At 37.4% G+C, this 72,089-nt stretch overlaps 3 protein-coding genes, 1 non-coding gene and 1 pseudogene across 6 annotated transcripts; 3 read left to right on the top strand and 2 right to left on the bottom strand.

The window, feature by feature from the left end:
* The first annotated feature begins 212 nt into the window (after positions 1–212).
* On the top strand, positions 213–2,379 carry LOC121984339. 2 transcript variants are annotated; one of them, XM_042537229.1, is made up of 4 exons: positions 213–537; positions 1,095–1,196; positions 1,299–1,469; positions 2,016–2,379. In XM_042537229.1, exons 1-4 carry the CDS (start codon positions 460–462, stop codon positions 2,097–2,099), a joined length of 435 nt encoding a protein of 144 aa, XP_042393163.1. In that variant the 5' UTR covers positions 213–459; the 3' UTR covers positions 2,100–2,379. The 2 variants fall into 2 exon arrangements, with proteins under 2 accessions (XP_042393163.1, XP_042393162.1); XM_042537228.1 differs by having other exon boundaries at positions 220–537; positions 1,071–1,196.
* A 22,529-nt stretch (positions 2,380–24,908) lies between these two features.
* LOC121987340 (mitochondrial import inner membrane translocase subunit TIM23-2-like) lies at positions 24,909–26,714 on the bottom strand. 2 transcript variants are annotated; one of them, XM_042541184.1, is made up of 3 exons: positions 26,118–26,714; positions 25,469–25,515; positions 24,909–24,992 (listed from the first exon to the last, which is right to left on the bottom strand). In XM_042541184.1, exons 1-2 carry the CDS (start codon positions 26,694–26,696, stop codon positions 25,498–25,500), a joined length of 597 nt encoding a protein of 198 aa, XP_042397118.1. In that variant the 5' UTR covers positions 26,697–26,714; the 3' UTR covers positions 24,909–24,992; positions 25,469–25,497. The 2 variants fall into 2 exon arrangements, with proteins under 2 accessions (XP_042397118.1, XP_042397119.1); XM_042541185.1 differs by lacking the exon at positions 24,909–24,992 and adding an exon at positions 25,305–25,376.
* Positions 26,715–28,534: 1,820 nt separating this feature from the next.
* LOC121986597 lies at positions 28,535–31,581 on the top strand (annotated as a pseudogene).
* Positions 31,582–42,475: 10,894 nt separating this feature from the next.
* LOC121987339 (probable NOT transcription complex subunit VIP2) lies at positions 42,476–44,713 on the bottom strand. Its single transcript, XM_042541182.1, has 4 exons — positions 44,517–44,713; positions 43,326–43,431; positions 43,058–43,236; positions 42,476–42,963 (listed from the first exon to the last, which is right to left on the bottom strand). The coding sequence occupies exons 1-4, from the start codon at positions 44,532–44,534 to the stop codon at positions 42,550–42,552; spliced, it is 717 nt and encodes a 238-aa protein (XP_042397116.1). The 5' UTR covers positions 44,535–44,713; the 3' UTR covers positions 42,476–42,549.
* Positions 43,326–43,403, top strand: LOC121988240. Its single transcript, XR_006113974.1, has one exon. It is a non-coding gene; the product is annotated as a small nucleolar RNA snoR35 (small nucleolar RNA).
* Positions 44,714–72,089: the final 27,376 nt, after the last annotated feature.

Below are 72,089 nucleotides of genomic sequence, written 5' to 3'. Positions count from 1 at the left end.
CTCAGTCCAAGGCAGGATAAGATGGCCTTTGTTTTTCTTTTTTGCCTTCACGCTATCCCTTTGGACGCTTTCTTTAAGCGCTTCTAAATAGCTAAGCTGGTGATCCAGCAGCACAATTAATTAGCAGTTACCTGATAGTACACATGAAAAAAAAAACTAGTACTTGGCAAGTGCAAAAAGTTTTTCAATAGAGTGAGCATGCGATATATAAAAACATGTAGCAGTGCATTGAGCATGCTAAGAGCAAGAAGATTATGATCACTAACATCGACTGCTTGTATATATGCTCTATGCAGCAAAGGCTAGAGTACTTAACAGATGAGTAAAATAATGTTTTGATTTGAAAAAAACTGAGGCAACTGTGGATCAAGATCATATGGCATTCAGAGGTCTCCTCCCTCTTTTTAAGCAGCCAACAGCCCAGCCTCCCCAATAGCAGAGAGAGAGAGAGAGAGAGTCATGGTCTCTCGGGAGCACAAGAGAGTCGCCTTGCATGAGAAGCTGCAGCTCCTCCGAGCGGTCACACGCTCTCATGCAGTAAATTTGCTTCACTCTTATTGCTTTCAACTAATCAGCTCTTCATGTATACTTGTCTCACAGTAAGAGTGACCATAGTTCTACGTTTCGTGTCTCATCGAATCACTTAAACCTTCGAGTTCTAACTTTGTTTGTCAAACAAAAAGGACAGAATGTCATGATCACTTATCATATTCTCTCTACAAAATTCCCTTTGTTCGGATGAACTTTGTATTGTTCTGGCTGTTTTGAAGAATAACACATGAAGCTTTTATGCTGTTTTTTTTCTTCTTTTCAAAGATTTTCTGACCCTGTACCACCAAAGTATACCTTATATATTCTTATACTCAATTAAATAATCTCCATGTAAAAGAAAAGGAACTCTTGGAGAAGGCAGGGCTAATGAGAGAGATTATTTAACTTTCACTACTTTGACATATAAAAAAAATTGCAAATGGATCAGAATGGACTATATTTTTCAAGAACTTGATGCATTGAACATTGAGTGTAGTCTAAATGTACCCAGTGCTAAACTATTTTCATTCCGTTGGCAGCTGAACAAGACCTCTATACTGCAGGACGCATCAAAATACATTGAAGAGCTAAAGAAGAAAGTAGATATGCTGAATCAAGAAATTGAATGCACGCAAAGCAGTATCAGAGACAAAGCATTACCTGATGTAAATATGACGATTCTCCCTAGCTTTACCATGTTGATACCTAGTCCATTAATTCTTGCTGAGGTGATCCTGACATCTGTAGATTCTTAAAATTTCCTGCAGGTGACTGTTGAAACCCTGCAAAGAGGATTCTTGATAAATGTCTCTTCAATGATGAGTTATCCAGGATTGCTTGTCTCCATTTTGGAAGCCTTTGATCAGCTGGGACTCAGCGTGGTGCAAGCTAGGGCGGCCTGTACTGACAGTTTTCATCTAGAAGTGGTGGGAGGAGATGTAAGTTCCTACCCCAAGTACTCACTACCTGCATATCTACACATGAATTTAGCTGGCTTGGCAAGACAAAAACTAAGTGGTTCTTGCAAGTAACCCATATAGAAGTACAGAATTTAATGATAAATTGGTTTGCATAAATATATAGACACACTATATTCAATTCACCTCCGACTTAAGACAGAAAACGTCAAGCCACAGAGAAATTTCCTTTAGTGTTTAATAAACACTTAATCTTTTGATATCTTCATGTCATGCATATCCTTAGCCAAGAAGTACTATTCCTACAAATATCCATGCTAATTGAGGCTTCTTGTATGTGTACAATTGAGAAACTAGACATCAATCAGTTCATTACCGTGGAATAGAAATTATAGATCTTTGTGCACATGCAAATGCAATTTAACCATGCACATGATGCAATGCAATACAAAGCACATTCTGCAGTGATGACAGAGATCCATGGCTTAGTTGGACCTATTATTTTGAAGTGATCACACATTTCTTGTTTCTTGGTTCTTCAATATTAAGACTGGAAAGTTTTGCCAGATAGTAGAGACTATGGATGCTCACGTGGTCAAACAAGCAGTTCTGAATGCCATCAAGGTTTGCTCTGGAACCATTGAAGATTGATTTATATAGCAGGTGCCTTTAGTACTAGCCCCGAGTTTTTTTATTTACTACATCAGTATTTGGCTTGCTGAACAGCCAGCTCCAAGGTAGCATGTCCTTTGTAATATCATATATGATCTTACAAGTATTATTATATTGAAGATTGCAAAACATACATGCTAGAGAGTATTGTGGATTGTGATAGTTCGAAGAGTAAGACGAGACACGGTAAATATAAACTTTGTAACAGTATGACAGACACTGCAAAACTGGCCAATTTACATGTTGCTTCCATGTTCAACACCGGATGATATGAGTTGACAGAAAATCAGGACTACATGTTCCAAAAGGAAAAGGTAAAAAAAATGTGTAGTTTTGATCTTTCCTAAAATTTTCAGTCAAAAAGTTTAAAAGGGGAGCAGAAATTCTGATGGCAACTGATAGCTCCTATCAGAGTCTTGTTTCTAGTGTTGTATGATCAATTCTACATACTGTGACAAGCCACAATGATGCTGATACTTAATAGGTGATCGTAATTAGTTTTATCAATGGGTGACAACCTTTCAATCATCTTTGTATATATCTGATAGTGTAATGATGAAAACATGGTTTACAAGATAACGGATAGAGGTTAACTATCCAAGAATTACTGATAACGGACAGAGGTTAACTTCAAAAGTCAAAATTGGAACATTAGAAAGAATCGAGTGCCAGACTAACCAATAGAATACACACCTAATAACCAGAGGGTAGAAATAAAACAGATGGAACTGTATTTTAATTATATGGTAGCTGCTGCATCATATCCTATCAAAAGTTTGCCCAACTAGAGAACTTGTCAATCTTGATTTTGCCAACACATCAGAATCTGACTTGTGTTGCCAATTTTCATGTCTCACTGATAATCTAATACCTATTTATGCACGCATTACTGCACCTAGCATTTCTATTGGATGCCTTCTTACTCCCCTCTTGCATGAATTGGTTTTCATCTTCGTGGCGAGGGCAAGGGCGAGAGATTGTTGAGATTTGTATGTTGTTTCTTCCTCCATGAGCATTTAGCAATTCAAGATTCCATTTGAACCCTCAATGACAACCAAGTATCTCTCCTCCTCCAGCAACTTCTTCTCAGCATATCCACACTCGCTGGAAGCAGTTACAGCCACACCTGCCCTTCTCCTTGTCCCCTGCTTGCAACTGCCATGAATGCCTCCTTGCAACTACTGCTAATGCCTTCCTGTGAGCAGATCTACTTTGGCAAGTGACACCATCTTTCTGTTGACTCCCGATCCTTCCACTAAAAATCCAACCTCCAGATCAATCTTCTATCAATATTTCTACCATTATGACTCTTCTACACATGCCCTCTTAGCCATGACCTAATGGTGCATGATAGCAGGATAAACAGCATAACAAGTAACCCCATAGGAAAACATTGACGTCCTTATGAGCTTGTGCTGCATCATTAAATGATCTTTTTGCTACATGAATTTTCTCCTATATAATGCCAGCGTGATTGCTCGCCCACATCTAGCAACAGTGGTTGCCACCTTTAACGTTTTCTTCATTGTATTCTGCATATGATTATGCCTTCACATATTACTTTGTGTTCGATTAATCATGTCCCAACTCACGGGTACAACAATGATATTTGATGCAGTTGATAAAAGGTTTAATTTAAGTTTATATTGTGTTTATTGATATATTTATCATTGACAGTAATTGTAAGAGTAGTAACGACTCAACAGGTGTTAAGGTTGGAAAAGTTCAAGTTAAGATTCACTTGATACTTGACAGGTGAAAAGACCAATAGGTCCTAGCAGAAAGAAAAGACCAAAAGAACCTTAGCAGATAAAGAAGTCCTACAAGTGTTGCTAGATGGAGAAATTCACAAGATGTTGGCAAAAGATAAAGTTCAAGAAAATTAAGGCTAACTAAATACTTGGCAATAGGCATTGACAGAAGGAAAGGTCCAAGATGGAGAAGACCAATAGGAGTTGATAGAATGCTCGAATGTGGTAGGTGTCATTTGAGGAATACCAGTGACAAGACCTCTAGGAAAATAAGGAAGACTCAACGGGGAGGCCCCTTGGCAGATAATGAAGACCCAAAGGTGAGACTCTTGGCAAGCAAAAGAAAACCCAGAGGTCAGGCCTCTCGGCATGTGAGATGTGAGAGATTATAAGAGATTGTAATCTTGGATTTCTGGGTAGGTTTTGGCTAGAAATACATTTAGCTAAGGAACAAGGTTCTCCTAGATCAAAATCGACTAGTGAGATTGAGATTTAGTCGATTGAAATGGATTTTTAATTGACCAGATAGTTGAGTCGACTAGATAATAAACTTAACTTTCTACTTGAGAACAAAAAGGTCTTGTTTTGAGTTCAATTCAGTGAAAGGAAATTTAGTCAATTAAAGAGCTTTGAGTTAAGCGATTGAAACAAATAATTTCTATTGAGATTGAAAATAAGATCATTCAAGTAGATGATATTCACTTTAGTCTCAAATGCATTTGAGTTAACTAATCTACCGAGGGTTTTGTAATGAATATATATTTGAACTTTAGTTGTTGATTGGAATGAATTTTAGTCGACTAGAAGCATTTAAACAATATCCTTTAGAGCCTTGTCTATATAAGCCTTGGGAGCCTCTTTAATCAATAACTCTTACATGAAAAGCAAGATGACTTCCAAGCGCTTCAAATGGAAAATAAAAGTTCATCTTTATAACCCTTTGGTAACTTCTCTTGTACTCTTTCATATTTATATATTATAAAGCAAAGTCTTATATAAGAGGTTTCTCCACCTATGAAGAAAGAGAGATTTGATGAGCGATTTTTGAAAAGTGACTCGCCTAATGAGTTAATAGGCCGTAAAAGTAGGATAATTGTGTCCAAACAATGCTAAATGCCTTGATTTAGCATTTTTTTTTCCTGTTGTGTTTATTTACCCTATTTCCATTGCATATCTTCGATCTTGATTGATACTAGTGCTAAAGTGCCTATGCCTTGAATTTGTAAGAGCAATTGAAAGTGTTTATAGATCAAGGTCTGCGCCTACTCACACCATCAATACTAACACTTTGCGAATCACAACCTAAAAAAGGAAATGGTTATTTGAGGAAATGATTTCCCACAACAACGAAGCTTTTGGCTTAACTATTGCAAATCATATGATGTTCACCTTGTTCACTCTTAAATTCTAGCATTGTATACTCCCCAAGTGCTTTCCATAGAGTCCCAAGTGCACATTCGATGTCTTGCCAAGTTGGTCTAAGAGTATCAGTAAGTTGGAGAGTAGTGAATTTCCCTTTAAAGATCAAAAAGCATTGATAGAGCCAAAGCAAATGGGAGCGCTATTAATACCATCTCTACTACAACCTAACCATGTGGCTCTCCTCACTGTGATGACTTTTGAAGAACACAAAAACAACCACTACTAGCCTCATCTCACAACTTAATTACATGGCAATGACTATTCGGGTTCAAACATGAGAACCTCAACTACTAACCTCCAAGGTTTTAAAAAGTTGCATGGCCTAAATACTCACCCTAGGTGACAATAGGAGGACTTCACATCAATTATCATGTAGGTGGTCACAGCTAAGTATGCTTTTAAAAATTAGAATAGGTGGACCGCCTAGTTGACCTAAATGGTCCAAACAACAAAACTTGGGTGGTAGGTTTGGTTAAATTAGAGGAAGAGTTGATCCATTGATATGAAAAAAAGTGGACGGATAGAAAAGATTGATTAACTTATAAACCTAAACCATCTCTTCTCCTCCCCACACCAAAACCGAACTCTCTAGCAAAACTCCTTGTAGCCTAAGACCGTCGGCCACACTCAACACCTTCTCGGAATGCCTTTACATTCAACATCAAAACCCCTTCGTCTCTTCTTAACACCTTTAAACTCAACATCATTTGATGCACGTGATGTTTGCTAGCCACTATAACTCCTCTACATGCATCAAATTCAGTAGTGTTATCTATAGTAACCAACTAACCTTTGGTTAGTTTTCTCCTCCTATTTGTTCTTATTTTTTTCTTCAACGGTATCCTTTTCTTGTTTTACTTTTCATTTTAAATATCAGCCTATATGATTGCATATTGTTGTTCTATCTTGTTCATTCTTAATGAATTGGAGTACGGAAACAACCTCGACACGAGATAGTAGTTTTGAATGTTATAGATCACTTGGGTTAATCCATTTAGCTTGGAATTATGGATTTCTTGCTAACAAGAATGAACTTAATACTCTTGTAAAAAAATTAGGGTGAGGTGACCAAGGTTGGAATCTATAGATCTAAGCAGCACCTTGCTCATGTTCAAAGTAATGTTTGTCATAAAGTAATATCTGAAGCTAAAAAGTGAGATCCTTGAGTGCATGGAGTTAATGGAAAAAAGAATGACTAGACAAAGTTGCTTGAGGCAAAACAACAAAGGTTAACCTTTCTAGGGAAAGGGATGTCGAAATCCAAGAAGAGGGAAATAACTAAATGACTAATGGATTAATTCACAGCTAGTGATCTAGAGAAGTGATGACATCAGTATCACAAGGTTCATTGAGGTGTAGCACAGACGGTAAGTGCATGATATTTCTGGTGTAATGACTAAGGTCGATTCTCAGGAACTAACAATATGGGGTTTACCCCATTATGTGTCTAACTCCTGTGTATTTATATTTATCTCCTTCCATATTTATGGGGCCAACACTAGGATGATCGTTAACGTAGCATATTTATATTTTTTTTTCTTAAAGTCTTTCCACACTATAGTAGTGGGAATAAGTCAATATCGTCAAGTTATAATGGTCCAACTCCTTATGAGCTTGGTGAACTTTTACTCCAGAAATAAATGACAAAAATAAAAGAAGATTTGCAAGCGTATAGGGTTTGCTTGGAAGAGAACCAGTTACACTATTATGATTGATTCATAGACAAATAAAAAGGGCAAGAGCATTATAAACTTGTGCTTAAATTGAAAATTAGGAACAAGTTTCTTGACGTCCATTAATGCATTTGAGGATTCTGACACTAGTAAATACATCTTTAAAGATTGTGTTGCAAATAATGACAATAATGTCACGACATATACAGCTATTGGAAGATTGATGGAAGAGTAACGCCCACACATATTCTAGTCCTTTTGTGTATCCCATACTATTGATGTGATGCTTGAAGAGATTGATGATAAAAAAAAAAAGAAAAATATAGTTGAAAAGACAAGAGCTCTCATTGTTTCCATATACAGCCACCATAAGAATTCAAGAATAATATGTAACTGTAACTTCACTCAAAAAAGCATTAAAAAAATAATAATAATAGAAGGATCTAGTATGAGCTAGAATTAGTGTTTGCAAATTTTTTTTTCTTTTGTTGCAAAGTTTCATGAATGCAAGGGAAAAGTGAATGATGGTGTTTTCTTAGGCTAATTAGGCACAATGTTGATGGTATAGCAGTGTTAAAAGCAAGAAAGTAAATACTATTGTGATGAGCACAAAGTTGAGGATAGGCGTATATTTTATTGTCAGTGTTTTTTTCATTAATGAAGTTATGAAGGATTATTGATGTCAATAAATAGCCATAATGAGATTTGTGTATGGGGAATAAAGAATGCTAACAGGGGAATAATGCCCTTTTTTTATAGAATCTTCTTACGAGCTATATGTGAATCCTATCAAGAAATATGTAAAGAGAAAATTAGATAGTTCTCTACTTACTTATTACCTTAATCCTTTTTACTATTATAGGGACTTTATTAAGATAAAATATATTAGCGTTATCATGGATTTATATGCGCAAAGACTTTCTATCCTAACCCTACCACCCAAGATAATGTGATTAGGTTTGTAAGCGAGTCAACCTAAACAAAATTTTTGACATGTTTAAGCTTGTTTTATAAGATAACCGAGTCAAGTCAAGCCAAACCAAGTCTAAAATTAATCAACTTGCTGAAAGCCGTTTGAATTTTGCTTGATTTCATTTTTTAGACTTGAGATTAGTTTGAACTTGACTTGAATTTGGTTCATTTAGATATTATTTAGCTATTAATTTGAGCTAGTTTGATTATTTGAAACTTTAATATTTTTGTGCTTGGAGTTGTAAGTTTGATATTACAAACTTGTTTGTTCATTTTAAGAGTTTTTTCTATTTACAAGTTTGATAAGAGTTTTATTGATTAGCATAGTTCACAAGCTTTATACATGAATATTGTTCATGAATATTGTCGATAAACAATTGACAATTTTTGTTTACATACATTAACAAGTTGTGCACATTTGGTCAAGCTTGTTCATTTAATTGACCATTTGCATATTGAGTGCACATAAGCAAACTCTAACCTATCCAAATTTACTAATAAAAGTGTGGTTTATTTACGGCACTAAAAGCATTAAGCATGGAATTGAAGGTGCATACAGATGCATCTGGACTCTTTGGAAACCCACTAGTTATGTGGCAAAGATCAAAGAATGATGAAGATTTTACCTCAACAACAGTTACTACTTAGTAAGTGGATATTGTTCATGAATATTGTCGATAAACAATTCACAATTTCTATTTACATACATTAACAAGTTGTGCACATTTGTTCAAACTTGTTCATTTAATTGACCTTTTGCATATTGAGTGCACATAAGCAAACTCTTACTAATCCAAATTTGCAAATGAAAGTGTGGTTCATTTACGGCCCTAAATGTAATAAGCATGGAATTGACGATGTGATGGATCTGGACTCTTTGGAAACCCACTAGTTATGTGGCAAAAATCAAAGAATGATGAAGATTTTACCTCAACAATAATTACTCTTAGTAAGTGGATATTGTTCATGGATATTATCGATAAACAATTCACAATTTTTGTTTACATACATTAACAAGTTGTGCACATTTGTTCAAGCTTGTTCATTTAATTGACCATTTGCATATTGAGTGCACATAAGAAAACTCCTACCAATCCAAATTTGCTAATAAAAGTGTGGTTCATTTACGGCCCTAAATGTAATAAGCATGGAATTGGCGATGTGATGCATTTGGACTCTTTGGAAACCCACTAGTTATGTGGCAAAGATCAAAGAATGATGAAGATTTTACCTCAATAATAATTATTACTTAGTAAGTGGATATTGTTCATAAATATTGTTGATAAACAATTCACAATTTTTGTTTACATACATTAACAAGTTGTACACATTTGTTCAAGCTTGTTCATTTAATTGACCTTTTGCATATTGAGTGCACATAAGCAAACTCTTACCAATCCAAATTTGCTAATGAAAATGTGGTTCATTTACGACCCTAAATGTAATAAGCATGGAATTGACAATGTGATGCATCTGGACTCTTTGGAAACCCACTAGTTATGTGGCAAAGATCAAAGAATGATGAAGATTTTACGTCAACAACAATTACTACTTACTAAGTGATTATTTTAAATAAATTCTAGAATTTAACTAATCTTTTAGTTAATTTAAATTGATTAAACATTGGTGGCCAATGTTTGGATCAGATGCTCCCCATTTGCAAGCAATAGCAATCAAGATTCTTAACCAAACATATAGCTTCCCTAAGTGTAAGAGGAATTATAGTGCATTTCAAAAGGTAAGTGAGAATGGCAATTATTGTTTAATTGTGAATTTTCTTTATTGTACATGAATTCCTAATTAATAAATGGATTTCTTAGTTGATGCAAATAAAAGGAATATACTACTTATGAAGAAGATGGATGATCTAGTATCTTTCCTACTTAATACAACTTTAAAAAAGGAGATCTTTCTTATACCTTAAAGATGCCAACAAAGTGCTAGAGAATAGATGAATGAAGATGTATAAGAGGAAGTAATTCCTAGATCAAGCTTGACATGGGATATAGTTTAAGAATCCTTAGGAGTTAACTCAAGTAATGAGAAATATCTAGCTATTTGGTCCCTCTACTGTTAGAGTGTATACTAAAAGTCTAAATTTTTGTAAACATTTATTTTGAAATAAAGAATCACATTGGTCAAATGTCTACATTTATATGCTAAGTGTAGTTGTTCAATTAATTTATATTGTAGATAACATGGTGTGTGGTCACACACAGAAGATCATGTTATCAGTTCCTTATAAGTTATAAAAAGTAGCTCACGACTAAGATGGAAAGGAACAAACCATTGGAATAATCGTAGTGTAATTTGGTATTAGTTTATCTTGACTATAAAATTACACTAGTACACTCTGAGTGTATTGAGCAGGACCATTTGAGGTAGTATTTTTTTATACTGATTATATAAAAGAACAATACCTCTGTTATTATGGAAGTGTGTACTCTTAATCATGATATAATAACAAGCACATATACTTAATATTTATTTCTTTAATTTATCAAAGGATGTGATTTAGCTAGTTAAATCAATAGGCTCGAAAAGTTGGGAAATGATATTATTTATATGGTGTGTTGTTGATTATAGAATGAAACTGTGTCCTAATAATCTAGGTTGATGATGTCCCTTTGAAGAGCTCATAAGGATTGTCATGTAAACCCTGCAGGTGGACTTAGTCCGACATGATGATAAGGTTGAGTGGTACTACTCTTGGAGATAGATATTAATTAAGTGAGTTGTCAGTAACTCATTTAATTAGTGGGCATTTGATATCTTAAACACAGGGAGACTAACACACTCATGATAAGAAGAAGCCCATATAGTAATATGGAATTGGTGCGGTAGTTCAATAATAACTCTTTAGTAGTATGACTTATTATTGATGAACTCGAGTTGGGTGTTCGGGGCGAACACGGGAAGCTCAAGTTCATCGAGAGACCACAACCAATTCCTCCTCTCGGCCCCTGTCGTAGCCTTTTATCTATAAAGTCTTATACTCACCTAAACCCAACTTTTTATCCACCTTAAGGTGGTCGGCCAAGCCTAGCTTGGAGCCCAAGCAGGGTCGGCCAAACCAAGGAGAGTTGGGTTCAAGTGGTGGCCGACCCAAACTTGGAGCCCAAGTAGGTGGCCGACCACAATAAAAATAAAAGGGATTTTAATTTTAAAATCTTTCCTTATGTGGAAGTCATGATTTAAAAGAAAGTTTTAAAATTAAATTTTTTCCTTTTATAGTTTTTACAAAGGATTAAGAGAAAGGTTTGATATCTGTCCTTATTTGTAGTTAAAAGAAAGATTTTAATTTTGGAGAAAACTTTCCTTTTTGTAATCATCCACATGTTTTAATAGAGATTTTAATTTATAAAAGTTTCCTTTTATAACCAACCATGAAGGGAATTTTAAAAGACAAATTTTAATTTTAAAAATTTCCGAAAACAAATTAGGAAGTTTTAAATTTGTGTTCAAAACTTTCCTTATTTAGAGGACATGTAGGGGTCACCCATTAAAAGAATAAAAGAAAATTTTAATTAAAATTTCCTTTTATTGGCAAGGAAAATAAGGGAGTTTTAATTATGTTTAAAACTTTCCTTATTTGTCAAGACCAAGGAATATAAAAGAGAGGGTAGAGGTGCCTCACCTGACAACATAATCTATTATTTCCTCTTCTCTCTTCCTTGGTGTGGTCGGCCCTCTTCCATTACTCTTCCTCTTCTCTTCTTCTTTGGTGGCCGGCGGCATCTAGTCTCTAGGAGATTTTTGGTGGCCGGATTTTGCTTGGAGAAGAAGGAGAGATAGGAGGCATTGTTTCTTAGCATCCCTTGGAGTTTAGTTGGTGGCCTAAGTTCTTCATCTCTAGGAGATTGTTGGTGGCCGAAACTTGCAAGAAGAAGAAGGAGACTTGGGTGGATTCTCATCTTAGTAGATCGTCGCCCACACGACGTCCGAGATAAGAAGAGGAATACGATAGAAGATCGTGAGGTCTATAAGCTACAAAGAAAGGTATAGCTAGTTGTCTTGTTCCGCATCATACTAGTTTTCTTTGTATGGATTTTGAAATACTAAACACAAGAAGCTAACGATTTTAGGTTATGAATTTATGATTCGATTTTGTGTTTCTTTTGTTTTTCGATCTTGTGATTCGATTGTTCTTAGGTTAAACCTAGGGTTACTATAAGGAGATTAAATATTGAATTTTGTTGAAAGACTTTATCTAGGAAGTGGTGGATGATTCCATACCCAAGAAAACCTAGTGTCTCGCCATGTTTAACCTGGAAGCTGATCTCTGAAATAAATATTTAATCGAATTTGTAACATGTGTGGATTTGGATTAATAATGTTAAGTATCATTTGTGATCCAAGTCTAAACCTCTAAGAATAGATAAGTTGAATTTGGAATCAATAATGTTAAGTTCTGTTTGTGATTCCAAATTTAATTTCTAAAGAACACAATAGGTTGTTAGGAATGATTCGGGACTTGTACAAAATTTTCGTACAGGGGAACCAGTACGATATTCCGAGTAACAACCAACATCTACAAGTGAAGACTTTGAAGAAGAAGAAATTGATTCTAAGGAAGAAAGTGAATAAGAAATGTTTTAATAGTTTTTCGCCTCTCAAAGAGGACTAGACTTGATTGTTAGTTATCACTATTCACTTATAAACTTACTTTATTGCAAACTTAAGTATATGATACTAGTTATCTTTTTTATATTTTCATATTATAGTGTAATGACATTAATTATGAGTATGTGTTTTCTTTTCACGTGTTTAGTGATTTTTGTTGTTGTTATGTGTTTAGTGTCTTTGTTGTTATTATGTATTTAGTGATTTCTAGTACATGTTTGCAATATGATGTATGACTAAGAACTTGTAATTGTAACTTGAATGTATAACTGTGAGATACGGTAAATTAAATAATAAGAGTTATTAGAGAAATAATCTTATTGAATTTTTCAGAAATTTTTCGGGATTTAAACGAAGTTCGTATGACCGTTTAGGGGATGAGTTACTTAGATATAAAGCTTGTTTTGGAATCACCGTTAAGCAGGAGTTGATTATGGATTACCTTAAGATTAAATCAATCAAACCCTACCTTTATAAAGGGCTGCAATAGTAGTCCTAGGTCTAAAAACGTTGTTTCCCCTCTCTTGGCATCATCTCCCGATTTCGACGTCTGACCCCTGCCTCGACGCGCTCCTCCGCACCCGATCGCTCCGGCGCCGCTCCACCCGACGCTCGCAGAAGCCTCCGAACTTCTCTACCCCTGGCCTGAAGGCCACCAGTTCCTCCCCTCTTGCGTTCGCCGACCAAGGTTTGCTTCGACACCGCATCAGCCACTCAATCGCACCGGCGCTGCCCATCCTGGCATCGGTCGAGCCTCCTAACTCCTCTACCTTTCGCCTGGAGTGCCATCAGCCGAGCCTTAGTTTCGCTAGGTTTGGTTATGGTCGACCTACCAGACGGTTATTTCTTTCTCCTATACCCTGATATCAAACTACAACTATTGATTCCTTCCTTGTCGATCTCAACAATAGCTTGTAGTGTCTTTTATCGAAGAGGAAATATGCTGGTACAAAGATTAGGTAAGTTATTTCGGTTTTGAGTTCTAGATTCGTAGAGCTTTGGGCTTATGGGATGTGGTGTTAACTGAGATGGATATTCCTGGTGGTAGCTTCTTTATAGTGTCGGCAAAGTAACATCCGACTAGCATTTTCCGGCAGCCACTCCTCTTGGCAGTGGGTCAACAGGGGAGATCTGGTGATAGGGTAAGATGATGGAAATATGATTCCTGTTTTATCTTAAATTTGAGTTGATGCTAGTAAGATTAGGGATAACTGATCCAGAGGGAGTCGATTGAGGTTAAAACGTTGGATCTAATCTAGGCTTTGGGTTAGATCCGATTTATTTAGTTAACCGAGATTAATGGATGAATTAGGGTTCTTCGTTTAATAGGAATTTTGATTAGTCATTGGATATACACGAGAGTGGATTAATTATATGCATACTGTTACAGGACCTTTACGACGAGTCGCTTGACGAGGGGATAACATTGGACACGCGCTATATTTTAGGCTAATACTTCCGCTTTGTTTCTCTTTAGTACTTTGGCTTTAGTGCATGAATGATATTCGGATAGTTGCTTTATTTACCTTGACTCCACTCATGTTTTTCCTGTGCTTGATACTTATCCACTCGATTTTTGTATTAATCAAATCAGTATCTATACAGTCTCTCGTTGTTATCCATATATATAGCAGATACTAGATACCATGTTTACCTGTTGTGATTATTGTTTACTCATGTATCTTATTAAGCATGCTGGCTTCATGTAGCATACCTGATTTCTGTTTATATATGTTATGACTGCTGCATCTTGCACATCATGTCATTACATGCATGCAGGCGACCACGTCACCCTTGTGGGTGAGTGAGTCATAGGGTTGTGCCGCACACTCGACCACTCATGGGTAGTGGTAGCTAGAGGAGATGTTGTTTATCCTGTCATGCCACACTCGGCCACTCATGGGTAATGGCAGCTGGAGTTGCGAGCAGCAGGGACCCCCTTTGCTTTGTAGCTAGATAGCTACTTAGCACCTGTCCACTCGGTCACTCGAGAGTAGTGGCGGCCTTTGAGTGGTACAATTGTCATCGATCCGGCCTCTCGACCATACAGGAGTCGTGGTGCAGCGAGGTGGACGAGGTGATCATCCGTGCATACACTGTTGTTATTATACTTATACTGTTGTTGCTTACTTATGCTGCTGTTGCTTACTTATGCTGTGGTTTTAGTTTATCCATATCATAGATATGCTTGCATATGTTGAGTTTTATACTCGTGGTGTGTGTTTATACACTGGCTTACGTATTGATAATATGTATATACCTCACATGTTACCCTTATAATTAAGAGCAATACTGTAGCAGATCTTTACTACTCCTGACCTTCTATTACTAGCATAGGATATGGTTTCAGGTATGAACATTTATTACGATATCACTGTAGTATCTGCTATTTTTTCCTACGAGACTGTATATCTTTGTATCTCTAGCTCTTTATTATGTTCATGCACTATCTGTCTATTACCCGCTGAGTCTCAATACTCGCCACCCATAAACTAGTTTTCTTCCACCAGGTAACAAATAGATGATACAAGGACACTTAGAGGATCCTGACTGCCGGTCCCACGTCACATTCGAGGACAGACTTTCTTGTTTTGTTGAGGCTTTGCTTTTGTTTGATTTTATGAACTTGGTTCTGTAATAATTTTGATGTGGATTTGGAGCTTAGTCGTGTGGTTGCGTGTATTTTGGTTTGTTGGTATTGTGTCAAGCCGGGCCGGCTCGCAAGTGATTGTTTTGTGGCTTTGCGATGGTTGTTTTGTGACTTCCGTTGTTCTTTTGTTTCAGCCGAGTGTGTTGCTTATAAACTGTGTGGTTGTGTTTATATATAGCCATGTGGGTTGTTGTTGTTAGGATCCTTTGTACTCGGCTAGAGAGGGGGGTGTGAATAGCCGCCCCAAATCGATCGCGTTTCTTCCTACAATTCGTTAGTGCAACGGAAATACAACGTAGAAAGAAAACAGAAGAAGAAAATCAAACCTCAACACGCAGCGATGTAACGAGGTTCGGAGATGATACTCCTACTCCTCAGCGTGTCCGTAAGGTGGACGAGCCCTATCAATCCGTCGGTGGATGAGTCCCCGGAGAACCGGCTAATATCAACTCCTTGTGGGTGGAGAAACCTCGCCACAAAAATTTGCAACAGCAAACAAAGAGTACAAGTACAAAGAATAAGCAAGAAATACAGTAAGAATACACAAGCACTCTACCAATCTTGCTTTCTCGTCGACTGGAGTCCGGATGAAGCAGCAGCTTCAAAAACCCTAACAGCAGCAGCTGTTCCAGTCGGGGAAGCTCACGCGAAGCTTGCGAGGAAGGAACTCAACAGAGCTCAACACCAGAACAGCAGCTCTGTAGCTGAAGAGAAGAGGAAGAAGAAGTAGTGCAGCAGCAGCCCTCGACCCCTTTATACCTGCGAAGAAGACAGCGAAGAAACTAGCCGTTGCGTCGCAACGGCTAGAACCCTGATCGGTCTGCAGACCGATCAGCCTAGGCGCGTGAAGCTTCTGTTTGTCACCTGATCGGTCCCCAGACCGATCAGGCCCTGCGCTGATCGGTCCCCAGACCGATCAGTCAGTGCACAGAGACATTCTGTGCGTACTCTGATCGGTCTGTGGACCGATCAGGCCACAGCTGGATCGGTCCACAGACCGATCCCAACTCGCTTCCTTCCGCGACATCGTCTCCTGATCGGTCGCCACGACCGATCAGGGAAGCTCCTGATCGGTCCACAGACCGATCAGATACCGATCAGTAGCACACTGATCGGTTACTGATCGGTCACCAGACCGATCAGATAACTAGTGACTTGGTTTTTGCCCAAACCAAGTCCCAAGCCTTCCAAACCAACATTCGGTCAACCTCGACATGTTGGTACTTCATTCCTAGCATCTGGTCACTCCCTTGACCTGCTAGAATTTCCCGCCAAGTGTCCGGTCAATTCCTTTGACCTACTTGGACTTTCCAACACCAGAAGTCCGATCATCCCTGATCCATCTGGATTTTCCCTTGCCTGGCTTCACTCACCAGGACTTTCACCTGGCTTCACTCACCAGGATTTCCACACTGCCTAACATCCCAGTTAGGACTTTCTCACTGCCTGGCTTCACTCACCAGGACTTTCCACACTGCCTAACATCCCAGTTAGGACTTTCCACTGCCTGGCTTCACTTACCAGGACTTTCCAACTGCCTAACATCCCAGTTAGGACTTTCCCAGTGCCAAGTCTCCATACTTGGACTTTTCCAGTGCCAAGTCTTCATACTTGGACTTTTCGCGTGCCAAGCTCCCTGCTTGGACTTTTCCGTGCCAAGTCTCCATACTTGGACTTTTCCAGTGCCAAGCTCCCTGCTTGGACTTTTCCGTGCCAAGTCTCCATACTTGGACTTTTCCAGTGCCAAGTCTCCATACTTGGACTTTTCCCGAATCAGGTCAACCTTGACCTACGGTTGCACCAATAATCTCCCAAACATCTATTCTTGTCCCACATCAAGAATAGAACTCTCTCACGAGTGTCAAACATCAACATGTAACACAACTAGGTCAACCTTGACCTAAGGTTGCACCGACAATCTTCCCAGGTCAAACATCAAAATACAACTCGAGTCACGTCAACTCGAGTCGAGTCAACCAGGTCAACCTTGACCTAAGGTTGCACCAACAATCTCCCCCTTTTTGATGTTTGACAAAACCATAATCAAGTTAGGTTACCAATGTTCTTCCTTGAACATTCTTTCCAAACTCCAATATTCTCCCTTGAACGTTTCTCCCCCAAACTTAGGTTAACCCGATAACCTAACTTGGGTTCCCCAATAATTCTCCCCCTTTTTGACACACATCAAAAAGAATTCCAATGTTCTTCCTTGAACATTCCTTGACATTCTTCCCCTAGCTTAGGTTAACCCGATAACCTAGCTTGGGTTCCCCAATAATTCTCCAATGACTACTCTCCCTTTTTTGACACACATCAAAAAGAAAAAGGAGGGTATCAAGGTCAAGAGTTTCTTCCTAATGAAAGTCCCATACCTTTCATTTGAAACTCTTAATTTCCCCCTTGATACTAAACTCAACAATCAACTTAGTGATAATCCCATATCACTAATCCTTAAAAGTCTTTTGGAGTAAAAATTCCCCCTAAAAGTCAACTCCCCCTTGACAATTAGGTAAAACTTCCCCTAAAGGTCAACTCCCCCTTGACCATTGCACCAACAATGTCTTGGCGAGTTTCAAACCTTTAGAAATCCACAAAACCCAACTTCCAGCTGAAATTTCAGACCAACAGCTGAAAATCAGAAACTGGCACGCACTGATCGGTCCCCATGGATCGGTCCCCAGACCGATCCACGCTTCACTGATCGCACTGGATCGTCACTGATCGGTCACCAGACCGATCAGAACTTCCCTGGATCGGTCCGGTGACCGATCCACACTCTGAAATCAGAGATTTCTGATTTCCCTTCCCGGAAATTCAGAAACTCCTAATAAATTCCAGAAAATTCCAAAAATCGTAAAATTTTGAGGATACATTCCTCATACCATATACTATCACGGAAAAATAATTTTCTATGAAAATAGTTTCCATTTTTCAATCTTGATACAAAGTTCAAAAACTTTGAAATATTTTAAGTTTAACTCAACTTTGTATCACAATGTTCAATGATGAATGCTATCACTAAGATGGCTTCATCAAGGTTTTACAAATCAATTTCAAAATGATTTTAAACCTTTTAATTTAGGACCATAATCTTAGGGCTAAATGTACATGACTTGTACACAAGCTTTCCCTATGATCCTCCATTTCTTGAATTAGGCTCATCTAGGTACAAGAACTATGCACCTTGATCCTAACTCATGATCCTAATATCTCACACACATCTAAAGTGTATCAAACACATCCATGTCAATTTTGATGTAAGATATGGGTTTAGGTATCTTAGACTAAGGTCTCATGCATTTTCTAAACACAAATTTGATCTCAATATCAAAATGTGTTTTTCATCCTTAAATCAATTCAATTGATTATTAATGCAAGAGATGATGACATGACATAAAATGATATCATAAATGGAAAACATGTGTCAATGTCATGATGTCATGGCATAAAGTATGAAACTTAACTAGAGCATGACATATAATAACCTAAGCATTATCATGACATTTCAAATGATCATAAATTAAATATGATGTCATGACATGGCATATGGCAAACAACCATGGTAAGTTAACACAAATAAAATACCTAGATTACCTATCTAAGTATCCTTAATCACTTAGCTAACTTAAATTCTAATCCTAGATTGCCAAAAGTGCTCCAAGAAAATGTCAAAACCCAAATTGGCATTTCTTGATCTCTTGTTTGATTTATACCATTTAAAATTCTACAAGAGTAGCATTTCTAAATTAAGGCCCGGATTGCCTTGATTACCTAAGAGAATATCAAAATCCCAATTTGATATTTCTCTAGGTTTTTCCAAATTGTGTCAATTTAAAGTAAGATTAATATATTCTCACTTTGGCACACTTTACTCTTCCAAGGAGTGAATGATAAAGATTATTCCATTTCATTTTCAAAGGTTCCCAAAAACCTTGAAAATGCTCCTTGAGTGTCAATTTCTTCAAAGTTGGGTTAACTACCCTTCTTATTGGAGTTGACACTCTCTAACCCATCTATGGGGTAGAGAAGATGCTCCTAGGAACCCAATACCTACTTGAGCTCATTGGGTTCACTAAATATTCACTAGGGATGACTTCCCTAGCAACCCTCCTAATGACCCTCTTAGGCTTTGAAGCCTTGGTCATTTGGGTCTCATCAAGGTCAACTATAGGGGTGACTCCCCTTGTAACCTTGGTAATGGTCTTCCTAGCCCTAGGTTTTATTCCATAATCGAATGGAACATTGTGGTAAGTGGACTTGACCACTTGGGACTTAGGTTTGTGACCCAAACCTTTCTTGTCCTTGGGCTTTGGTTTTTGACCCTTAAACCCTAGAGATGACTTCTCCAAGTTCTTAAGAGCCTTTTCCAAAGTATCAAGTCTTGACCTCAAGACTTGATTTTCCTTCTCTAATACCTCAATTTTTGATTTGTCATTTTTCTTTGAGGTATTCCTAGGCATGTGTCTAGTTGTTTTGGGGTTTCTACCTAGGTTCTCCTTAGCCTTAGATGAGTTAATTCTAGGGTTAGCATTTCTAGAATTGTTCTTATCTAGGCTAACATGCTTGGCTCCTAAGCACATGTATTGATTCCTAAGGTTATCATGCTTGTTATTATCGACAAGTGCAATAAAATTCCTAGCATGCATTTTATTAGAGTTGCAAAAATGAACCTTAGAGGTTACCTTAGGGTTTGCCTTAGCTCCCCCTATCGATGTGCTCGGTCTCTTGCCCTTGTGAGGTTGCCTCCCCCTCGGACAATGACTCCGATAATGTCCCCTTCGCTTGCATTGGAAGCACACCACGTGCTCCTTGCCCTTGCGTGTCGGGACTCCGGCTACCTTGACCTTTGGCGCCGGTGGAGTCTTCCTAACTCTCTTTGGACATTTGCTCTTGTAATGTCCATACTCCCTACACTCAAAGCATAATATATGTAATTTATTTGAAACTAAAATGCTTGAGTTACCTAGGGATGAGGGTGGATGCGAGCTCTCTTCTTCATCCCTTCCGGAGGTAGAAGCTTCTTCTTCTTGCTCCGAACTTGAAGAAGAACTCTCCTCCTCTTCTTCCTTAGATGTTGAGTAACCCTCAACTCCTAATTCTCTATCTCCATGAAGTGAGCTACTTGATGACTCACTTGTCTCCTCTTCATGACTTGAAGTGGAGTTCTTCTCATGAAGTTTGGCCAAGTTGTTCCACAACTCCTTGGCACTATTGTATCCTTCTACCCTACACAAAACATCATTAGGTAAAGAAAATTCAATGATTTTCGTTACCTCGTCATTGATTTCGGATTGTCGGATTTTCTCTTTCGTTCACTCCTTCTTCTTGATAGGTTTTCCTTCCTCATCCATCGGAGGGGAAAACCCTTCTTGTACACAAAACCAATTTAACATATTAGTCCTAAGAAAATACATCATCCTTACCTTCCAATATGTGAAGTTGTCGTGAGACTCGTAGAAGGGTTGAATCGTGACACCTTCTCCATAGAGATCCATCTCTAGCTTTACTCCCACGGGTGTTGATCCGATGAAGAGCGGCCTCGCTCTGATACCACTTGTTAGGATCCTTTGTACTCGGCTAGAGAGGGGGGTGTGAATAGCCGCCCCAAATCGATTGCGTTTCTTCCTACAATTCGTTAGTGCAACGGAAATACAACGTAGAAAGAAAACAGAAGAAGAAATCAAACCTCAACACGCAGCGATGTAACGAGGTTCGGAGATGATACTCCTACTCCTCAGCGTGTCCGTAAGGTGGACGAGCCCTATCAATCCGTCGGTGGATGAGTCCCCGGAGAACCGGCTAATATCAACTCCTTGTGGGTGGAGAAACCTCGCCACAAAAATTTGCAACAGCAAACAAAGAGTACAAGTACAAAGAATAAGCAAGAAATACAGTAAGAATACACAAGCACTCTACCAATCTTGCTTTCTCGTCGACTGGAGTCCAGATGAAGCAGCAGCTTCAAAAACCCTAACAGCAGCAGCTGTTCCAGTCGGGGAAGCTCACGCGAAGCTTGCGAGGAAGGAACTCATTAGAGCTCAACACCAGAACAGCAGCTCTGTAGCTGAAGAGAAGAGGAAGAAGAAGGAGTGCAGCAGCAGCCCTCGACCCCTTTATACCTGCGAAGAAGACAGCGAAGAAACTAGCCGTTGCGTCGCAACGGCTAGAACCCTGATCGATGCGCACCGATCGGCCTAAGCGTGAAGCTTTGTTGTCACCGATCGGTCCCGGACCGATCGGTGTCGCGATCGGCGCTGATCGGTCCCGGACGATCAGGCCTGCTGATCGGTCCCGACCGATCGATCGGTACGAAGACATTCATGCGTGCTCGATCGATGCGTGGACCGATCAGGTACCGGATCGGTCCACGCACCGATCCCAACTCGCTTCCTTCCGCGACATCGTCTCCTGATCGGTGCGACGCGATCGAAGCTCTGATCGGTCCACGATCGACGATACCGATCGATAGCACATCGATCGATTCTTGTCGGTCACCGGCCGATCGATAACTAGTGACTTGGTTTTGCCCAAACCAAGTCCCAAGCCTTCCAAACCAACATTCGGTCAACCTCGACATGTTGGTACTTCATTCCTAGCATCTGGTCACTCCCTTGACTGCTAGAATTTCCCGCCAAGTGTCCGGTCAATTCCTTTGACCTACTTGGACTTTCCAACACCAGAAGTCATCACTCCATCTGGATTTTCCTTGCCCGGCTTCACTCACGGGACTTTCACCGGCTTCACTCACCAGGATTTCCCTCGCCTAACATCCCGTTAGGACTTTCTCAGTCTCACTCACCGGGACTTTCCACACCGCCTAACATCCCAGTTAGGCATTTCCACTGCCTAGCTTCACTTACCAGGACTTTCCAACTGCCTAACATCCCAGTTAGGACTTTCCCAGTGCCAAGTCTCCATACTTGGACTTTTCCAGTGCCAAGTCTTCATACTTGGACTTTTCGCGTGCCAAGCTCCCTGCTTGGACTTTTCCGTGCCAAGTCTCCATACTTGGACTTTTCCAGTGCCAAGCTCCCTGCTTGGACTTTTCCGTGCCAAGTCTCCATACTTGGACTTTTCCAGTGCCAAGTCTCCATACTTGGACTTTTCCCGAATCAGGTCAACCAGGTCAACCTTGACCTACGGTTGCACCAATAATCTCCCAAACATCTATTCTTGTCCCACATCAAGAATAGAACTCTCTCACGAGTGTCAAACATCAACATGCAACACAACTAGGTCAACCTTGACCTAAGGTTGCACCGACAATCTTCCCAGGTCAAACATCAAAATACAACTCGAGTCACGTCAACTCGAGTCGAGTCAACCAGGTCAACCTTGACCTAAGGTTGCACCAACAGTTGTTGCTTATGAATAGTCATGTGGCGATGTATATATGCTTCAGATTGTCACAGGGGAGATGTTGTCTGTTTATCGAGCAGGGATTCCTTTGGGGCATGACAATAACTTTATTTCAATAATATTTTCATAGACAGTTAGCTAACTGCCTATCTTTGTAATTGTAACTTGAATGTATAACCTTATTTCAATAATATTTTCATAAGCAATTAGTTAAGTGTCTACCACTTAGAGTCACTTTTTAATACCGAAGTGAACATCCCTAATATCAGCCATCATTCAGTAGCTAACCCTCCTCCAGGGCGTAGCTGAGTTGATACCCAAGTGGTAGACTTGCATCAATAGGCAAGGATTCGAGTCGCAGCTGCGGAACATAACCCTCCCACTTAGGGGGTCACTCAATTCCTGATTACCTCCCTTCATCTCACCTTGGGGTCGGCAGTGAGAGGTGTTTGGCATGAGCATTATCATATTTTGCATCAATCATTCAGGAGCTAACTAACTACATGTTATATCAACTCTCGAGAGTTTAATTGATCAAATATTAGTTGTGTGTTCTGTTTCGCCTACGACCAAGAATAATATTTTTGAGTTCATTATTGTGATATCTAATTATGTTTACATCAATGTTTTAGTTTATGTAACAAACACTCTCAAGTATTGGATTTATTGGGTTATCAGTCTAGTAGATTTGGTCTCGCACACTAACGATACTTTGAAAGAAAATGTGTACCCTTGCCCCGTAATATTGGAATTTACCAAGTAGAATAATTCCTCATCATAACTGTAACCACAGTTAAATAAAGGGAGATATAAAATTGGATCGTTGTTATTGATTATGAACCAGAACAATAATTACTCTCAAATGTTAGATCTGACAAGTATCACAAGTTCACGATTCTTGATTAAGACTTGTATAGGATAGATAGGCACGTAGATCAGAAAATAAGTATATGGAGGAACCACAATATAAATCTGTAGTTGTTTGAGCTAGAGAAAAGAAATCAATTGCTGAGAAAAAAAAATGAGGAAATCTTCCTGTGGATTATCATACTACAATTAATGTATAGGAAATCAGCAACGAATGACAAGAAAGTGCAAACTGCAAATAAACTAATAATGCACAATGGACTTAATATGCACATTGAAGAATCAAATTCTTAGTAAAATGAAAAACTGCTAACATATATTCTACAAGTCAAATACTTGATAGACAAGCAGTAAATAAAGAGCAAGTAAAAACTCTTTATAAGTTTCAAGTTTGATATAAAATAAATAAAAAATAAAAACTTGTCATTATTCTAGAAACTTGAACTTAAAACAAATTATGGACCAGCCAAACATATTATCCAGTGAACTGTTATCTAAAGGCACATATTTTTGATTGTTTTGGGTCAAAAAAGACTAAAAAGCTGTTTTTAAAAAGAAAAGAATTCCATTGCCTTTTTTTATCATTTAATTTCTTATTTTTAAAGATTGTATATCTTTTGAGTAAAAAATAAATTTAAATATTCAATGGTATCAAAAAGTTTGTGAGAAAAGGAGAGTCTTGGCGTAACGGTAAAATTATTACTTTGTGATCAAAAGATCACGGATTTGAATACTGAAAATAACCTCTTGTAAAAAATAGGATAAGGTTGCGTACAATGGATTCTTCCCCGGGATCCCGAATAACGGGAGTTTCGTGCACCGGGCTATCCTTTTTTTTATCAAAAAGTTTGTGATAAAAATTTTTTTTTCTAACTTTTAAATTTTTTTCTAAAACATGAAACCTAAAAATAAAAAATTTCCATTAATAGAAAAAGCAAAATCTTCAAGCCGAGTAGTATTCAAGCTAGTCAAGAAACTAAGCAAGCACCCCTTGGAATTAACAGCATTGCAATTCTTAGTTTACTCTGAGAAAGTAAACTAAATTATAAACACGAGAAATTCAGCATTCGACTTGCGTTATTCTTTTATCAACGAAGAGAGTTTAGTAAGGGAAAGTAAGTTAAAAGGCCTGGTCATGTTTCAAAAAGTGAGAGAAACTTTGAATGCTTTTCTTGCTAAGATGTGTGGTACCCTTTTTTATTAACATAAGGTTGTTAATTGATCAACTCCTGTTTGTTCAATTGATTCCACCAATCTTGTCAAATAATCAGCGAATCATTTTAATTATAAACAGATGTGTATTCTTTAAGAACCAGACTCTGTATGGAAGATATGCAAGATGCGCTCTGGGCCATGCTATGTTTCTCAAATGTTTTGCATGATAAATGATACATAGTAATTACCTAAACACCATGCTCGTAGTCAAACTACATAAAATGGAGAATGATCCAATTCTATTGCTTTAGCATATTACAGGATAGGCATTACAAAGACTTCTCAAGTAATCACCAACAAGATCATAGCCAACCTAGTCCAATCAGTAACCTTCAATGCCCTACCAGAAACGTGGAACACTGTTGTGAGCTTGAAGATTATTAACTTGAGATATGATGTTCATAGCACATGAAGGCTCTACAGATATCAGTTTTTGTCATTGATAGCACTACAAGAACCAGAATTCTTTATCCAGATCACCTAGTAATCGATTTTAAACCCAATCAAATTATTAAATGTTACATTGTTTGTATTAAAGTCACACCAGCACAAATCAGTAAATGGAAAATAATTTTAGAGTGTAGATAATGACAGAAAATGTCCTTGAGAATAATTTTCATGATTTTCTGTTCTGAAATATTTAACACAAGCCAAATAGTATGTGATGGTAGCAAGAAAGGCAGGTCATCTTCACTCGACTCCATAGTTTTACCATAGATAAGGCCTTTAAATCACCAAAGTACAAATACAAATCAAGCTATGTGCACGTACATACTGTAAAACACACTAATACTGAGGGTTAGTCCGGTATTTTACCTTGGTTGTTGACAAAAAGCATTGAGTCTCTACTTCAGCATGTGGTCCTGTAAAAGAGTAGCCGTTTCACAGTGAGAAACTGGAACTCAACCTGCCAGAAAACAAACAAACAAACAAACAAGCAAACAAAACAAAACAACTGGCTAGTGCCAAAATCTTCAAATTAGTAAACGACTATCTAACATACACAAAGAACAGAAAGATAGCACAGGCAGAGAACACTTTACCAATCCTAATGCAAACAAGAAGACAAAATGTCATATTGTCACTAACCAGACAGGAATATCTTTATCTGCCAAATCTAGACTGATACAAGGTTTTCTATGCCTCATAAGTCAGAAAAAGATCCATTCTTGAGCATATGAACATAGCACCACAAAAATACTAGAATAAAAACAGGAACAAAAACTAATACCACCAATCAAAAAAGTAAATTACAAAATGATGTGAAAATGTCAAGGAACGCACTGGACAAGAACAGATAAATAATGTTATACATAGTTCCATACTAAGGTAACCAAATGTTAAGGAAGAGAGAACCTACAAATTTCTAAATACCCAACAGTTTATAACAGAGCAACAAAGACTCCCTGAAAAAGACATGACTTTTTTCTTTTTTTTTTTAAATTGGGATATATCGCTTGGCCACCTGCTTCCCAGCTACAGCAAGCCCTGCTGCAAGGCCTCCTATCGCCCCCGCAACTGCAGCAGACCTTGGGCCAGAGGCAGCCTTGAACAAGGCCCCAGTGCCCAGCCCGGCCACCACTGTGCTCAAGATGCCGTCATCCCGGATAGCGGCGCTAATCCCGCTCTCCAGGCCCGAGAAGATGAGACCCAGCAGTCCCGCGGAATTTCCCAGCCGGCGCCCAGCCTGACCGGATGAGTTGAGGACCCGGTTGATTCGGAGCTTGAGAGACTCGCCGGGCTCGGAGGCATGGACACCGTCGAGGACGCCCCTGGCGCCACCGATAGCGGCTCCGGAGAGGTATCCAACGCCGGTGCAGAAGCTAAGATTGTAACTCCAAGAACGGCGGTGGAGGGAGGCATCCTCCTCGAAGAGGAACTCGGGCGAGGTGGGGAGGTCGTAGATGCGCGGGTACATAGGGAAGGCGTACGGGTTGTGTAGGGACTCATAGGGGTTGTAGAGGTGGTGGAGCCGCCGCTTCCCGTCGTCTCCGATACCGGCGTCGGCAGCGTCAAGTGACTCGTGGTAGTTGGAACCCGCCATTAGGGTTTTGGGCAGAGGCCAAGGGATACTTTTATATTACGACGGAAAGCTAAGTAGGGTTTAAGGGGATTAATCGGCTGGGTACGGCTCGGCCCAGCCCGGCCATGTTGGCAGCTCCAAGGTTTACCTAGCATAGTCGCACACTCAAGACTGATTCAGAGAAATAAAAAATATATTTTTATTTTATTTTATTTTTAATTTAAAAAATATAATATCCTATATTTTAAATTAACTTTTTCAAATTTAAATTTATTTTTCAAAGTAAATTAGAGTATCCACAATGGATCTATATTATAACATTCATCATCCTATAAAAAAATATAGGGTCTATTGCCACATACTCGTTATAACAACACATCTCTTTTACACACATTCCTTTTAATGTTAATACTCATTATTTATGAGGCTCATAATACACTCAATCATCTTATATCATATTAAATAAATAAATATTAAAACATTAAAATTATTATTATTATTTTTAATAATAGCAGTTAACTAGCCGTTATAATTTTTTAATTTAATTCAAATTAAATAAAATAAATAAATTATAAATAAATAAAATAATATAAAATACAAGCCTAAATCATTAGAAAAAAGTATGTAAAAAAATAAATTATTACCATTTAAAAAATAATATTATTATTAAAAATACACTCATTATTTATTATTTATCAATTTTATTTGATTTTAATTTTAAAATTTATATTTTTCAATGGAAAAATTAAAAAAATGCACTTACTGGGGTGGGCCAGGGTTGGCCCACCTCATACTACATTAACACGTTCAAAGTCATGAATGTGTTAATGTGAAGGAGTGTTATAACACCCCTTTCACATTAGTTTTAACATCAATAGGGAAGTTATAACACCCCATTAACGAACAATGTGGATGCTCTTAAGGAGAAAAACGTATATGCTTTTTTTATGATAGGATAGTAAATTAATGGAATGTTCATAAACAAATTTAATATTTAGTTTGATAAAAATTTATTTATATTTATTTAACTCATATAAGATCAATTAAATGAATAAACTTGAACAATTCGTTAAACTAAACAAATAAGCACTACAATAAAATTGCATAAAGACAATACCACAAAGACATCGATTTTAAGAAAAACTGTTATAAATTTAGAAAAAGAACAATTTTTGACAAAACCGTTGTCTTTGATGCAACAGTTACCCCAAAAGATAATTTTAACAACAGTTGGGACAACGGGTGCAATGAACCGATGTTAATAAGAATATTTCGCAAAACTTGGAACAACGATGTATAAATCATTATCGTTGTGATAATAAGACAACGGTTATAAATTGTTGTCAATGAAATTACAAGCATTGTATTTTTCCGCCACAAAACTCGCACTAGAAATTGGGACACGTGTCCAACTTTCATTAGTAATCACAAAAAAAAAAAAATCTTAACCCTACATCTAAAAGCAAACACCCAAAATCACAAGTAGCCACATTTCTTCATTCCGCTTTGAGGCGTAGATCCGCTACCTTAACGGCCCCCTAGTGTCAGCCTCACAATATGTAGAGAGATAAATGAAGGTACACAGGTTATAGTCGCATGGTGGGGGTAAATCTCGGGTCGTCAGTTCCTGAGAATCAACTCCTGACCATTACGCTAGAGATGTCATGTGCCTACCATCTGTGCTATGCTAGATTTCCCTTCCAGCTGTTGTCGAAGGTGAAGGCGAAGACAAGAAACGCCAACACGTAACTCCTCCTCTTCCTCCTTCTGGATCTTCATTTGTTACTCCTCCTTCTGGATCTTCATCCGTTACTCGTCCTCGTCCTCTTCCTCCTCCTCATTAATCCCACTGCAAGGCCATGGATGTGGAAGACAAGCTCGCGTTGCCTGGCAGCGACCACGCGGAGAAGAAGAAGGTTGCTTCGCTGAGGGCCTTCATCAAAGCCGAATACCTTGATGCCCAGGTCACACCTTATCACTTCTACGTTGTCAATTGGCGAAGTAGACGATTGGTAGATTTCTTTCATTTTTAGTCCTTGTTTGTTCTAGATGCATTTGGTTATCAAGCAACTTCTCTACATCGATCCTCATCTTTTCTAATCACAAAATCTTACCCTTTTGACTTAAATTACAGGATGTGGGCAATGTGACTCTCAAAAGGTTTCTTTGTGCATGAGATTTAGATGTTGAGAAGGCATTTGTGCAGTTCCTAAAATATCTTCGGCGTTTAGATTAGGAGGAGCAGTGGATTATGAAAGACGAGATGCGGTAGGAGTCTAGATTAAGAAGAAAGGGAGAGAGGAGGTCATTGAGGAATATGTTGCCCTTTGATCAGCCACGGGAGAAGATCACAAATCCTTTTTGGACCATGTAAGAAATATACATATGCAAAAATATCAAAATGGGCATCCAAATTTTATTGAAATGCAAAATTATTGTCTTTTCTTCCTATCTACTCCTTTATATTTCATTCAAGTAATCATGCAGAGTGAGGATGCCTATGATGCGATTATTTTCTTTTCTAATTAACAAATCCTTTATGTTTCATTCAAGTAACATGTAGACAATAATTTTGAGAAGAATTATTGTTACGGGAAGTTGAGAAGAAATTTTCTATTCCTCCAAAGTTTCTCCTCTACATTTTAGCTGAGATAAGAATTCAGATATTTATGGTTTGTATTTTTTCTATCTTTATTGTATCATTGTATATATTTGAGTTAAGCATAATCCATCAATAGGTCCATGGAAGCGCAAGTGTCTAGCTAATCATGGAATTGTTTCTCAATGTATCACCCCTACAAGAGTCAATGACCAGTAACCTTACAAATGTGATGCTTAAAATCAATGCAAAGGTGTCATATTCCGTCTCACTGTCTAGATATTTTTTTCTCACTCTGTTTCTAATATTTTGTATTTCCTTCACATATGGGTGGTATAAACTCTTACTTGTCAATTGAATGATCATCAACTATTCCTCTAGTCTCAGGTACACCGACAATCATTTTGGGCATGTGTGTTTCCCATGGATCTCCTAGACATTCGGATATTCCTTCAATTGTTGTAGTATATTTAACAGGTTGCATTTCTACTGCTTTTGTTACTTCTCTAATTGTGTGACTATAATTATTATTTACATTTATTTATTTTTCCCTGACTAGTCTTCTTTTGCTATTTCTTACATGCCTATCCATTTTGTATCGTTTCAAGGTTGTAAGCTCAAGGCAATGGCCATCTTCTTGCTATAGAGCTTCTGTGCAAACACAATCTCCTAAGGTCAAAATGATAGGCTCACTTTTTAAGCCTGTAATAGGGAATAAAGGAGAGAAATATGACAGTGGCAGAATTCGGTTTGTTAACATTTCTAAATTATTTTCTTCAACTTCTTCACTGAGTATTATTCTTCTTTTAAATGAAAGCTATTATCTATGATGTAGGGAATTGGTGGTCTATTTCTACATCAATCCAGGAAAAAGAAAACCAGAAAACATTATCATTTCCAAGACTCTGTTCTAGTTTTCTAGTATTGGATTAATGCATATGGATCTTGTATCTTGATGGGGTGTGTTTTCCAATATGTTTGAGCTGTTTGTGATGAGTTCTTGATATTCAGGGTTGATGTTAGTGAATCACAATTTATTCAAGTTCTCAACATTGAATTGGATCAAATTATTAAGTTATGTCAATGTATAATACATATACTGATGTCAGTTGAGCCCTAATTTTGTTCAAATTGTTGCTACTATCTATAGGCCTGCAAGTTTCTTGATGAACAATGGTATCTACAGTTTAAATTAATAATTGTCCAGAAAAATCATCATACCAAGTTCTTCCTTCCAAACTCGCCTACAATGTCTCACCTGGTATGTATTTTATTATTGTCAGTCTTCAATTTTCTATTACTTTTTGAGCCTTTTACCTCCATCAAATAATAATTTTTAAATTTTAAATTTACCTATTTTTGGGATTGCGGGGACTGTTATCGATAACAAAATTTGTCATCCAAGGAACTATGACTTCTACATGTGCGCTCATGCCAACATGACTGTAAGCTCTATTTTCAATAGTTGAATTCAATATGTTAGAGTAAATCAAGTTTTTCTTATATTGGTGTTTGCAATTCCATAGGGCACAACTCGACCCACTCATTACCATGTGTTAATGGATGAGATTGAGTTTACTGCTAATTCCCTACAAAATCTTGTTCATTCCCTTTCTTATGTGTAAGTATACATGTTTACACGTAACTAATACTTTGTTCTCCAACGTTTGATATCGTAATTGAGATTTTTTCCCCAATCTATGTCCAAATGTTCAGATATCAAAGGAGCACAACTACAATATCTGTTGGTAAGTTAGTCAGTTCTTTCTTGATTTGTGAAGTTTGTTGTGTTGTTCCTAGTTATATTATACCTATATATAATTCTTCTTTTGTGATGCAATTGCACCCATCTGTTATGCTCATTTGACTGCTGCACAAATTGGGCAATTTGTGAAATTTAAAGATTTATCTGATTCTTCATCCAGCCAAGGTAATTATTGTCTTTTTTGTTATGTGATTCTCACTCTGTTTCTTCATATCTGATTCTTCACCTGTCATGCTATTATTGTCTTTTCCTATCTAATTCTTCATCTGTTATGCGATTATTTATCTCTACAAATCCTTTATATTTCATTCAAGTAATTATTATCTTTTCTTCCTATCTACTCCTTTATTGAAATATGATTTTCGAATCTAAACTTTTATAATTTTGTGCATTGTTTATCTGGATTCTAGTAGTCAACTTAGTTCACCTTTCTTCTCATGTATCAATTCCTTTTAGTGAAGACACATAGTTTCTTGTAATTGAGCTTGAAACAATTTTATTGATTGAATCTATTTGCTATTGAACTTTTTGCAGACTATTAATTCGAATGAGCAAGATTATCTCGGAGAAGCTTCTTTTGCTATGTCTAAGGTAAAATCTTTCTGTTCTTTGTGTGACATTTTGAAATGGGTTTCGATGATTTTATTTCTTTTGATGGCAAGCCATTTTTCACATTCCCTGTATCTATATACGTTGGTATATATATATTTAATTGTGTGATATTGTGTCTACACGCATGTGTATTTTTAGAAGCATTAACATGTTTTTCCCTTTAAAAAAACAAGAGTTAATACTCTTCTCAGATGTATACTAACATATTTTTGTTTCTAACTAAATGTATTTATATCTGTTTATATAACTTCAAATGGAGATCCAAGACTTCCTGCTTCCTTGCATTTTATTGATCCTTCTCAACGATTAAATTCCTATCAACAAGTAATTGGTTTTTTGTCTTTCATCATAAAGATTATGGCAAATTTAATCATTTTATACTATCCATAGCTGTATTTTCTGTATTCAATTAATTTGATTATGCTTCAGACAATAGTAGGAGTTGGGGAGGTTCTACAGAGTGAGGTGAGGGTATTCATTCTCTCAAATGTTCTTTTTTGTTATTTAAGCTAACTCTCTAACAAATCATCATTAACTATTTGTTACAGTGTTAAATACATCTATATTCCATAAACATTAAAATTGGCTTATTTTGATCTTCTTATTAGCTGAGTTGAATTAGCATTGACAAATAGTTTCCCAGACATAGGTAGATAATAATGGCAATAGCAACAGTTTATAGGTTGGGAGAAGAGAAAATAACAAAATTATCCTGAGTTTCAATAATTCTTCATTGCACTTGTTCCAGACATATTTTTATTGATCCAACTAACTAAAGTGAGGTTAGAAATAGTTCGTGCCCTAAGTTCCTGGGTAAGTTTCTTTTTTTACTTTCTATAGACAAACTTTCAAAGATTTCTGTAAAATCCTTTGGTATTTTAACACTTCCATTTCTAGCTTGTTTGTTAGATTTAGCATGAAAAAGATTTTTCATTAGAAGGTTATACTATAGCAGTCCGGTAACATACTTCTATCTTCTCTCTTTGGTTGTTTTTATTGTGTCTTCTATAGTCATCTTTTAGGCTATGTTTTGTATTTTAAGGAGCCTGTTGTGATACAATATGATAGGATGTGGAAGAACTGGCTTAAACAATATTACATGCATTTGCAACATGTCAAGTTATATCTTATGTGCTCTTTTCTCCTAATAAGATTTACAACTGTATAATTAATATTTATTTTGTTATTCTAGCTATTAGTCAATTTTATACCACAAGTTCATGTCATGCACCAATTTGTGAAAAAGCCTTCAAGGTGCAAATATACCTTATCTCGATTTCATTTTATGATATGCTATTTTTCTTGTTCGGGTACTATCATTGGTTTGCTGAATAAATATTTAATCATTCTCTAGAATTATAAAGGCTAAGATTATAGGAAAATGATAAGCAATAGTAATTAGATGCTTCGTGGGTAGGATTTGGTGAGGGTAACAAATCTCTCAGTGACTACAAGTAGCATTTATCTTATTATTTAATATTTTTAGTAACACCAAATCCCATCCATCTTATAGTAGCCAACTCCTTTATTAGGCAGTTATTTTAAGGATACAACATTGATGCATAATCGAAGAGAGGAAAAGATGAGGATTCAATTATTTTGGATTCTCCTTTCTGCCCGTATATATATTCCATCAACATAATATTACATATAGACACTTTAAATAAGATATCTACAAATAGGTCCCTAAAATTATATCACGGTCACTAACGCCTCCCTCTTGAGTTGGCTTAATGGTATCACGAACTTAGTTCGTAATACATATTATAGATCCTAGTACCTTTTATGGACTTAATTATCAAGTTGCCAATTAGCCATTAGAACTAATGTAATGGTGTCACACCTTTTCAATAACAAAATAGCAATCAATATCTGATGTTCTTTGCTCTCTCATGTAACACTTGATCAGAAATTTGTACATGAGAGGTTGATTTTAACAATATAATTTTGTTTGTTCTTTAGTAGCATATTCCAGCTTATTTATCAGTTGCTTAACCTAGATAATCTCATATATAACTAGGATCATACTTCTACACCCACCTTTGTACTGATGTGGTTACAACACTATGCTTCTTATATTTTCAAGAAATTAGATTACCTTCTAAAAGGAAATTAACTAATCATAATCTTTGCAAATGATATATTTGTTCATATAAATAATTTGGTTTCTTAATAAGTTTTTATTTTTCTAAATCTGTTAATGACTCTCTATGTCTTAGCAATACGTTGTCATTTAATCCATATAGTTAACTAGCTTAGCCACCGATATACTAGCTTTCTCGAACATATATACATATTGTTTTATGAGTTATAAATGTCTCACTTTGAGCTCGACATTCTTATGCTAAGAAAATATCTTAGCTCACCAATATCCTTAATTTGAAAATATTGATGAAGATAACTTTTAACCTTGCCATAGGTTGGATCTCAACTACCATAGATTCTCAATTATGGAGGTTTTGGTATTGACTATCTTGCAGTGAAAGGTAATAGTGGAGGTAATAAGTTGGACAATGGTGGAACCTCAATCACATATTCTGAAGTAGATGGGAAGTTTAAAAAGAATAGAGTGGAAATGAAGGTGTCATCAACAAAGATAAATACACATTATAACTTAGGTAGTAGCAACAATCCCTTTTGAAACAATAGTAGGCAGGGAAGACACACTTATTGCTTATCTCAATCAGAATAGAAGTTGTGGACAACATGACAAATAAAGTTGTCCTTTTTGATGCAAAAGAGCCTTTATGGATAATATTGGAAAACATAAATGAAATGTCTATATCCTAATTGACAGGTGTATTCGTAATTGATAGTACTCAAAAGATTTAGTATAAGACAAATTAGAAACTATCTTTTGAGGTTTAAAAGAAATTTGAATGTCCAAGATGCCATTAAATCTGCTGAGAATGTTGAGAAGGGCCAACCACAAGAGTAGATGTAAGTGGTGAACTTAGTCAATATAGATTTCCTGACTTATGTTATATGTTCACCTTACCTATCTGCTAATCCTAAATGGAAACAAAGTTACTTCTATAGATGATACAACATTATGTTGTGTAATTTGGGATTGAATAGTACTTGATATTTGTTAAATTTGGGATTGAATAGTACTTGATATTTGTTAGATTGTTCACCTTACAGATTAAGAAAATTTTATAATTGTAGTTTTCTGTTATTCTCCTTTCTATTGGTGCTGGAAGCATCCGACGATTGGACCTAGATTTTGATTATGGAAAAGGGTTCAAAGTTAAGATTATTGGTGATTAATGTATTGAATGAGTTTGCAGGAAAAATCCTAAGGTATCTTAGGCAAAAGTCCTAGTTGCGGTTAGGCAGGTAGGAAAACCCTAAGGGGTAGTAACCCTAGGTCCTAGGGGGTGGTAACCTTAGGAGGAAAGTCTTGGCGGGTCGAAGCTTCAGGCAAAAATCCTAGGGGGCGGTAACCCTAGGTGGAAATCCTGGTGTCGCGAACCAGGTGGAAGACTGGACGAGTCGTGGAGCGGACATCCAGCATGAAGACCGGAAGACTCGAGCGCCGAGCAAAAGTTCAGTTGGTCTGGAGGATCAACTGGCAATAGGTATACTATCCTGAGTGGAGTAGGTGAGGGTGCGTTCCACGGTGAGGGAACATTAAGCATCGGTTCGACCTAGAATTTCAACGAAACTCAAAGTCAGAACCAGACAGTTGGAGGCTGTCACATTTCTTATACTCTATATTATTTTATGCTTGAACTAACTTTGTTTTGTAGAAAATAAAATTGCTGGAGAAAGCAGGTCGGGGCGCTCGAAAGGGATCCGGGCGCCCCAACTAGTCCGGCCGCCCCCAGCTGTTCCGGGTGCCCCCAGTTGGTCTAGGCGCCCGGAGTTGGTCCGGGCACCCCGAACCCAAAAAATTATCGGGAAGATGACATGGTGCACGCGGAGTGGCCGAGCCATGTGGTCTAGGCGCCCGGAGGGGTTCCGGGCGCCCAAAAGGGCCTATTTAAGGAGCCTCGACCAGAAGCTGCAAAATAACACGACGATCAACTCTCACTTCTATGAGCTACTCAGAAAAAGCCTCCACGACGCCCGAAAGCTCCAAGGACAACTCTTTTAGAAGACTTTCTAATTCAAAGCTTTTGGTATTGTATTAATTTCAAATTCTTTTGTACTGAAATTGTAATCCTTCGATTGATTAGTATTTGTCCATCGAAAGCACTCTTACGTGCGGGCCTTGGAGTAGGAATCACCACATGCTCCGAACCAAGTAAAAAATCTTGGTGTCTCTGTTCTTTCTGCCTATTTCTATTTCTATTCCGCTGCGAGTTTTTCGAAACGAAAAGTGAAAGCCACGAGCACTATTCACCCCCTCTAGTGCATCTCGATCCAATAATTGGTATATGAATGAAGTCACTCCGATTTGGTGAAACCACCAGTCAAGCATATTTTCGTGGTGATGTTTAGTTTTTCGGAGTCGATCGGAGTCGGTATTCTTGCCGCCTTCCATCCAATTTTTTGTAATCGAAGTTTCTCCTCGAAGTTGGTGCAACACCACTCGAGATAGTAATTTATTTTTTTTAACCGCACTACTAATCCAGGATCAAGTCCTGGGACAAGTTTCTCTATTTTTTTTGTGCGCAAGATTTTATGGCTCTCCAAGAAGGCTACAATACAACCCGACCTCCGCTCTTCACCGGAGAGGACTTCAGCTACTAGAAGGGCCGAATGGAGTCGTACCTTCAAACACACTTTGAGGTATGGATGATCGTCAAAACTAGCTTGGAACTCCCAACTGACGGCGCCGACAAGCCAATATCATACGAGAACTGGGATGCAACTCTGATAAAGAAAGTAGAAGCCAACTCCAAGGCGACCTGCACCCTCCAATGTGGACTGACGAAAGAGGAATTGAACCGCGTCGGCCCGTTCTCGAGCGCCAAAGAACTGTGGGAGAAGCTGATTGAATTACATGAAGGAATATCCGACACCAAGGTAAGTAAAAGGGATGTCATTCTTAATAAATTATATAATATAAAATTACAGGAAGGTGAAACGGCGAGCCAGTTGCATGCGTGTATCCAAGACCTCCTCAACGGTCTCCACGCAATAGGATAAAAGGTGGAAAATAAAGATATAATCAGGTATTCACTTAATGCTTTTCCGAGGACTACCTTATGAGCATCCATGGTAGATGCTTACAAGGTATCTAAGGATCTCTCTTCAATTAAATTAGATGAACTATTTACCAAATTTGAATTGCATGACAAGTTAACACTTGATCGACCGAGAAGAGTATAGCTTTGATTATAGGTACAAGCAAACCAAAAGCAAGATGCATAACTGAACCGGAGTCAGAAGAAGAACTAGATTCAGAAGATGACGACGATGAACTCATGGGCGAACTCGTCAACTTGGTGAGAAAACTCTACAAAAAGAAGAAGGGCTTCAACAAGAAGGACATCAAGAAGGTGATCCAATCCAAAGAGGCCCAACCAAGCTCAAAGATGAAGTTCGAGGTAATCTTCTACGGTTGCAATCAAAAGGGACATATCAAAGCAAATTATCTGAATCAGAAGGATACGAAGAAGCAGAGAAAGAAGAAAGCTCTGAAGGTGACTTAGGACTAGCCTTCTTCAAAAGAATCCGACGATGAAGAACTCGAACAGATGAGCTACCTTGCACTGATGGCCCGAGACTAAGTCAACGAATCCAGAAGCGAGGACGAATCGGAAGTTGAGTCCAAGAGAAGCCACAGATCCGTATTTGTTTCCGAAGGGCCTAACCCCTCTGTAAGTACTTCTCGGTTATATAACTTAGTTAATTATTTGATGCATAAATTAGCTAAATCTAACATTCGGTTCAAATCACTTCTAAAGGAGGTAACAACCCTTAAAGAAGTGACTATCTCCGAATCCTTGACTGTAAAATACCGAAAAAAATAGGCGAATATTAATAAGGGAATTTTCCGGAATTTTTGGAAATTTTTCGGGAATTTTTCGAAGCTTGTATGGACGAGTTAACGGGGATAAAATTTGGGTTCCGGAAAAGCCTGTTTAGGCTACCCATTTAAGCGAGGAATTGTTTCTTTTATAATTCCTTTTTATTTGTTTATTTTTCTTATTTCTTTTCCTTTATTTCCTCTCATCCTCGCCGATTCCCTCATTTCTCTGTCGAAGCTTTGCCCGAGTTTTCTTCTCAGCGTCTTTGCCCTAACCGCCGGTCGCGGCGGTTCCCCTCTTCATCGTCTCTTCTTCTTCTTCCTTGCCTCTGTCGCCACACCATTTGTTCCAGTGCCGACGCCACCGCAAGCTCTACCTCCGATCTCACGCGCGCCACCGGTGACAGTCATCTTCCTCTTCTTCTTTCCGAGACATTGCCGAATCACCTCTGCCCGCCACTGGTCCGATCTAGCGCCAGCTAACTCCCTGTGCCCTAACCGCCAGCTACCGAGAGCCCTCAGACCACCGCCGGCAGCCCGAGCCCCTCCCAGCAGCTGCCGAACTCACGTGCCTTAGATTTTTTTGGGTCCACTTGATCACAGCACCAGTTGGTCTTCTCTCGCCGTTGCTCGTTGCTTAGGTTCATCACCACAGTAGCGTTGGAAAGGAGCTTACGAATTTGGTTTTGGTAAGGTTTGGTAGGTACTAGATTAATTTCGTGTTCTATATGGATGTTGAGTGACTGAGCATTTTTGTCTCTTGCTCACCAGGGGTAACCAGTGTTGAATCTCAATCTGGCAGTGGTGAATTGTTGGTTTTTTTTTTCTTGATCTGAGCAGCGAGGTGAATTTGCAGCAGGTGAGGTATTGATTTTGGGAATTTAGGAATTTGATCTTGTTGTAGCGTATACAGATTTAAAGGTTAGGAAATGAAATTGGATTCGAATTTATTATGTTAGGCCGGATATATATGTATAGACCTTGATCAATTGAATGGTAGAAGGGTTAAGGGTAACGAAGTTAACCCTAATTGATTAATTGGATTAGAATTTAGTTTGACTAATTGTTGTATGATAGAATTAGTTAAACTAGACATTTTTGTTTGATACCGCAGGACTTTGATGCGAGACGAGTATCTCGGAGTCAGATTGGACCTTTCTATTTTCGGAGGCGGGTACTTTTGACTTATTGTCTTTGATATGCTTAGTAATTAAATTAACAAGATACATTAATTGTGTTTCTTACTTGTTTCGGTTAATCACTGCCCAATACATGCTACCTATTGATTGATTGTTTGTTTACATCTTGTATGGATATGTACCTGATTCCACATGCTCATGGGTAGTGATATAACCATATTTTACCATGTCAGGACCTAGGTTTGATACCTTATTGATCAGTATATCTTGATATGATTTATTCGCTTTGGTGCACATTATGATATGTCCAGAGGTTGGATTAGTATATTACCATGCTTAGTGACATGCACCATTTGCATGATCGCATGCTGTGCGATAGATTGCTCCATTATTGTCGAGCACATTGCCAGTTTCATCACTGTTCGGTGCTCCGTTGTGACGCTCATGGGTAGCGGGACATAGCGTGGTAGCACGTCAGTTTGACTCTTCCGGTGCTCCGTTGATCCGCTCATGGGTAGTGTGACGCAGCGTGTAGCACGTTAGAGATTCCTCTCCGTCATAGTGTACCGGGAGATGAGAGCATTGCGCTCCCCCATTTATGATTTGGGGTAGGAGTACGTATGTACTCCGACAGCATCCCGTCCACTCGATCACTCATCAGGAGTAGTGTTGCAGAGTGCACGGTTGTCACAGCCCTACCCACTCGGTCCCACTGTTGTTGTGAGTCGGCTGACTGGCGTCAGGGGTGACCATGACATTGGCATCATATGCATGATGCATTTATTGTTTGTGTTTGTGTTTGTTGCACTCATATGCTACACATTGCTTGGATACCTTGATTGACATGCATACAGGTCTTCTATACCTTTCGGACTGTTTGTCCTTTTACCGGGTCCTGGTTAGTACAGATTCTCTCCTGTCTTCTTCGGTTTGTAGTTACCTTTGTCTTTATCAGGAGACTGTACGCATGATTAGTGCTAGGTGTTATTTCTTTACTTTGCATATCAACTGTACCTGCTGAGTGTTGGACTCACCCCGCCTCCATTGTTGATATTTTCAGGTTGATGCTGTCAGGAGAGAGTTCCAGTTGCTGGTCCCTGCAGACCTCGAGGATGTGATTGGTTTTTCGTTTGGTTTCCTTTTCTGTTCTAGACCATTTGAACTTGTTATGTTCTGGATTTATTTACTTATGGACATGGTATAGATTTTATTATATCGATGGATTTGGATTTGGTTTTTATTCTACTACATGCCTGCCTGGATGGCAGAAGAGGTGAGTTCGTCGGATTTGAGCTTTACGAGTGTAGTGGAGTATGGTGGATTTCGAGTCAGAGTATTACTATGTTGTTTTACTGTTTAATTATCTTAACTGCGTGGTTGTGACAGCCAGAGGCTGAATACATATATAAACTGCGTGGTGATTGATTTTGTTTACTGTTATTATTCCAGCCGCCTGTGGCTGAGGTATATGAGATGTAGAAAAGTTTCAGATTGTCCACCATACAGGGGAGATGTTGCCGAAATTTTCTCGGACAGGGACTCCTCTGGGGGTGTGACATTGACTGATCCGATTCAGACTAGAACCTCAACTCATGTCCAAAAGCTTGAGGAAGAGAATTCCAGCCTGAAAACTCAAGTCAAGGATTTGAGGATTGTATTGGAATTGTTTACACTGGGCTCTAAGAATCTTGACTTGATTCTTGGAAAATAAAAGGTTGTATGCAATCGATCCGGACTAGGATTTTGAACAAAAAGAAAATACCGTTCATATTTGTCACTTGTTAACAGACTAAATAGAAATGTAGTCTAAGCATGGGTACCTAAGTCCAACTTGGTCAATCAAGTTGGACTTGGTCAGTATTGGGTCCCCAAGGATCAAGTACATTACCTTGATAGACCATATCGAGGCTATGATCCAGGGGGGCCCAATAGAAAACTGTCTTAATAAATAAATAGAATTGTTTGATGATTGTTATTTTCTACTTTATTTTTATGCATGCTTAGATTAGGCTAGATTAAGGACCTAGGCGTAATTTACACTTGATTAGTTAAACCTAGGGATTTCAAAAAAAAAATTAAATATATAATTTCTTTGAAAGGCTCTGTCTAGAAGTGGTGGATGATCACTACAATAAAAATCCTCATAGACATCGATTTTCCACCGATGTCTATTACATTTTCGACCGATGTCTATGAAGGCGATGTAAAAGGTCTGCCATTTTAGGCATCGGGTTACAACCGGTGTAGTATCACTTAACGACATCGGGTGTAAAATCGATAATATTATATGTTAATAACACCAGTTTTGGCAGCTGTATACGGCCGATGTAATATTAGTTACTGACACCGGTTTTGCAGCGGTGGAAAATCGATGTAATATCAATATTGTTTAACGACACAAATCCGATTTCTGAAATAGTGAAAAACCAATATTATCACCAAGCAAATCATAAAATTAAGTTAATATTATTAATTCACTAAAAAAATCACAAATAAAAATGCACCGATGTATCTAAACACACCAAGTCAATATCCATATAACCAACACATAAATATTCTTCTTACAACATAAAAAGATAATAGATATTATGCACATCAAGTCGGTATCCACAAATTACACATAACTATTCTTCTTACAAAATTAAAAGGTAATAGATGGTACACAAATATGTTTCTTACTGGTGCCAACGTTATCCTTCTTGCTCCGTGCATAGATTTAACTAAATCTTCCCCAGTAATTTTATTTGTTAATAGATAATTCTCTTTATCTATTACTGGATGGACACCTCTGCTTGTTTGATGTCCTGAGGGTGACAATTGATTGGTGATTCTTTGTAAAGGAGGCCTCCATCTTAAAGGAGCCACTGGAGGCTTTGGGAACTTTGCAACATCCTTCTTGGTTGTCCTCTCACCATTTAATTGATTCTCCAGTTCTCTTACCTGAATAGAATAAAATAGTCAATATGGATATAAAGCAGTTTGTTGCTTACATAAGGAAAATTAAAGATGCTATAAATTCTACTCAAATAGAGATTGAAAATGAGATAAGTAACCTTTTGCTCGTAATTTTTACTTGTTTACTCAACTTCTTTGATCTGCACATTTGAAATAATCTGTTAAAGTGCAGGAAGCAAGGTCAATGACAAAGCTCTCATGGATGCACCTAAAATGGCAAGTACTAAAGTCCCCTCCATTAGCACAAGTGTGAATAGCAATGTTCAGAGCATCAACAACTAGGAGTATAGCTGGCTATCAGTGTAAGTTGAACGAATTATGTCAACTATCAAATGTAAAAAACATAATATAACAATGAAAAAACACCGTACTTATTAGTAACATGTATATCTAAAGTGTCTATCACTTAAACAACAAATGTTTACCACTTGTAAGTTACATTTAACCAAATCAAAAACTTAGTTTAGTGTTCCACAATCACAATAATTAGCCATCTCTAAAAGAAGAAAAATAATCATAGTAGCCATTTCATTAAGTCCTTTCTAGGAAGATAAGTGAATCCAATTAGATTTTTTTTTATTTCAACCTAAATGGGTTTGAACTTTGAATGAATTGCAACATTTTTCCACCATATAGGCAGCACACTTGATCAGTATACGTGGCCCACTATTCAGAAAAATCACATGTAAAATATTAGAGGGCGCTTTTAAAATAAGAATACCAAAAGCACCCAGGGAGGTACTGATAGTCAGATTCTAGACTCTATAGTAACAACAGATTTTATATTAGGAATAGACTTTTCTGCAAAATGTCTTATTAAAATTACTAAGAAGTTTGTCCTTTCAGAAAAAAGGAAGTAATTAGACACTTGCGCCAAGATTAAATTAATATGCAAGCAGAAATTGAAGAGCTTCGAGGAAAGCAAGAAAACTACCCTGTTGAAGCATGCTACTGATTAATCTGTTGGTTCCTTGTACATTGAGACTCCCTGACCCATTATTAGTAGCTAAGTTTACCCGTGAAGCTAAATCGGGCACAGATAATCCTCCAGAACTGATGCTTCTTCCCATGTTACCATTGCCAACAATGTTGCCTACAGAGCTTGTAAGTCTTGGCCCTACATTACCCAATACTAGAGAAACTCCCAAACCAGGAACAAAACTACGATTCCTAGAAGCTGAACTTGAGGAAATACCAGTTATTGACCCAGTGACTCCATTAATATTACTACTACTAAAAGCATGATTTCCAACAACATTAATACCCCCTCTATTTGTGACACCAGAGCCATGAGGCATCTGCATGAAAAAAAATCCAGAATCAATATTGTAAAACACATTCAAAGGACCATATGATGCAGTGAAGTAATGTGGAAATAAACTCATGCCAGACCTGAGATAATGCAATCAAAAGATTGTTTGATGAGAATCGTCCACTAGGAATGCTTCCTCCTGGTTGCTGAACACCACCTGATGGTACAACACCCATTGCGGCCTCTCTGGATGCAAGCGAACCATGCACATTTGGCAGGTTGAAGCTTCCATGAATATTATGCAATCCTTGAAGACCACCTACTTTTTTACAAACCGTAATCAAAATTCCATATAAAAGCAAAATTTCACATGAATATGTTAATAAAGTTTATGTAGGAATGTCTAACCAGAAGGATGGAACCCAGGCACTGCCGCAGACTGGCCAGAAAATAATGTGGTATAGGGTCGGCCTGAGGAGTCTGCAAGATTAGATGTTGAACCATTAAGAGTTGACTGTACAAAGAGACCCAGTAATTTGATCAACAAAAGCAAGACTAGTAAAAGCACAGGGCATGGGCTAGGCGCTAACAAACTTGGTATGCTAACCAACAAGAAAGAAACAACCGCGTCAAGTTAGTATTTACATAAACTGTATTGAACATCTTCACCAAACAACAAAAGCTACTCATCTCTAACAATTGAAACTCAGCTAAGAATAAGGGATTATATTATTAATACCAAGAGTAAAATTACATCAGATACAAATCCCATACATAAAATAACAGATAGGCAATTTGGGATGAATATTGAAGTCTATAACTATTTATTCTACTTCTCTCCATCAAGCTAGAACATAATGGAGCATAGACATTGATGGTGCTTAGTTTGTCAAGTTGTACTCAATAAAGATTTGATTATCAATTTAGTAACCTTGTGATTTCTTAAACCATGCTCTAAAAATTTGTTTGACAGCATAGATAACTTTCTTAAATTGGAACATACCCTAGTGATTTCTCTGTATACACCCTAGTACAATGTTTATGAAATCTATTTGGTAATCATGAATAATACCAAGGAGAATCCAGTGATCATGAAAAATAGTTTTAAGTAAAATAAATTAATTCCATCAACGAGAGAAAATATCCCAAATAATCCTCACAAAATGTCTAGATGAAGCCTTTTGCAACTAAGTGTATTTTCTACTGATCAATGTTGTCAACCACAACTATATTTAACAATAAAAACTATAGTTATTAAATCATACAATTCAAAATTCTCGAGGACACTACTCAGTTTGTAGGCACAAGATCTAGTTCTGTTAACAAGAGTATTATATGTCAACTGAAAATGAGATGCAATTAAAAAAAAAATCAAGTAGTATTTCATCAACTTGAAAATATCAGTAGTTATCTCATAAAATTGATTGGTCTAAAAGGAAAACTATGATTTTGTCTCACAAATTTTCCATAGAAAATATATGGAAAGGAGAGAATTAGAAATACCTGAACATCGAGCATACAGGTTATACAATCCTATGTCATGCGAATGAGACTAGAAAATGTAATTAATAAACTGAAAATTAGAAAAGCAAGAGTTACATTTAGAAGCCAAGACATTATAACTTTGCCACGTGCTCAAGAAAGACTCAATTCCAGATGCAGTGATCCTTCATTATGCCAGCCAATAAATAAAAACTCTCCGCAAGTCCGATTGGCAGTTCTGACTATACCCCGAGCTCAAAAAATAAAGCGCACTTTAGATATTAAGTTAGCAAATCATATGAAGTGGCTACACTGGTAGCAACTAGAAGAATAAATGAAGCTAGTCATACTATAAATACTGAAGACTTGTTTAAAGTACTACTAAAAAATTTCTTAGAAATAAAGATTATAATGCAATATTTTTATCTTCAAAGGAGAAACTGTAACCATAAGATGTAAGTGATTGGCTTCATAGCCCAATTACAACCTAACCAAAAGTGATTCCTTCTTCCTTTTTTTTCCCCCACGAAGAATAAATTAAGCGAGTCAGAAAGACAAGATTTTATCTGGAAACATTCCCAAAGTAAAGCAGGCATGCATTTGTATTAATTTAAGATGGCAATCTATGGCAAGCCCAAAGACAACTAACAAATAAAGGTTTTATCCTATACTCATGCATTATCACACTCCATGAGTCTAACCTCTGGCCTTTATACTGATTTCACCTTTTGCTGTTAACAATGATATACTTATCTCAATCAGTAAAAAGTTGCAGCGGAACTTGCTCGACATACTTACCTCGTAGCAACGACGACAACCACTCCTGGTTCTACGCCTCGTAGAGGGACAATGGAACAGAAATCAAAATCTATCAAGGACAAATCTCTTAGTGTATTCCTAACGACGACACGAAGCCTGTCCTACAAGTTCCGATCGAAACCCTAAACTGAGATCAGTAGGGCATATGAAACAATCTACCGAAAACATCACGACGAACAATGATAGGAGCGTGGAGGAGGAAGATTTACCCCGATGAACGAGTTCTCGACGCCAAAATAACAAGAGCTGAGGGTGAGACAACCAAAATCCGCGACGAGCGGTGGGCTGGAATTGGGATAGTTTATAATCAAACACAACAGAATAAGGCTGAGAGAAGGGGTGTCCATCTAGGAAGGGGAAGAGGGAGATGAGGCTGAGAGAGATGGTCGGACGACCAGCGGCGAGGAGGAAAGTAGTGGTGGCGTCGTGACGGTATACGGTGGACGACGCGATATAGGTTTAGGTTTGAAGAGAAGAGTGAAGTGTTGTAAATTTTGGCTAAGTATTGGTGGAAAAATTATATTATTTTATTTTGGTTCATAGACACCGGGTTTTAAAAACCGCTGTTAAAATCGGTGTATATTAACGAAAAAAAGGCGCTCATAGACATCGCCTAAAAAACCGATGTCTATGAGCGAAAATCTGCACTCATAGACACCGATTTTTAGAAAAACCGGTGTAAAATACTCAAAGACATCGGTTTTTGCTTAAAACCGTTGTTGTTCCACCGATGTCTATGAGGGTTTTTCTTGTAGTGGATCTTATACCCAAGAAGGCTTAGTGCCTCGCCACAGCTAGGGAGCCGATCCTTGAAATGTGTATTTAATTGACTAATTGGAAAATCTAAGTTTAACTCAAATATAATTAATCCTTAGACATAATCTAAATTAAAGATAACCATCTCACAAAAATATATAAGGTTCCCTGATTGATAACTTAAAATCGGGTGAGACGGATCTAGGTTGAACTTAGTTGAATTTAATTAAACCTAATTTAAATCTTAATTCAATTTAATCAATTTAAATAAACTTAACTAACTTGATCAAATTAACTTAATCTAATTAATTAAATTAAATATTTAATTAATTAACTTAACTATTTAATTAACTTATCAAATAAATTAAACTCAACTTAACTTTCAACTTAACTAAACTTGATCAAATTAACTTAATCTAATTAATTAAATTAAATATTTAATTAATTAACTTAACTATTTAATTAACTTATCAAAGTAATTAACTTAACTATTTAATTAACTTATCAAATAAATTAAACTCAAATTAATTAATCAACTTAATTAAAATTAAACATAACCTAATAAACCATCTCACAATCACCTATAGGAATACCGTGTTTGATCATCTAGACTGGGTGAGATGTGTTGGGATCTCTTCGTACGGCTAGAGAGGGGGGGTGTGAATAGCCGACCCCCAATTACTCGCGTTTCTTTCTACAAACTAGGGTTAGCGCAGCGGAAACTAAATGCAGAAAGAAAACAGGAGAAGAAATCAAACCTCAACGCAAGGATGTAACGAGGTTCGGAGATGATACTCCTACTCCTCGGCGTGTTCGTAAGGTGGACGAGCCCTATCAATCTGTCGGTGGATGAGTCCCCGGAGAACCGGCTAATATCAACTCCTTGTGGGTGGAGAAACCTCACCACAATAACTCGCAACAACAAGATAGAATACAAGGAATACAAGAAGTAAATACAATGAATGTAACAATACAAGCTTGCCTTCTTGTCGTCGACTGAAGTCCTGGAAGCAACAACTTCACGGACGAATGCAACAGCAAGCCAGTAAAGAAAACTGTCGGGGAAGCTCACGCGAAGCTTCAGCAGCGGTTGAGCTCAGCAAAGCTCGGAGCACTAGAACGAAGCTCAAGATCTAAAAGAAGAAGCGAAGAAGGGAAAGTAGGTGGCTTACCAACGTTATTGCTCCAAGAAGAACCCGGCATCAAAGTCAACAAGACACGGGGAGGAAAGCAAGGGTTCGAGGGTCTCGATCCATGGCTGGGAGTAAACTACGGCAGCAGAAAGGTGACGGATAGGGATGGGGAGGCTCAAGAACATCCCCGTCCATCTTTCTCACCTCCTCCTCATCGCCACAGCGGAAGCCAGCAATCAGACAAGTCGGCGGTCGCGATCCATTAAATGTCAACCGAGCCACTGTTGTCTCGAGATTCCCACTGCCCGATCAGATTACAATCAGTGAGCCACTGATCTGATTCTGATCGGTCACCAGACCGATCAGGGCAAACGCAGTATCACTGGATCGGTCACCAGACCGATCCAAACTTCTCATCCCTAAACCTAAGGCTTCCACACCAACATCCGGTCAACCTTGACCTGTTGGTACATCATCCCTAGCATCTGGTCACTCCCTTTACCTGCTAGCACTCCCCGCTAAGTGTCCGGTCAATCCCTTTGACCCACTTAGACTTTTCCACACCAGATGTCCGATCATCTCTGATCCATCTGGATTTTCCTCTTCGTGCCAAGTATCCGATTACTCCCTTGATCTACTTGGACTTTCCAACACCAGATGTCCGATCACCCTTGATCCATCTGGATTTTTCCTTGCCTGGCTTCACTCACCAGGACTTTCACCTAGCTTCACTCACTAGGGTTTTCACCTGGCTTTACTCACCAGGATTTCCACACTGCCTAACATCCCTGTTAGGACTTTGCCACTGCCTGACTTCACTCACCAGGACTTTCCAACTGCCTAACATCCCAGTTAGGACTTTCCCATTGCCTGGCTTCACTCACCAGGACTTTCCAACTGCCTAACATCCCAGTTAGGACTTTCTCACTGCCTGGCTTCACTCACCAGGACTTTCCCTTGTGCCAAGCTCCCTGCTTGAACTTCTCCGTGCCAAGTCACCATACTTGGACTTTTCCAGTGCCAAGTCTCCATACTTGGACTTTTCCAGTGCCAAGTCTCCATACTTGGACTTTTCCGGTGCCAAGCTCCCTGCTTGGACTTTTCCGTTGCCAAGTCTCCATACTTGGACTTTTCCGGTGCCAAGCTCCCTGCTTGGACTTTTCCGTTGTCAAGTCTCCATACTTGGACTTTTTCCCGAATCAGGTCAACCAGGTCAACCTTGACCTACGGTTGCACCAACAATCTCCCAAACATCTATTCTTGTCAAACATCAAGAATAGAACTCTCTTTTCGTCAAATATCAACATACAACTCAACTAGGTCAATCTTGACCTAAGGTTGCATCAACAATCTTCCCAAGTCAAACATCAAAATACAACTCGAGTCAAGTCACCTCGAGTCGGGTCAACCAGGTCAACCTTGACCTAAGGTTGCACCAACAAGATGGAATATTAAGGAGTTGATTTCAATCAAGCTATCTTCTGAATCCTTTAAATTGATCCAAATCAAACATTATGTAGGAACATAAAGATTTGGATCAATGGGTGCAAGATAGTGGATGCTCCAGGCACATGACCGGAGATAGATTGAAATTCACTAAGCTGAAACTCAAGAACCTAGAGTCTATTGCATTCGACAACGATGGAACACTTAAGGTAATCGGAATAGGTAATATATAATTAAATTCTGATTTTTACATTCAAAAAGTCTTATTGGTTGAACAATTCAGTTTTAATTTACTTAGTATTAGCCAGTTATGTAACTCAGGATATTTAGTCACATTTTCAAAAACTGAGTTCATAATTAAGAATATTAAAAATCCTAAAACCACACTTAGGGGAATTAGGAAAAAGAACATCTATACAATAGACCTATCAACTTCCTCACTAGAGTGTTTATTGACATGACAAGAGGAAACTGAGTTGTGGCACAAAAGACTAGGTCACACTCACACTAGACTCATTTCAAAAATGAGTCAAAATGGGTTAGTTAGGGGTTTACCCAAATTAAAATTTACTGAAAATTCAATTTACAATGTTTGTCAACAGGGTAAACAAATCAAGTCAAACCATAAGCTAACCAACCTGAATAGAACAAATTTGATACTTGAGCTCCTTCACCTAGACTTGTTTGATTCACACGGGGCCAAGTCACTAAGCAAAAAACCAATATTGATTAGTAATAATCGATGACTACTCAAGATTTACTTGGGTAAAATTCCTAAAAACTAAAGATGAAACTTTCGAAGTCTTTAAAATCTTTTGTAAATTAATAGAAAATTAAAAAGACACTCAAATAAAAAGAATTAGAAGTGACCATAGGGGAGAATTTGAAAACCATAAATTTATTGAATTTTATGAAATTAATGGGTATAAACACGAATATTCATGCCCTAGGACCCCCCAACAAAATGGTCTAGTAGAACGTAAAAACAGAGCCCTACAAGAAGCCGCTATGACCATGTTGGATGAATACAATCTATCTAATCAATTCTGGGCCGAAGCAATTAATACCGCCTGCTATATACAAAATAGAATTTTAATTAATAAATTTTCAAATAAAACACCTTATGAAATATATTATAATAAAATACCCAACTTAAACTATTTAAAGGTATTTGAATGTAAAGTGTTCATTCTAAACACCAAAGACTAATTAGGAAAATTTACGTCAAAAACAACCCCAGGAATATTTTTAGGATACTCAACAACCAATAGGGCATATAGAGTTTATAACAAAAACACCCTAAAAGTTGAAGAATCAACCAATGTAATTTTTGATGAAGAAAATAACCTACCCAGTGTAATAAATGAAAACATTAATACATAAAATATTAACTCAAGAAACATAGAAGATGATGAAGAAATTCAACTTAAACCTAATGAATCATAAGAACTAGTTATTGACCCAAATATAAGACCAACAAGAGCAAGTACCTATCACCCATTTGACTAAATTTTGGGTGACCCAACTCTAGGAGTCAGAACTAGGTCATCTTACAGGAACCTAAGTCAAATAGCCCTAATCTCCAAAATTGAACCCAAAACTATAGACGAAGCCCTACCAGACCCAGACTGGACATTAGTAATGCAAGAGGAGTTAGCTCAATTTGAAAGAATCAGGTTTGAGAACTAGTACCTAAACCCATTAACAAAACCATAATTGACACTAAGTGGGTTTTTAGAAACAAATTAGATGATCAGGGTGAAATAATTAGAAACAAAGAAAGATGTCAAAGGGTTTAGCCAAGTAGAAGGGTTAGACTATGATGAAACCTATGCCCCTGTAGCTAGACTTGAATCTATTAGGATGCTGCTGGCCATGCAACACATAAAGGATTCAAGCTATATCAAATGGATATAAAATCTGCCTTCCTAAATGGATTTATCAAAGAAGAGGTATATGTAAGTCAACCTCCAGGATTTGAGGACTTAGAACATCCAAACCATGTTTTTAGGTTAAAGAAAGCCCTATATGGACTAAAACAAGCACCTAGGGCTTGGTATGAACGTTTATCGAATCATCTAATATCTAAAGGGTTTAATTAAGGTCAAATAGATCCAACACTGTTTGTAAAAACACTAGAAAAAGATATATTTATAGCCCAAATTTACGTAGATGACATAATATTTAGTTACACCAACTCTAAATTTTTAAAAGAATTTACCAAATTAATGGAAAATGAGTTTGAAATGAGCCTAGTAGGAGAACTCAATTTTTTTTCCTAGGTTTACAAATTAAACAAACCAAAGATGGAATTTATATTTTCCAAACAAAATATGCTAAGGAATTAATTAGGAAATTTGGAATGGAAAATTTTAAAAATATTAATACAACAATGACTACTTACATTAAAATTGACTCAGACTTAGAAGGAAAACTAATAGACTTGAAATACTATCAAAGTGTGATAGGGAGTCTATTTTACCTAACTGCAAGCTGACCAAATATTCTTTTTGCAGTAGGTATGTGTGCAAGATACCAAACTTGTGTAAAAGAGTCACACCTAACATATGTCAAAAGAATACTTAGGTATATTAAGGGAACCCTAAATGTAGGACTCTGGTACCCTAGGTCTTGCACCTTTGACCTGACTGGCTATTCTGACTCAGACTATACAGGATACAAATTAGATAGAAAGAGCACAAGTGGCAGCTGTCAATTTCTAGGTCAGTGCCTAGTAAGTTGGTCATGCAGAAAGCAATACTGTGTTGCTTTATCCACTACTGAAGTTGAGTATATAACCCTAGGTGAATGTGTATCTCAATTATTATGGATGATGCATACCCTAAAAGACTATCAACTAGAATATCAAAATAGAAAAATTTTCAATTAATAACATAAGTTCAATTAATCTAACCAAGAACCCAATTCACCACTCAAGAACTAAATATATAGAAGTAAAACACCATTTTGTAAGAGACCACGTAGCTAAGGGTGATGTTGTGCTTAACTATGTTGATTCCAAATCAAACCTGGCTGACATATTCACAAAGCCCTTACCTGAACTTGAGTTCAGTGCACTTAGATGATAAATAGGGATGTGCTTAGTAGAATAGAACTTATTTCTGTTTACTATGTTTTTAAATCAGTTTGCTTTTAAAATTATCCTTAAAAATTCTAGGAAAAATAGTTTTCAAAATCCCAATTTTGTTAGTTTTCAAAAATTTGGACTTAGCCTAGGAATTTACCCCCTAGAAATCATGTATCCCTAGATTTCTGCAAGAGCATCTCACAAGCACACTAGGTTTAACTTGCTTGTGTATGAAAACACTTAGAATGGTGTGAGATGCATAGGATACTGCCTGGACTTAAGAATGCTTATGTCTGTGCATCGACATAAGTCTGGGCAATAAATACCATATTTATATTGATCAAGTTAAGTTATCCTGTCTTAGTCAAATCTAACTGGATCACTGACTTAACTTATCTAACTAAGTGAAAGTTATTGCCTTTTAGGTAAGCAGCTAGTAGCTAATGGTTAGACAGTTGGCTAAGGAAATTAAAGTATTTAGTTTTATTTTTAAATTTTTTTTTTTTTTACTCATGCTTGGACTTTAGGATTTTTGAAAAAAAAAACTAACGTTTCTTTAAAATTGACTTACTCTTCTAAGTGAAAGTGGACTTAGCTAAAGTTTTACAAGTTGATACTATTTAAGCTAAGTATTTTTCAAATTTAACTAAGTAAAATTAATTTTTGAATCTCTAAAGTTTTTTTAAAGTTTTATCAAATATTTTTTTTGCTCTATTTACACTAATTTTTTCGAAGTTACTTCTCAAAGTCAACAAACTTAGATAAAAACTACTTTTCAAACTTAGTTTTTGAGCATACCATTTTTTAAGAAATTTTTTTAAAAGCTAAGTTTGAATTTAAACTAAGCTCCCTACTTAACCTTTGATAATGTTTTTTTCTAAAAAGTCTACAATAAAATTTCTTCTAAAAACTAAGTTTTTCTAAGACTAAATTTTTAAAAAGCTAAGTTTAATTTTTTTTAAATTTTTATCAAAAACTTCTAAAAAAGCTAAACTACGATATTTCTCAAAAACCAATTATTAGCTATGTATTTTTTTATATATACCTTCTTTTTGCTAATTTTTGATGTATGGCAAAGGGGGAGAGTATGTGAAAATTCAAAAATAAAAATTCTTCTTTCTAATTCAAATATGAAAATTCTAGCTTTAATTCAGGGGGAGCTTTGTATATTTTTGCTTGTACTATCATTGAAAATCTTTACAGCATTATTTCTTTATTTTTTATGTCCTTTTTACTTAACTTTGAATTTATGTTGCCATAATAAAAAAGGGGAAGATTGTTGATGCGGGAAGCATCCAACGATCGGAAGCATCCGACGATCAAACCTGGATTTTGATTATAGCAAAGTGTTCAAAGTTAAGATTATTGGTGATCTAATGTATTGAATGAGCTTGCAGGAAAAGTCTTAAGGTATCTTAGGCAAAAGTCCTAGCGGCGGTTAGGCGGGCAGGAAAACCTTAAGGGGTCGTAACCTTAGGCCCTAGGGGGTGGTAACCCTAGGCGGAAAGTCTTCGCGGGTCGAAGCTTCGGGCAAAAATCCTAGGGGCGGTAACCCTAGGTGGAAATCCTGGTGTCGTGAATCAGGTGGAAGACTGAACGAGTCATGGAGTAGATGCCCAACATAAAGATCGAAAGACTCGAGCACCGAGAAAAAGTTCAATTGGTCTGGAGGATCAACTGGCAACGGGTATACTCTCCTGAGTGGAGTAGGTGATGACGCATTCCCCGATGAGGGAACATTAAGCGTCGGCTCAACCTAAAGTTTCAACGAAACTCAAAGTCAGAATCAGATAGTCGGAGGCTATCACATTTCTTATACTCTATATTATTTTATGAATGGACTAACTTGGTTTTGTAGAAAATAAAGTTGTTGGAGAAAGCAAGTCCGGGCACCCGGAAGGGATCCGGGCGCCCCTAGCTATTTCGGGCGCCCCCAGCTTGTCCAGGCGCCCGGAGTTGGTCCGGGCGCCCCAAACCCAAAAATTATCTGGAAGATGATGTGGCACACGTGGAGTGACCGAGCCACGTGGTCTAGGCACCCGGAGGGGTTCCGGGCGCCGGGAAGGGCCTATTTAAGGAGCCTCGACTAGAAGCTGCAGAATAACATGACGATCAACTCTCGCTTTTACGAGCTGCTTAGAAAAAGCCTTCACGATGCCCGAAAGCTCCATGGTTTTAGAAGACTTTCTAATTCAGAGCTTTTGGTATTGTATTAATTTCAAATTCTTTTGTACTGAAATTGTAATCCTTCGATTGATTAGTATCTGCCCATCGAAAGCATTCTTATGTGCGAGCCTTGGAGTAGGAGTTGCCACAGACTCCGAACCAAGTAAAAAATCTTGATGTCTCTGTTCTTTCTGCCTATTTCTATTTTTATTCCGCTGTGAGTTTTTCGAAATGAAAAGTGAAAGCCACAAGCGCTATTCACCCCCCGCCCCCCTCTAGCACATCTCAATCCAACACTTTCTCCATCCTATTTATGATTTTCTTCTTGTTGATTGTGAAGTTCATGTTCTCTGCATGATTATTTTTAATGGTACAATTTTTTAAGTGAGTGAAAGTTAATTGACAGTTGTGGGTGTTAATTAGTTGTTGATTTGGTGCGTTGTAGTCATGATCTTGATCAAGTTGTTTGGTTATTCAAAATTTTACCTCTGCAATATGCATGATATTATCTCGTTCTTTGAATTCTGATTACATTGGTTATTCATTGGATTCTGTTTGCTATTATGATAAATAATATTGATTACTAAAAGTTTTCTATATATTTCAGGCATTTTTTAATCTAGAGCATGGAAATAAGGAATTAAAGAGTGATTTGAAGGACCTTGGCATTGTGGCTTTGCTCCCATGGATCTTTGAAACTCTAACTCATGATTCTCTCTAGAAAGTGCTTCCCTAGAGGAAATCTTGTATTTGGTAATTAAAGGATTTGGTAGACTAATTTTCATGATGGTCCTCATTAGTGCCTATGGAAAATGCGTATTGAGAAGCTTTGTAAATCATTATGATAGTTGCTTTGATCTTTTGGAGACATGTTTTTAGACGATTTTTTTTGGACGTTGTTGTTGACTTTGTAGGGTGATGAGCTAAGACTTTCTATTGGCATTGAACTTTCATTCAAGTCTTAAGCCTCCAAATTATAGGACATGAAGTGACTAAATAGGATTTTAGTTAATATGGTTTGCTACATGTTTGTATATATGTTTGTTATAATTTAATTTGTATATATAAGAAGTGATCATTTAAATTGGGATGATATATATATGTTTGTAGCAAATTATTTATTATATATGTTTGTAGACAATGGTTTATTATTTTCTAGTGTGGGTTGAGAAACGATAACGATTAAAATGATATGATGAGAAATGATAATGATTAAAATTGACAAATGACAATGGTTAAAAATCATTGTCTAAGACTAAATAAAATCGCCAAATTTGACACATTGCGAAAGAAAGTGTTGGATCGAGACGTGCTAGAGGGGGGGGGGGGGTGAATAGCGCTCGCGGCTTTCATTCGGTTCGTTTCTCGGAATCGTAAAATCGTACGAGTAAAGCCGCGGAAAAGAAAAGTAACAAACACGCAGAATGAACACGAGGATTTACTTCGTTCGGAGCCTATCTCGACTCCTACTCGAAGGCCCGCGGTCGTTGATCGCTTTCGGTGGGCAACAACTATAAGATCGAAAATATTACAAGCTTAATACAATTTAGTGAAATAAGAAAAATATACCGAACAATAGAATCTAAAGAAATGGCGCTCTGGGTCGTCGGGATCTTGAAACAGCACGTTGAGGTCGTCACGTAAGCAGCGCACAGGAGAAAGAGCTCTATAAGATTGATGTTTTGAAGAGATGCTCGTGACCTTCTTTTATAGCATGCTCAAGGTGCCTTAAAGCCCATCCAAGGCGCCTTGAGTGAGCCGAATCAGCCGCGGAGATAAGAGCTGAACTGGTCGAACCTTATCACTTGAAGGCGTCTTCACTGATCTCCAAGGCACCTTCAACCTCCAGTCCAAGGTGCCTTGAGCTTCCTTCAAGGCGCCTCCAACCCCTCTGGACAGCTGGCTTCGGCTTGCACCCAAGGCACCTCCAAGCTCCATGGAGGCGCCTCGGACATTGTTCATCCGAGGTTAACTTGTGCTCCTTTGGTCCTGCAAAAGTGTTAGTCCCAAATACTTACCCTAAAAAATAAAGTTAGCACAAAACAACAGTAAATATGATAACAGAATATAATGACAGTCTCTGGACTGTCCGGGTTTGACTTCAGATTTCTAACCGAAAACCCTAGGTCGACCCAACGCCTACTGTTCCCTCCACGGGGATCGCGTCCTCACCTACTCCACTCAGGAGATTTACCTGATGCCAGTGCGATCCTCTAGATCGACTGGACTTTTGCTCGGTGCTTGATGCTTTCGGATTTTCTGCTGGACTTCCGCTTCCCGGCTGGTCCAGTCTTTCACCTGGTTCACGACACCAAGACTTTCCACCTAGGGTTACCCCCCTAGGACTTTTGCCTGAAGCACTCGACCCACCAAGACTTTCCGCATAGGGTTATCATCCCCTATGACCTAAGGTTACCACCCCCTAGGGTTTTCACCTGCCTAACCACAGTTAGGACTTTCCTGAAACACTTAGTCAAGCACGTTAGATCACAACACACCTTAACTTTGAATCCTTTGCCATTATCAAAACTCAGGTTCGATCATCGGATGCTTCCCGCACCAACAATCGCCCCCTTTTTGATTATGGCAACCCAAATTCAAAGTTAAGTAAAACAAATGCATAAGTATATTAAAAGATTTTAAGTGAGCAAGCTTAAGTATATAAATTCAAAAAGCATAACTTAAGCTAACACTTAAACTTTGTGAAGCTCCCCCTTAATACAGAGCTTCCTTTTACTTTTGAATTAGATAGATTTTTACATTTGAATTTCCTACTCTCCCCCTTTGCCATTTATCAAAAAATAAGTTAATTTTCAATTTTTCTTTTTGACCTAAACTTTTGAAAGCAATGAGTTAAAATTTTGCAAAACTATAATTTTTAATACTTTTGGCGAAGTAAAGAATGAATCTGAAGGGTAACTTAGGAAAAATATCTTTAGCAAGAATTTTATAAAGTTACTTAGCTAAGCCTTTTGCAAACATTGAATTTTGAAAATATAGCTTAAGTTAAAAAGAGACTTAGCTTAATTTGAATAAAATAATACTTATATTTGAAAAAATAGAAGTAAGAATTTGTTAATTTTTGGACGAAGAGGGAGTAGCTAAAAATTTAATTTAGTTTATTTAATCAAATTGGTTGGTCCTTAAGTCCAAGCATGAGTCAAAATTTGTTTTAATCAGGTATCAGAGCCCTAAAGTACAAGCATGCTTAATCTTAATATTTCCTTCACCAACTGTCTAACCTTTAGCTACTTGCTGATTGCCTAGAGGGCAGCAGCTTTCACTTGGTTAGTCGAGTTAAGTCATTTAGTCCAGTTAGATTTGACTGGAGCTGGAAGACTTGACTTGATTACTGTTAATAAAGTATTTAACGCCCAGACTCATATTGATGCACAGAAATGAGCATTCTTGAGTCCAGACTGTACCCTATGCATCTCACACCATTCTATATTTTTCAAACACAAGCAAGGTATACCTAGGTGTTTGTGAGATGCTCTGGCTTAAATCTAGGGGAACGGGATTTCTAGGGTAAAAGCCTAGGCTAAGTTCAATGTTTAAAAATTCTAAGAAGAGGGGATTTTAAAATCATTATTTTTCCTAGATTTTGAAAAGAATAAGAGAATGAGTTTTTAAGTAAGACAATGAATTTTGAAAATTAATATCTATTCTACCCAACACATCCCTATTTGTCTTCTAAGTGCACTGAACTCAAGTTCAGGTAAGGGTTTTGTGAAAATGTCAGCTAGGTTTGATTTGGACTCAACATAGTTGAGTGCAAGTTCACCTTTAGCTACATGATCCCTTACAAAGTGGTGTTTTACCTCTATGTGTTTAGTCCTAGAGTGGTGAATTAGATTTTTAGTTAGATTAATTGAGCTTATATTTTCAATTAAAATTTTTGTATTTTTGTATTCTAATTCATAGTCTTTTAAGGTATGCATCATCCACAAAAGTTGAGAGGCACACTCTCCTAGGGCTATGTATTCAGCTTCAGTGGTGGATAGAGCAACACAATGTTGCTTTCTGCTTGACCAACTTACTAGGCACTGACCTAGGATTTGGCAGCTACCACTTGTACTTTTTCTGTCTAATTTGCACCCGGCATAGTCTGAGTCAGAATAGCCAAACATGTCAAAGGTGCTAGTTCTAGGGTACCAAAGTCCTATATTAAGGGTGCCTTTTATATATCTAAGTATTCTTTTAACATATGTTAAATGTGATTCTTTTGCACAAGATTAGTATCTTGCGCACATACCAACTGCAAATATTATATCTGGTCGACTTGCAGTTAGGTAGAGTAGGCTTCCTATTATACTTCTATAGTACTTTGGGTCTACTGATTTTCCTTCTGGGTCCGAGTCAATGTTGATGTTAGTGGCCATTGGGGTATTTATGATTTTTGAGTTTTCCATACCAAATTTTTTAATTAGTTCTGTAGCATATTTAGTTTGGTAAATGTAAATTCCATCTTTTGTTTGTTTAATTTGTAAACCTAAGAAGAAATTTAGTTCTCCAACCATACTCATTTCAAACTCATTTTCCATTAATTTAATAAATTCTTTTAAAAATTTAGAATTGGTTGAGCCGAAAATTATATCATCAACATAGATTTGGGCTATGAAGATGTCTTTTTCAATCGTTTTTACAAATAGGGTTGGATCTATGTAACCTTGGTTAAAACCTTTGGATGTTAAGTAATTGGATAATCGTTCATACCATGCTCTAAGAGCTTGTTTAAGTCCATATAAGGCCTTTTTCAATTTAAATACATGATTATGGTAGTCTAAGTTCTCAAATCCTGGGGGTTAGTTTACATAGACCTCTTCTTTAATGAACCCATTTAGGAACGCGGATTTTACATCCATTTGGTACAACTTAAACCCTTTATGTGCTGCATAGGCTAGCAGCATCCTAATGGATTCGAGTCTAGCTACTAGTGCATAGGTTTCGTCATAATCTAAACCTTCAACCTGACTGAATCCTTTGGCTACTAGTCTGGCCTTGTTTCTAACTATTTCACCCTGATCATCCAATTTGTTCCTAAATACCCATTTGGTATCAATTATGGACTTATCTATGGGTTTAGATACAAGTTCCCAGACTTGGTTTCTTTCAAATTGTGCTAGCTCTTCCTGCATAACAATGATCCAGTGTGGGTCAGGTAGGGCTTCTTCTATAGTCTTAGGCTCAATCTTTGAAATAAGGGCAATCTGACTCAGGTTCCTATACGAGGATCTGGTTTTGACTCCTAGGTTTGGATCACCCAAAATTTGGTCAGGTGGGTGAGAAGTCCTTAGTCTAGTTGGTCTTATGTTTTGGTCAGAAATTGGTTCCTCTGGTTTACTAGTGTTAGGTTGAATTTCATCATCTTCATCAGTTTTTGGATTAATGTCAATATTTTCATCTATATTTGGTAGATTATTTTCTTCATCAAATATTACATTAGTTGTTTCTTCAACTTTTAGGGTATTTCGATTATAGACTCTATATGCCCTACTTGTTGTATAATACCCTAAAAAGATTCCTTGGTTTGATTTGGGTGTAAATTTTCCTAAGTAATCTTTAATGTTTAAAATGTGAACTTTACACCCGAAAACTTTTAAATAGTTTAAGTTAGGAATTTTATTATAATACATTTCATAAGAGGTTTTATTTTGAAGTTTGTTAATTAGAATTTGGTTTTGGATATAGTTTGCAGTATTTATTGCTTTGGCCCAAAATTGATGATTTAAATTATATTTATTTAACATAGTCCTAGCGACTTCTTGTAGGGTTCGATTTTTACGTTCTACTAGGCCATTTTGTTGGGGGGTCCTAGGACCAAGAATATTTCATGTTTATACCCATTGATTCTACAGAATTGGGTAAACCTATGATTTTCAAACCCCCCCCCCCCCCCCCGTGATCACTTCTTATTCTTTTAATTTTAGAATAGTCATCAATTATAACTAAGCAATAATGGTTCTTGCTTAGTGACTTGGCTCCATGTGAATCAAATAGGTCTAGATGTAGGAGCTCAAGTAAGGAGTTGGTTCTATCTAGATTAGTTGACTTGTGGGTTGACTTGGTTTGTTTTCCTTGTTGACAAGCATTACATATTGAGTTTTCAATAAATTTTAGTTTGGGTAAACCTCTAACTAGACCATTTTGACTCATTTTTGAAATGAGTCTAGTGTGAGTGTGGCCCAATCTTCTGTGCCACAGATCAATTTCCTCTTGTTGTGTTAGAAAACACTTTGTAGAGGATGTGGGTAGGTCAATTGTGTAGATGTTATTTTTCCTAAGCCCCTTAAGAGTGATTTCAGGGTTTTCAATATTTTTAACTACACACCTAGATTTGTCAAAGGTAACTAAGTATCCACTATCACACAACTGACTTATACTTAGAAGATTAAAATTGAAATTTTCAACTAGTAGAACTTTTCGAATAATAAAATCGGAACTAAGTTCGATATTACCTTTTTTGATTACCTTAAGTTTACCGTTGTTGCCGAATGCAACTGATCCTAGGTTCTTTAGTTTGAGTTTAGTAAACTTCAATCTATCTCCAGTCATATGTCTGGAGCATCCACTATCCAACATCCATTGATCCAATTCCTACACATAAAGTAGTTGAATTGGTTTCTTTTTAATGGATTGATAGATAGCTCAATTGAAGAAGGCTCCCTAGTTTTCCACCTCACCCAATCTAAGTTGACAATCAGTTAATCCTATGGGTGATTATGAGATGGTTGAATAAAAGTTCTTTAGGTTAATTCATCGTGAAAATAATTTTAAGTTAATTAAGTTTCAAAAGAATTTTAAGTTAATTTAAAAATAATTTAATTTTGAAAGTAATTTTAATTTAATTAATTTTGAAAAGAATTTTAAGTCGATTTTGAAACACAATTTTAAGTTAATTTTGAAAAATAACTTTTAAGTAATTTTGAAATTGTTTTTTAAAAAAAGATTTTTAATGTAATTTTGAAATTGATTTTTAAAAGATTTTGAAATTGATTTTTAAAGGAGTTTTGAAATTAAGTTTTAAAAGATTTTTAAAGTAATTTTAAAATATTTTGAAAATATTTTTAAAATAATTTTGAAATATTTTTAAAGGAGTTTTGAAATTAAATTTTAAAATATTTTTAAAATAATTTTAAAATATTTTTAAAGGAGTTTTGAAATTAAGTTTTAAAAAATCCGTTTTGAAATTAAGTTTTTAAAAGATTTTTTAAAATAATTTTGAAATATTTTTAAAGGAGTTTTGAAATTAAGTTTATAAAATACTTTTGTAATATAATTTTGAGTTAATTTCATTTGAAAAATAATATTAATTACAGAAGTTGAATTAATTATAGTTATGAGTTTAATTTTAAATTTTTTAAATTCTTTAGTCATCTCACCCGATCTAATTTTCAATCAGGTACTCCTATAATTATTGTGAGATGAATTGAGGTTCAATTTAAGGGTTTGGTTTAACTTTGTGTTAGATTCAGGTTTAACTTTGGGTTCAACAAGTAAGCATTCTTTGGATAAACTTCTGGGCTATGGTGAGTCACAAGGAACTCATTAAAGTAACCATGCCTTCGAGGTTTTCCAAATAGTCCTACCCATTGAACTTAATACTAAACCTTGGTCTAACTAGTTAGGATTCATTTAAGGGTAGCTTCGGTCAGTTTTACTTGGCCAAATGCATCAGGTCGAAGCCATATCTTCCTAGACATGCGATGCCCAAACTTCCCTAACGTACTATCATCCAAAAACTTCACCAGTACCATGGGTCAAGTTAAACCTAGCCCATTTTTTCTAACCTTAATTACCTTGCCGGGTAGCCTACTCTTGTTTACCCATTTCGGGTAGATTAAGTTCGGTTACCCAGTCGGGTAGTTTAGTTAGGGGTGTCAGCTATTCTGGATCCTTCTTCTATTTTTAATTTAAATTAGAATTTTAAATTTAATTTCAAAATTTTAATTGAATTTTGAATTTTGAATTTAATTTTGAATTTTTGATTGAATTTTGAATTTTGAATTTAATTTTGAATTTTTAATTGAATTTTGAATTTTAAATTTAATTTCGAATTTTTAATTTTAAATTTAATTTCGAATTTTTAATTGAATTTTGAATTTTAAATTTAATTTCAAATTTTTAATTGAATTTTGAATTTTAAATTTTGAAATTATGTTCATTTTATTAATATTGTTTTTCATTTTGCTCCACCTGGATCATAGCCTCGATATGGTCTATCGAGGTAGTGTATTTGATCCTTCGGGATCCAATATTGACCAAGTCCAACTTGATTAATCAATTTGGACTTGGGGACCCATACTTGGACTGTTTTTTCTATTTGTTCTTTCTACAAGAGATAAGTAAGATTTGTATTTCCTTTTTTGTTTAAATCCTAGACCAGTTCTATTGTAAACGACTCTTTGTGTCCCAAGAATTAGGTCAAGATTCTTGGAACCTAAAGAAAATCGTTCTAGAGTTTTCTCCAGATCCTTAACTTGAGTTTTCAGACTGGAGTTCTCTTCTTCAAGTTTTTGAACTTGAATTGTGTTTCCAGTCTAAACTGGTTCAGTCAAGGATTTGGAGTCAGTAACTTCTTTAAGGACAACTACTTCCTTTAGAAGTGACTTAATTCTAAGATTCGACTTAGCTAATTTTCGCAATAAGTAATTAACTAGATTATTAAGGTGAGGGATACTTACAGAGGGATTATGCCCTTCGGAAACGGATACGGATCCGTGGCTTCGCTCGGACTCGGCCTCTGACTCGGTCTCACTCTCGGATTCGTCGATCTGGTCCCGGGCCATCAGTGCGAGTAAACTCGTCTGATCGAGTTCATCGTCGGTATCTTCTTCTGAGGATTCGTCCCACGTCGCCTTTAGGGCCTTCTTCTTTCTTTGCTTCTTCGCATCCTTTTAATTAGGACAGTTGGCCTTGATGTGCCCCTTCTGGTTGCACCTGTAGCAGATCACTTCGAACTTTACCTTAGAACTTGGTTGGGCCTCCTTGGATTGGACTGCCTTCTTTAGGTCCTTCTTGTTGAAGCCTTTCTTCTTCTTGTAGAGTCTCTTCACAGGGTTCATGAGCTCCGTTGTTAGTTCTTCATCTTCATCATCTGAGTCGGGTTCTTCTTCTGACTCTGGTTCAGTTCTTCGTCGTGATCTCGATTCGCGCGTTCGACTAGTACCTGCAACCAAAGCAACCCCCTTCTCGGTTGGCTGTGCATTAGTCTGCTCATGTAATTCAAACTCACAGAATAATTCATCTAACTTTATTGAAGATAAATCCTTGGAGACTTTGTAGGCATCTACCATTGATGCCCACAATGTGCTCCTCAGAAACGAATTTAGTGCGTACCTTATGACGTCCCGATTCTCTACCTTTTGGCCTATTCCGTGGGGAGACTTGAGGATGTCTTGAATTCTTGCGTGTAGAGAACTTGCCGTCTCACCTTTCTGCATTTTCAGATTATATAGTTTATTAAGTAAAAGATCTCTTTTACTTACCTTGGTGTCGGAGGTGCCCTCGTGGAGTTCTATCAGTTTCTCCCACATCTCCTTTGCGGTTGAAAATGGACCGACTCTGTTGAGCTCCTCCTTGGTAAGACCACACTGGAGGGTGTAGGTAGCTTTGGCGTCGACTTCCACCTTCTTGATTAGGGATGGCTCCCAGTTCTCGCAGGGTGTAGGCTTGCCGTCTTTATCCGTTGGCAGATCCAAACCAGTCTTGATTATCATCCAGGTTTCGAATTGGATTTTCAGGTAGGTTTCCATTCGTCCCTTCCAGTACCCGAAATCTTCTCCGGAGAAGAGGGGGGGGGGACGAACGGTGCTGAAACCCTCTTGTTGGGCCATTGAGAGAATATGCAAAAGAAATAAAAAATATGTCCCAAGACTAAGTCTTGGATTAGTAGTGCGGGAGTAAAGAATTGAAAAAGAACTAACTCGAGTGGTGTTGCACCAACCTCGAGCGAGATCGATACGAACGAAAAAAAAACCGGAATATAGTAATAATACTAATTTCAGTTGACTCCGAAAAATTTAAAGCACCGCGAAAAAATTACGTGATTGGTGGTTGCACCAAATCAACGCGACCCCGCTTTGATACCAATTGTTGGATCGAGACGCGCTAGAGGGGGGGTGAATAGCGCTCGCGGCTTTCACTCGGTTCGTTTCTCGGAATCGTAAAATCGTACGAGTAAAGCAGCGGAAAAGAAAAGTAACAAACACGCAGAATGAACACGAGGATTTACTTCATTCGGAGCCTATCTCGACTCCTACTCGAAGGCCCGCGGTCGTTGACAACTTTTGGTGAGCAACAACTATAAGATCGAAAATATTACAAGATTAATACAATTTAGTGCAATAAGAAAAATATACCGAACGACAGAATCTAAAGAAATGGCGCTCTGGGTCATCGGGATCTTGAAACAGCACGTTGAGGTCGTCACGTAAGCAGCGCACAGGAGAAAGAGCTCTAGAAGATTGATGTTTTGAAGAGCTGCTCATGACCTTCTTTTATAGCATGCTCAAGGTGCCTTAAAGCCCATCCAAGGTGCCTTGAGTGAGCCGAATCAGCCGCGGAGATAAGAGCTGAACTGGTCGAACCTTATCACTTGAAGGCGCCTTCACTGATCTCCAAGGCACCTTCAGCCTCTAGTCCAAGGTGCCTTGAGCTTCCTTCAAGGCGCCTCCAACCCCTCTGGACAGCTGGCTTCGGCTTGCACCTGAGGCACCTCCAAGCTCCATGGAGGTGCCTCGGACACTGTTCATACGAGGTTAACTTGTGCTCCTTTGGTCCTGCAAAAGTGTTAGTCCCAAACACTTACCCTACAAAACAAAGTTAGCACAAAACAACAGTAAATATGATAACAGAATATAATGACAGTCTCCGGACTGTCCGGGTCTGACTTTGGATTTCCAACCGGAAACCCTAGGTCGACCCGACACCTACTGTTCCCTCCACGGGGAGCGCGTCCTCACCTACTCCACTCAGGAGATTTACCTGATGCCAGTGCGATCCTCTAGATCGACTGGACTTTTGCTCGGTGCTCGATGCTTCCAGACTTTCTGCTGGACTTCCGCTTCCTGGCTGGTCCAGTCTTTCACCTGGTTCGCGACACCAAGACTTTCTACCTAGGGTTACCCCCCTTAGGACTTTTGCCTGAAGCACTCGACCCACCAAGACTTTCCGCATAGGGTTACCATCCCCTATGACCTAGGGTTACCACCCCCTAGGGTTTTCACCTGCCTAACCACAGTTAGGACTTTCCTGAAACACTTAGTCAAGCACGTTAGATCACAACACACCTTAACTTTGAATCCTTTGCCATTATCAAAACTCAGGTTCGATCGTCGGATGCTTCCCGCACCAACAAAAAGGTCGTTCAAAGACAACAGCTATAATCTGTTGCCTTTACTCTTGAAAGACAACGGTTAAAAACTATTATAAAAGACCCAAAATAACCGATGTTAATCAATGCATTGAAAAAAATAGGAGCGATAAAAGATAATGGTTTTTAATCGTTATCTCTTAGCCTACAAAACACAACAATGAAAAACTATTATCATTATAGGACAAAACTATTGTAATCTTTACTAGAAATATAACGGTTCAGCTTGAAATATAATAATTTTTAACCGTTGTGTTTAAGGTTAAGGGACAATGGTTTTTAACCACTGTCTTTGACTGCGGCTATCTTTTTCAACATGTTGAGTAACAATGGTTTGTTTGGCTCTTTTACAACAGTTTTTAACCGTTGTCCTTTAGCAATTTTGTTGTAGTGAAGCTTGAACATATATATTCAACTCATTAATATTTGTGAACATTGTTCATGAATAGCGTTCTTGAATAATATTCATGAACAATATTTTTGAACAACATTTGTTACCATATTCATCAATAAAATTCTTATCATCATGTTAAATAAACAAAGAAAGTTTCACAATAGACAAATATGTTTATATTATCAAACTTAATAATCAACCAAATAAGTTTAAAATGTAAAAGTTACAAACTATCAAACAAGCGTAAATTGAGAGCTTAAAAATATCTAAACAAACCTAATTTAAATCAAGCTTGAACCAGCTCAAAACTCATAAAAAAAGAAACCAAGTCAAACTTAAACAATCATTTTAAGCTTGGCACGACTAGATTTGTTTACATCCCTATTTACAATAATGTTATAGATGCTGAATTTTATTTTCCATTTGATGGGCTTATATGTTAAGGTATAACACATCATCTTTGTTATTAACAATTAAACCTAATAAAGTAACCTAATAAATATTTAATTGTGGATTTGATTTAATGGATGTGATTATGTGTGTAGAAATCCGTTAGCATTTCTTTTATTGATGAGTTGATAATAAAATCTGGTCTAAGGCTATATAAAGTGTTGTGGTCCTTATAGGGTTAAGACATCAATTCATTTTCCATCTTGTCCAAGAGAGGAATTCGACCACTATCGCCCTAAGTCCTACAAAAGATCAAGCTAATGCACCTTTCTTGTTTTTGATCTTTAGGTTGTTCCAGCATGCAAAAAGATGGTGATGAATCTTGATTCAGTCTCTATTTATCACTTTTATCACTTATAGTTTCATTTTATTAATTTTTAATGTAAAGTTTGATGATAAAATCTATGTTAGAATGGTTAGAGACTTTATGGATTCATCAAGTTGATCAACTCATATAGATTAATTTTCATCAAATGGCATTATTGGTGTTGGAAGCACTAACTAATTAAACCTGTATTTTGATATTGGTAAAAATTTAAAGCTAAGAGTTATTGTGATCTAACAAACTTAACTAAGTGTGTAGGAAAGTCCTAGCTGAGGCTAGGTAAAAAAATCATGATCGAGTGGATTGGACAAAAAGTCTTGGTCGAGTGAACTAGACAGAAGTCTTGGTAAATCAAAGATATTGGATAGAAGTCTTAAGAGTTGAGGACACTAGGCGGGAAACCTTGGGGGTCGCGAACACCAGGTAGAAGTCTAGGCAGATCAAGGATCGGACATCTAGCGGAAAGTCTCGAAGGTCAAGATCAAATGATAAGCAAAAGTCTAAACAGGTCAGAAGCACCAGATGTTTGGCAACAAGTAAACTCTTTTGAGAGGAATAGGTGCAGACGCGTTCCTCGTTAAGGGAATAGTAGGCGCCAGTCTAACCTAGGATTTCACTAGAAATATGAAAGTCAAGACTGAACAGTCATGAGACTTTCAAATCTCTTAAGTTTTGATTTTATATTATGTATGTTGTACTAACTCTGTAATGTAGGAGTTAAAGCTTGGAAACGGATTTAGACTAGAAAGGGATCCTTTGGTAGATCCCAGTTGCAAAAGTGATCCAGGAGTCCTAATTCAAACTTGACGGTAGGATGAGATGGCAACTTCTGATTGGCCTAAGCACTTAGATTTCCAGGCACCTGGAAGGGAACCATGCACCTAAATCGGGATAAGTTTTGATGGATAGAGCATCACCGGGGTCACGCCATATCAGCCTCTATTGAGGCACCTGGAAGGGATCCAAGAGTCCAGAAGGGTCATAAAAGAAGAGTTCGACTAGCACCTGAAACACAACTTTTCTTATAACTTTCATACTCTCGTGTTGCTCCGAAATCTGCTCTATAACGTGAAGTGCTGCTTCGACAACCGACGCTTAAGTCACTACATTCTTTAAAATGTCGGTATCTTTTATTTATATGTACTTTGTATTCGATTCATTTGTATTTTCTTCATGATATTAGTGAATTACCCGACAAAAGTATTTAACGAGTGCAAGCCTTGGACTAGCAGTCGTCGGACTATGAACCAAGAAAAAAAAAGTATTAGCATTGTTTCTATCTTTATTTCAGCTATGTTTACTCTTGCATTTTATGAAAAAGTAAAAAAGTGATGCACGCTATTCACCCCTCCCTCCCCCCGGTCGAATTTTATAGCATTAAAGTTCAAGATTGTTGATGATTTTAGTTAATATATATGTGTGTTTTGCATCAAATTTCAATATAAACATGAAAGCATTACATATTCGTTAAATTTCTACAATAAGAAACCTAGATTTTGCATATAGTTTTTATAAAGAACAACATCAAAATTTAGTAATTGTCGTTGTTTTCTAGTGAAACTATCGTGTTTAATCTGTGAAAACACTAAGGGCAGTTGATTGATGAACTTGACTGATGTGCACAAATTGTGCATAGTAAGTTCATCAGTCACCTACACCACTTGACTATTGTACATGAATCAAACATTAAAATTTTAACAGTCAACTGCGACACTCAATTATTGTGCATGGATTGGACATAGTAGATTTTGCAGCAGATTGAGGCACTCGACTGTTGGTTGAAAATAGAGAGTTTATTAGTTGATTGACACACTCAACTCTTACACTTGACTTAGGTACAAAAAGAGTTAGCAGTCGATTACCGAACTCAATTGTTGTGCAAGAGTCAAGCACTGTATGTTGATCATTTGATTGTTGTGCATGAATTAGTCAACTATTTATGGACCACATATAAGCCACAATTTATCGTGAATTGGTATTAAATAATCATTGAACCCATCTAAGTTAATGAAGTATAGGGAATGCAGATCATCTCTCTCTAAGAATGTTCACAGTGTTTAATGGACCTAGGAACAATTTATTAAAATTGGGTATTTGGATTTTGTTGAGTTCTTAAACTAAGGAATGAAATAGCAAGATAATTATGAGACTAAATCTAATGCAATGAAAAAAAATCCTATCTATTAATCATGAACCCACAATATATTATTACTCTATGCTATGAATTATACCATTAACAGATCTAAACATATTGGAAACTAAACAAAAGCAAAGCAAGAATAAATCAAACTCAAAGGATTGGATACTCAATGGATCAAATTAACCATTTGTCAGATGGTAGGTAAACCACTCAGATCCATAGAGAAGAACAGGATTGAATAGAACAAGAACTAATAGAAGCAAAGCATATTCAGATCCACTTAATGCCAAGAACAGTAGAGAACCAATTGCAAAGTAACTGGAAATAACTCATGAACCAACGTAAGGTCGAATTCAAGTCTCCACTTAAGGAGCTAGCAAACATTCAGATGAATTGAAAATATGGGAACATATCTAAACCTTCATCTAACCCTAATAATTCAAGCCTATGAAACTGAATAGCCAAGAAAATAGAAATTAAGCTAGAAATTGGAAAAATAGAAATGTAGAGATGATACCAGAACTATAAGGGAGGAATGATAAACCAATGCGAGCTAGAGGAAACCCCAATCACTCACATAACTAGACGAAGTTGTCCGGGCCTTGCAGACAATGAAGAACTAATCAAATCAAATGATCTGATCTAGTGTTAGAGCTGAAGCTAGAAATCGATGCAGAAATTATAGGGATCAGAGGTAAACACTTTTGATCATTCAAATGGGTGCGGAGTTTCAAGGAAGAAGATCGCAGGCTGAAATATGAAGGAACCAGGTCAAATCCTCTTGCTTCTCCTCTTCTCCGCTTCTTTTTCTTTGCATGAAGTCGTTGCAGAATTAGCTTTCAGTTCTGGATTAGAGGGATGAAGTGGCGTTACCGGATGGTGATAGGTGGATGATGATCGGAGGAAGTGAAGCACCCTTGACCTCCATTAGTTGCCAGCGGTGGAAGATCGAGATCATTGGAGCTGGATCATGCCTGCCTCCTCTGCTTTGGCGCACTACTACACTGTAGAATTTGACGTGATCCCTGTAGCTTCTCATAGATTTTAAATCTGATCTTAGATTTGGGTGGATGGCTGAGATTGCTCTGGATCGATCCAATGGTGGAAGTTGCTCAAAATCTAATCGAAAGGTGCTTATCTTCATCAAGGGTCCTGATCTAACCTCTCTTAGCCTGGATAGACTAGATCTTCAATGGATGGTTTGGATCTCTCCTGATCTTGATGAACAGTCCAAATTGGTTCTTGATTAGCTCTCCTATATTAGCCTTGGATTTGAGCCCAAATATGGTCTAATTTGATCAAGTCTTTTCCCTTTGATGCCTATAAAGATCATATTTGAATATTAGCATCAAATATCATGATCATGAGATAGTTTACAATTAAGTCCAAGAATAAATGTAATTCATGAAATATGATGTAAATATGAGTCTAGTCTATGGGAAGATCATACAAGAATACATTTATGAATGAAAATAATGTAGCAAAGTTGATAGTTATCAACTTTGCCACACTTATTCTTATTCGTCCCGGACAAGCAAACTAAACAAAGAACAACTAAAAACCATCTCCACAATAATTCCCTAGCAATACCTATGTCACGCCCCGGAGGAGTCCCTGTCCGAAGAAATTTCGGCAGCATCTCTCCTGTACGGTAGGCAATCTGAAACTTTCTACATATCCATATACCTCAGCCACATGCGGCTGGAATAATAACAGAAAATATAGCACAACCACACAAACATCCACGCAGTTATATATAACCAAACAAAGCAGTAATACTCTGACTCGAAAACCACCCTACTCAACTACACTCGTAAAACACAAATCCGACAAACTTACCTCTTCTGCCGTCCAGGCAGGCATGTAGTAGAACAAATCTAAACCATACGGAAATCCATCGATCATAAGAATCCATACAATATCCAAATCCTCAAACAGAATAAGTCTAACACAGTCTAAATAACAAACCAAAAGATAAAAAAAATAGCTTGTGGTCTGCAGGGGACTAGCAACTGGAACTCTCTCCTGACAGCATCAACTTGAAAAATATAACAACAATGGAGGCGGGGTGAGTCCAACACTCAGCAGGTACAACTGATATACAAAGTAAGGAAATAACACCTAGCACTAATCATACGTACAGTCTTCTGATATAATAAGGACAAAAATGCATCTGAAATAAACAGGAGAGAAATTGTACTAACCAGGACCTGGGTATAAGGACAAATAGTCCGAGTGATATGGAAATCCTGTATGCATGTCAAACATAGGTATCCAAACAATATGCAGCATATAAATGCAGCAAACACAAACACAAGCAATAAATGCATCATGCATATGATGCCAATGATGCGTCCTAGTCACCCCTGACGCCAGTCGATCATTTCACACAATAGTGAGGCCGAGTGGGTAGGGTTGTGACAACCGTGCACTCTGTCGTCACTACTCCTAATGAGTGACCGAGTGGATGGGATGCTGTCGGAGTACACCTATCCTCCTACCCCAAATCATAAATGGGGGAGCGCAATGCTCTCAACTCTCGGTACACGATGACGGAGAGGAATCCCTACCGGATAACACGTTGTGTCACACTACCCATGAGCGGACCAACGATGCCTAACAGAGTCCCTGTTGCAACACACTCTGCCTGAATCGACCACTAACCCATGAGTGGTGGTGTGTGCAGATCCATGTAACTGGCGATGTGCTCAACAATAATGGAGCGGACTATCGCACAGCATGCAATCATGTAAATGGTGCATGACACTAACCACAAAATATCCTGACCTAATCCATGTGTATATAAAAGTGCACCATAGGTCAACGAATCAAATCAAATCAAAGGTACACAGAAGGTATAAAACCTAGGTCCTGAACATGGTAAAGTATGGTATATCACTACCCCTATAAACATGTATAAGCAGGTAAAGTATACATGAGATGCAAATTAAGAAATCAATCAATCATATAACAGGTATTGGGTAGTGACTAACCGAAACAAATAAGGAACATAATTAATGCAACTTGTTAAATTCACTACTATGTATATCAAATGACATAAGTCAAAAGTACCCGCCTCCAATAGAAAAGGTCCAATCCGAAATAGATCCCTCGTCGAGACACCTCTCGAATCAAAGTCCTGTACCAATCAATATATATATTTTTATTTAGCTAAAATTCATAAGAATTTAAATAGCTAAATAAAATCCACGAGACTAAATTAGGGAAAACCCTAATCCACATAACCATTTGCCTACCTAAATTAAATCTAACAATTGACTAGGGTTAATTGTCGTTCCATTAGATTAATTTTAAACCAACCCAATCTACAACAAGGATCCATTACCCTACACCATACATAATTCATCAACAACATGAAATAATTACCCTAATTAAAATCTACACATGATCATGTAATCAAATCCCTACACAATACCTCAATTCCTAGCTATCATTGATGCTGGAAGGAGTTGCTCCAGGAATAGGAACGCTGCTGGAAACCAAAATCACCTTCACAGAACAACAACCTGTTGAATTCCAGTATACTGTTCGGCTCAAGATAGGATCAAATAGTGGAGAACACAATATCAAGCAACAAC

Source organism: Zingiber officinale, chromosome 5B (assembly GCF_018446385.1).
Source record: "Zingiber officinale cultivar Zhangliang chromosome 5B, Zo_v1.1, whole genome shotgun sequence".
In the NCBI taxonomy this organism is placed as follows: Eukaryota; Viridiplantae; Streptophyta; class Magnoliopsida; order Zingiberales; family Zingiberaceae; genus Zingiber; species Zingiber officinale.
This window is presented reverse-complemented; position numbering and strand designations above follow the sequence as displayed.

Excerpts from the sequence above, each read along its gene's own strand:
- LOC121984339 (XM_042537228.1), top strand. The coding sequence starts at position 460 with ATGGTCTCTCGGGAGCACAAGAGAGTCGCCTTGCATGAGAAGCTGCAG. Across the intron at positions 538-1,070 it reads CGGTCACACGCTCTCATGCA|CTGAACAAGACCTCTATACT; the intron begins GTAAATTTGCTT and ends TTCCGTTGGCAG. Across the intron at positions 1,470-2,015 it reads TAGAAGTGGTGGGAGGAGAT|ATAGTAGAGACTATGGATGC; the intron begins GTAAGTTCCTAC and ends AAGTTTTGCCAG.
- LOC121987340 (XM_042541184.1), bottom strand. The coding sequence starts at position 26,696 with ATGGCGGGTTCCAACTACCACGAGTCACTTGACGCTGCCGACGCCGGT.
- LOC121987339 (XM_042541182.1), bottom strand. Across the intron at positions 43,237-43,325 it reads GCCTGGGTTCCATCCTTCTG|GTGGTCTTCAAGGATTGCAT; the intron begins GTTAGACATTCC and ends GTAAAAAAGTAG. Across the intron at positions 42,964-43,057 it reads TTTTGATTGCATTATCTCAG|ATGCCTCATGGCTCTGGTGT; the intron begins GTCTGGCATGAG and ends TTTTTCATGCAG.